General features: G+C 44.2%; 1 protein-coding gene across 5 annotated transcripts; it reads left to right on the forward strand.

The window, feature by feature from the left end:
* Positions 1-2,788: 2,788 nt before the first annotated feature.
* Positions 2,789-55,746, forward strand: trim23 (tripartite motif containing 23). Of its 5 annotated transcripts, none has more exons than XM_085971138.1 (11): positions 2,792-3,039; positions 20,852-21,014; positions 28,023-28,144; positions 31,332-31,610; positions 33,452-33,634; positions 36,689-36,904; positions 41,737-41,871; positions 49,541-49,670; positions 50,157-50,267; positions 53,933-54,054; positions 54,518-55,746. In XM_085971138.1, exons 1-11 carry the CDS (start codon positions 2,896-2,898, stop codon positions 54,695-54,697), a joined length of 1,785 nt encoding a protein of 594 aa, XP_085827264.1. In that variant the 5' UTR covers positions 2,792-2,895; the 3' UTR covers positions 54,698-55,746. The 5 variants fall into 5 exon arrangements, with proteins under 5 accessions (XP_085827284.1, XP_085827264.1, XP_085827255.1 ...); XM_085971129.1 differs by having other exon boundaries at positions 2,796-3,039; positions 53,930-54,054; XM_085971148.1 differs by lacking the exon at positions 2,792-3,039 and adding an exon at positions 5,831-5,860 and having other exon boundaries at positions 53,930-54,054.
* Positions 55,747-60,948: the final 5,202 nt, after the last annotated feature.

Genomic DNA, 60,948 nt, shown 5'->3' on the forward strand with positions numbered 1-60,948 from the left:
TTTTTAAAGCAGCAATAAACATCGTCACTGATTCCCCCTCCTCTTGATTCCGTTTGTGAAATCTAAATCTCTCAGCAATAACCAGAGGTTTTGGTGAAAAATGTGCTCCAAGAATTTCCACTAGTTGCTTATATGTTTTAGTTCCTGGCTTATCTGGCTGCACGAGGCTGCGAAGTAAATTGAATGTCTTCAGCCCGATTACACTCAAAAAGGTAGGCACGACCTTTTCATTTGCCACTGCATTCGCCAATACAAAATAGTCAAAATGTTCCGTATATGCGCTCCATTGCTCCACATTTTCATCAAAATCACCGATGTTTCCTAATATAGTAGCCATCTCACGTTTCAAATTAAATTTTCTGTTTACTCACTGCACCCGTAATGTACGCAGATTCATCCGCTCCTCGTTGCCACTTGTTGTGTTGGTACCTTTCTATCTAGACACAATTTAGGACTCAGAACTCAGAGATTCAAACATGAAGTGCTTTATTGGAAGGAAAGGAAGTTCTGGCAAGTTCCGAACAAAGAGAGCTAAACTTAACAGAGAACACCCAACCATTTATCTCCTGTGACAGCGCCACCACAGGTGGGAGGAGAACACACAATAGAACACACAATACATAACAGAGTCATACCTAGCACAAAGGAAGATGGTTGTGGTTGTTGGAGGTCAATCATTTCAGCCCCAGGACATCGCTGCAGGAGTTCCTCAGGGTAGTGCCCTAGGCCCAACCATCTTCAGCTGCTTCATAAATGACCTTCCCTCCAACATAAGGTCAGAAGTGTCAGAAGTGGGGATGTTCACTGATGATTGCACAGTGTTCAGTTCCATTCGCAACTCCTCAGATAATGAAGCAGTCTGTGCCCGCATGCAGCAAGGCCTGGACAACAGTCATGCTTGGGCTGATAAGTGGCAAGTAATATTTGTGCCACACAAGTGCCAGGCAATGACTAACTCCAACAAGCAAGGATCTAACCACCTCCCCTTGACATTCAACAGGATTAGCATCGCCAAATCCCCCACCATCCACATCCTGGGGGTCACCATTGACCAGAAACTTAACTGGACCAGCCACATAAATACTGTGGCTACAATAGCAGGTCAGAGGCTGGATATTCTGTGGCGACTCACTTCCTGACTCCCCAAAGCCTCTCCACCATCTACAAGGCACAAGTCAGGAGTGTGATGGAATACACTCCGCTTGCCTGGACGAGTGCAGCTCCAACAACACTCAAGAAGCTCAACACCATCTAGGACAAAGCAGCCCGCTTGATTGGCACCGCATCCACCACCTTAAACATTCACTCCCTCCACCACCTGCGCACCGTAGCTGCAGTGTGTACCATCTACAAGATGCACTGCAGCAACTCGCCAAGGCTCCCAAACCTGTGACCTCTACCACCTAGAAGGACAAGGGCAGCAAGCGCATGGGAACACCATCACCTCCAAGTTCCCCTCCAAGTCACACACCATCCTGACTTGGAAATATATCACCGTTCCTTCATCGTTGCTGGGTCAAAATCCTGGCACTCCCTCCCTAACAGCAATGCGGGAGTACCTTCACCACACGGACTGCAGCGGTTCAAGAAGGCAGCTCACCACAACCTTCTCAAGGGCAATTAGGGATGGGCAATCAATGCTGGCCTTGCCAGTGACGCCCACATCCCAGGAACAAATAAAAAGTGTCAGTGCTTGGAATGGGCTCCAGGTAGAGTGATGGCAGTGGAAACCTTGGATGCATTTAAGAAGCAATTAGGTTGTGCAAATGGGAGCTGTAGGGTGCTTCTGGATGGCGATGGATAAACTGTTATGGGGCAAGCTGTCTTCCTCATCCCTCATTGTCTTGTGACCTCATCTGTGTTATTGAGTTGTTTGTACATCTCAATGACATCCCCCTTAATTTGTTCTGTCTGGACTGTAGGGTGTAAACTTAGTCTTTCCTGATAGGTCATCTGCTTTACACGTGGTTCACCTTCTGCGACCGGTGGGTACCACAGGGACTGGAGTGCATTATCACCACAGAGAACAGTGGTTAGCACTGTTGCCTCACAGCGCCAGGGACCTGGGTTCAAATCCGGCCTCGGGTGACTGTCTGTGTGGAGTTTGCACATTCTCCCCGTGTTTGCGTGGGTTTCCTCCGGGTGCTCCGGTTTCCTCCCACAGTCCAAAGATGTGCGGGTTAGGTTGATTGGCCATGATAAAAATTGGCCCTTAGTGTTAGGGGGGATTAAATACGTGGGGTTACGGGGATAGGGCTTGGGTGGGTTGGCTGTCGGTGTAGGGACCGGGTGCTAGGGTTTGGATGATCAGCCATGATCTCGTTGAATGGCGGAGCAGGCTCGAAGGGCCGAATGGCCTACTCCTGCTTCTATGTTTCTATGAGAACCAAATTTTAATTTAAGTTGTTAAGTTTTATTAGTTACAGTATTTTTTAAGTGTGCATCAAAAAAGAGTACACGTGGTTCACTGTTCTTCTTTGCACCCTTCCCATTGCTTGTATGTACCTTTTGAGATGCAGTTTTTTGTGAGAATAATTAAAGCTGTTTACATATCATTACTAAAAAAAAATTCTACTTATTTCAATGCGTTGGTCTAAGTTAATGTAAATACTTTAATGTTTGCAATGCCTGAGGTTAAATATTATTCCAATCTCCACTAAAGAAAGTAGGTTTAACAATCTGCATGCGCAGTTTACGAGCGGACTGTGACGCGCAGCAACATTTGGACCGCACCATTACAGTTATGAGCGGGGAATTTGATAAAATCTGGGCCAAGACATCACATGTTTTAGAAGAATCAATGATAGTACTTTTAGATATGATGCATACTTTTATAAATTATTATCTAAAGCCGTTTTGTGATGTCTAGTGTGATGACGCCGAGCTGGATTTGAGATGTTGAATGGGCTTCCCCCTGTAACTGTGCGGGGCTTGGTGTGCTGCAGAATGGCGGCGGCGGCCGCAGTGAAGAAGCTGCCTGCAGCGGCCATGGACAGCAGCGTCCGGCCCCCGCGCAGCGCCAGTGGCTGCACTGTTAAGGTGAGTGCGGGCCGTGTTTACACCAGAACCTTGAGCGGCGCCCGGCCCAGGGCCCTTCAAATCTGCTGTCGTGGCTGCGGGCTGTCGGCCGGCCCCTCCCCCCTCCCGTCTGGATCCGGCCGGGGCCAGGGCCACTCGGGGATGCACCCGATCAACGGGCAGTTAATGACCGCGAGATTGTCATTCAGTGTTTGTGCTGTGGACTTGCTAGGAATTGTGTAGAGACTGCTAAAACCTATTTCACATAGGAGTCTTTGAACTGGTATATAGAGAAGACTTTAATCATAGAAATTTACGGCACAGAAGGAGGCCATTCGGCCCATCATGTCTGCCAGCCGAAAAAGAGCGATTCCAGCCTAATCCCACTTTCCAGTTCTTGGTCGTAGCCTTGTGGGTTATGGCATTTCAAGTGTATATCCAAGTACAGTACTTTTTAAAATGTGATGAGGGTCTTGGCCTCTACCATCCTTTCAGGCAGTGAGTTCCAGACCCCGACCACACTCTAGGTGAAAAAATTTCTTAACTCTCCTCTAATTCTTCTACCAATTACTTTAAATCTATACCTCCTGGTTATTGACAGCTCCGCTAAGGGAAGTAGGTCCTTCCTATCCAGTCTATTTAGGCTCCTCATAATTTTATACACCCCAATCAAGTCTCCCCTCAGACTCCACTGTTCCAAAGAAAACAGCCCAGCCTTTTCAATCTTTCCTCAGAGCTAAAATTCTCCAGTCCTGGCAACATCCACGTAAATCTCCTCTGTACCCTCTCTCATGCTGTTGTGTCTGTGTATAATAAGACACAGACTGCAGGAGAACGGTACAACAGGTGTTTACTCAACGTGGCTCACATGGGAACTGGTCTGTACAGATTACTACTCAGTGCTATATACAGGTGTGGTCACTGCCAGTACTGCAGTACACATGAGCTGTAAAAGATAGTTCCCCCCTTAAAGGTATATACATTACAATTCCTCCCCTTTTAGATTAACAGTACCATAACACTCATTTAACAATTAAATATCAAACTATTTACAATTAACACTTTTAACATGCAACATTAGCTGAAAATAGTCTATTTATATATTCAGTCTTTGGGGAGGCTTCCTGATCCTTTCTGGGTAGCGCCTTTCTCGAGTGTCTTGCTCTTGGTGCGGAGGCGATTCTGGCCCCCTGTCGTCGGTTGGTTCATCAGCTTCCAAGGCTACTGTTTCTGGGGTAGATGCGACCTGTACGTCGGGTTCATCACCAGGTACGTATGGGCGCGGCATGGGGTTGACTTGTTCCTGTGACTCTAGGATCTGGTCAGCATGGCATCTCACGATGCTCTCCCCAACGTCCACTGTGTACATTAGTGGGCCCTGCCGTGTGCATATCGTTCCTGGCTGCCATTTTTCTGTTCGGTAGTCGCAGGCCAAGACTGGCTGCCCTACATTGAAGCTCCTTGTTGGCTTCTCATGGATGTGCTGGAATTGCTTACTCTCAACATCTCTTCGTACGTTTGGTCTGAGCAAATCCAGGCGAGATCTTAACCTTCGGTTAAAGAACATCATGGCTGGGGCCTGGTTGGTGACTGCATGTGTCGCATTCCGGTAGGCGAACAGGAAATTGTCCACCTTGTGCTGCAGCGGAATGTTGTCATTGTACATAGCCTTTATTGCCTTCTGAAAAGGTTTGTACGAACCTTTCAGCCAATCCATTTGTGGCTGGGTGATACGGGGCGGATGTGTAATGCCTTAACCCATTCTATTTCAAGAACCTCCGGAACTCTTCGGACACAAACTGTGGTCCGTTGTCGGAGCAAATCTGTCCTGGCAAGCCATTCCTGGCAAAAATGGTCCGTAGGTCTGCAATAGTTTTCTCCGTGGTGGTGGAGGACATTTTGATGACCTCAGGCCATTTCGAGTGCGCATCCACGGCTATTAAAAACAATGAGTCCATGAATGGACCAGCAAAATCAATATGCACCCGTTGCCATGGAGATGAGGGCCACTCCCATGGGTGTAGAGGGGCCTGTGGTGGTGCATTTTGGACTTTCTGGCATCCTGAGCAGCTCTTGGTCAGGTCCTCGATTTGTTTATCGATTCCCGGCCACCACACATAAGCCCTGGCTAGGCTTTTCATTTTTACCCCTCTCAGATGACCCTCATGAAGCTCATTGAGCACTCTATCCCTAAACTTGGGTGGAATTACCACTCTGGATCCACACATCAAGGTCCCCCGGCACACTGACAGCTGTTCGCTCCTTGTCGAGAATGCTGGCAACAGTGAGTCGCCATGTGCTGGCCATCCCTTCACCGTCAAATCATATACCCGAGACAGTGTCGGGTCATTTCGGGTTTCCTTTTCGATACAAGCGTTAGTTACCGGTAGGTATTCAACTATAGTCGAATGGAATATTTCGACAGGATCCACTGCTGGTGCTTCCTCTGCAGTAGGCAGTGGCAGGCGTGATAGCCCATCAGCATTTCCATGCTGTTTCGTGCCCTTATATTCAATCTCATAGTGGTGCGCCCCTAGAAAAAGTGACCATCTTTGTAGTCGTTGTGCAGTCATCACCGGAACGCCCTTCTTTGGATTAAAAATGGAGACAAGAGGCTGGTGATCAGTCAGCAAGGTGAATTTCTGCCCGTGCAGATAGTGATTGAACTTTTTCTCTCCCCACACTCGGCTGAGGGCCTCCCTGTCAATCTGGGTGTAGTTACGCTCGGCTGAGGTTAGTGATCGTGACTCAAAGGCTATTGGCCTCTCTGAGCCGTCCGAGAATTTGTGCGACAGCACCGCTCCAATGCCGTAGGGTGACGCATCACATGCCGACCGAATTGGTAATGCTGGGTTGTAATGGGCCAATACCTCTTTCGATGTGATTAGTGTTTTGCTCTTCTGGAAAGCTCGTCTACATTTGTCACTCCACTTCCATGGCACCCCAGTTTGCAGTAGGGTGTTCAGTGGGTGTAGTATTGTAGACAAATTTGGCAAGAACTTATGGTAGTAGTTTACCAGCCCGAGGAACGACCTCAGTTGTGACACATTTTCCGGTGCTGGAGCCTTGACTACTGCCTCAATCTTCTCTGGGGACTTGTGTAACCCCTCTTTATCGATAACGTGGCCACAATACGAGATCTGTTTTCTAAAAAACTCGCATTTGGGGTGGTTAGCTCGGAGCCCATATTCCTGCAATCTAGTGAGCACCTGCTCCAGGTTGGCAAGGTGATCACTGTCATTTTCGCCCGTGACCAGGATGTCGTCCAAATAACACTGGGTCCCTGGGATCCCTTGCAGGACTTGTTCCATTGCCCTCTGCCAAATAGCCGGAGCTGATGCTACCCCGAATACCAGCCGGTTGTATTGGTAGAGACCTTTATGGGTGTTGATTGTGAGGCATTTTTTTGATGCTTCTTCTACCTCCATTTGCAGATACGCCTGGGCCAGATCAATCTTAGTGAAGCGTTTCCCTCCAGATAGCGAGGCGAAAATATCTTCAATCCGCGGAAGTGGATATTGTACGGTGTGAAGGACCGGGTTCACTGTTACCTTAAAGTCCCCACAGATGCGAACCTTCCCTGGTTCCCCAGGCGTGCTGCTCAACGACTTTTTCATCACAGGGACGATGGGTGTAGCCCACTCGCTCCAGTCTACCTTGGACAGTACACCTGAACGTTCCAGACTCTCCAGCTCTGCTTCGACGGCTGGGTGGATCGCATAAGGTACCGGTCTGGCCTTAAAAAATTTTGGGCTTGCGTTTTCTTCAATTTTAATCGTCGCTGTCATGCCTTTTAGTGTTCCGAGTCCTTGCTGGAACACTTCTTTCGCATCAGTTAGGATCTTTGACAGTCACCCAGGTGTGACGTCATCATCCTTTTTGTCAGCCACAGTCAGTGCCTGTATGGAATGCCAATCCAGTTGTATTTTCCGGATCCATTCACGTCCCAGTAATGGTGGTCCTCCATCTTGCAATACATACAGGTCTAGTTTTGGTGTTTCCTTACCGTTATATATAACGGTCACCCTTATTTTTCCTTTGGGGTAGACTTTTTGCCCCGTGTACGTCTTCAAAATAATTTTTGTGTCTCAAGGGTATGTGTGAGAATAGCCGCTCGTAGTCCCGTCGGTTTATGACTGTTAGGGCTGATCCTGTGTCCAATTCCATCTTTACCTGGACTCCTATCTTGAGAGTGACCCAAATGGTTCGGTGATCCTCCGTTGTGATCACATTATGTAGTTTCAGACAACTCAGTTCCCTGCTTTCAGAGTCGTTATCACTCTTTTGTTCGTCTGAACTATTCTCCGTCATCTTATGTACCTTCTTGTACTTTTCTTTGGTAGGCTTCTTATTGCTGGTTTTCTTTCCCGACCTGCAGACTCGTGCTATGTGTTCTACTTTTCCACACTGTCTGCACACTTTGTCTTTGAACCAGCAATCATTCTGGTCGTGTGTTGTTCTGCCGCAGCGATAGCACTTCTCTGTTCTATATGACATTTCGTTTGTGCCATATTCTTGCGGTCTCTGTTGTATCTCTGCAGCGCCCCGTGCTGCTGCTTCATATGATACCGCAATGCTGAAAGCCTTTTCCAGCGTAAGGTCCTTTTCAGATAAAAGCCGTTTCTGGGTTCCTTCACTTTGAAGCCCACACACAAACTTGTCCCTTAAGGTATCTGCCAGTCCCGCTCCAAACTGGCAGTGTTTCGATAGTTTGCGCAGTTCTGTTAAATAATCAGCATTGCTTTCATCCTTATGCTGGTTCCGTTTGTGAAACTTGAATCTTTCTGCTATCAGCAGCGGTGTGTTTAAATGTTCCTGTAGTATCGTTACTATGTCTTCAAAACTCTTTTCCATTGGCTTCGTTGGGGTTACTAGATTTCGTAATAAACCATACGTCTTTGCACCCATTAAATTTAACAATACCGACGCGTTCTTGTCATCTGACACCTCATTTGCCTTGCAGTATACCTCTATTCGTTCGACATATGTAGTCCAATCTTCGACTTCATTGTCAAATGCGGTGATACTGCCACTCTTCGGCATTTTGGGTGTGGTTTAAAATGGCGTCTCCCAATGGCTTAAAATGGCGTCTCCCGCGCTTTCCTTCCTCCCCCGCTGCTGCCAACGCCGCTCCCGGCGGTTCTCGTGGCAATGGCGGCGCCCTGTAGGTTTCGTGCGCTTCTCCTGCGCTGCTGCCAATGCCGCTCTCGGCGGTCCTCGTGGCAATGGCGGCGCCTTGCGGGTTTCTGCGCGTCTCTCTCCCTCTCTTCGACGCTGCTCGGCACCTGAACACCGGCTGCGCCCTGTGCGCTCTGCCCTCTCTCTCTCTCTCTCTCTCTCTCTCTCTCCTCCGTCGACGCTGCTCGGCCCTTTGCTGTGCCGCTCGGTCGGGCTCTAGCCCGCCGCTGTCCGGGAAGGGTCTGCGCACTACCTGTTGCCAGCCCGTTTCGCTGGACCACCTCGACTGGAAAGCCAAGCCTGGCTCTCGACAGCCTCCCCCGCAATTCTCGAGTCTCTGCTGGATGACTGGGCGGTTGCCCGTGGTCGACGCCCGAGTCTCTGGCCTTGACCTCCAATCCACTGATCTCCAGGAACGAATCCCCGGGAGGTGATGCAGGGTTGCAGGTAGGTTCGAACTTGCCTTGTCGCCAATGTTGTGTCTGTGTATAATAAGACACAGACTGCAGGAGAACGGTACAACAGGTGTTTACTCAACGTGGCTCACATGGGAACTGGTCTGTACAGATTACTACTCCGTGCTATATACAGGTGTGGTCACTGCCGGTACTGCAGTATACATGAGCTGTAAAAGATAGTTCCCCCCTTAAAGGTATATACATTACACATGCAATCACATCTTTCCTGTAATGCGGTGACCAGAACTGTAAGCAGTACTTTAACTGTGGCCTAACTAGAGTTTTGTACAGTTCTAGCATAACATCCCTGCTCTTCTATTCTATGCCTTGGCTAATAAAGGAAAGTGTCCTGTATGCCTTCTTAACCACCTTAATCAAATCAAGTTTGAACTGGATTTAAATTCAGCTCCAAGATCTGAAAGGACAGTGTGCTGAAGCACCATGTTACTCAGTGCCCTGTATTACTTTTTGTAAGCTTTTCAATATCTTCCATGTAGTCATGGGCAATATATCCTACTATATGTTGTGTAATCTTGGATTTTTTTTTTGTGAGGGAAGTAAAGTGCATTAAAACAGCGCTCTTTCTCCACATACCTAGATTTGAATCCAGCCCACACATTGAGATAAAAGACCTGCTCCGCCTGCCCCCCTCCCCAGCCCCCTAGATCCTCATGGTTGCAAGTTCACTGCATAATGCAATCTGTAAATCAGCAGTAATCAATAGACTTGCTTAGAATGGCTGGTGTGAGGGAGTACATTTCCTAGGCTGGAGTTAGAGCAAATTATTGGGACAGTGTAGAGAAAGCTTTACTCTGCATCTGGTTGTGCCATGCTTCACTTGATATCGTTTGATGTTGACACTGGGTACCAAAAATGTTCTATTTCCCAGCATAATATCACTCACTATAAGCAGCCTCCCCCAAAAAAGTTCACTTTCTATTCGCTAGAATCTAATACTCAAGGCTGCAAATAAATGTCTTTTGTTTATTCTTAAAAGCTAATGTTCGTGTTTCTGAAGAACGTTAAATTTTATTGTCTTTTTTTTCCCTTTTGTTCCACTGACTGATGTCGACAATTTATCCGAGTGTGTGTACAATATGGCCGTGATTCAACTGATGATATCAGTGGATCATCCATTGAAAACAAGTTGTGCATAATCAGCTAAAGAAATGTAGTCAGACTTATGAAGAAGGAATATTCATGAAAGATCTAGTATTTAAATTGAAAATATTCGCTATTAGTAATTATCATTGAGACTGCAACATCATTTATCGAAATGAAATCCTGTGCAAGTTGCTCTTTAAAAAAACTATGCATGTGCCTGAGGTTTGATATATTACATTTTGTTTTTTTATAGTATATAATTTTGCATATTGTGTCTTTACTGAATATTTTTAGTATTTCTATAATCAAGGAATTAAATAGAGAACTTGTTCAAAAGTAAGATGGTTTAAAAAAAGATTATGAAGACTTAGCGATGAAACTGGGGGTGGAGAGGGATTATTTTTAATGCCTGTTTAAAAAGTTACATTACTTAGAATATTAATAAAGGCTTCCTCGGTGGCTCTGACTTTATCCAGTATCAGGAAGAGGCGAGCTCAACCGCAAGTGTGTTCTGATCTCTGTTGGGGTGGAAGTGGCCCCTCCCTAACCCAGAATTACTGAGGGCAATCAGTCTGTTCAGTCCTGATTGTTATTTCATTAAAGATTGAAGTACATACACATGGGGGGTAGAGTGAAAATGGGATCAAGCTTGGTTGTGATGCTATGTATGGTTGAATAGCCTTTCAACACACAGTCAAGACTCCTGTATGAATAATGGCCACTTAGGTCACGATACTGGAGGACAACCAATGTTGGTGAAATCATGCCCCAGCAAAGAGTCAGTGCTCTCAGGAGAATAAAGCTATTCAATGCGGCTTTTTGACCATATGGGCCATGACAACAAGCCAAGTGCTTTCCTTCCCCAACACTTAGACATGCACTTTCAGTAGAGACCATTGGATAATAATGATTGCACGTGAATCCTGGAGTATAATTGTAGTCATCATCCCCCACCAGTACGAACCAGTAATCAAACATCTGGGATCTTCCTCTATTTAGCTCAGTGGCTTGGTGGTCTCGGGGTATGACTCTTGCTTCGGCATTTATGAGTGAAGTTTGCGAGAGGCCCTGGGTTCAAATCTCTGCCGAGCCCTAATTCTCTGATCAAACAGGGGAGAAGGAGTTACCTGGTAATTAACGTAGGTGGTGGGGAGCTGTTCAAAACAACAATCCAGGAGAAAATTAACAGCCACTTGGACAAGCATGGCCTAATAAAAAAGAGCCAGCACGGATTTGTTAAGGATAGATTGTGTTTGACTAACTTGATTGAGTTTTTTGATGAGGTAATAGTCATTGCACTATTGTGGTGGATGAGGGCAGTGCAGTTGATGTATATATGGACTTTCAAAAGGCTTTTGATAAAATACCACATATTAGGCTTGATAGCAAAATTGAAGCTCGTTGGATAAAAGGGGCAGTAGCAGCATGGATACAAAATTGGTTAATGAATAGAAAAACAGAGAGTTGTGGCGAATGGCTATTCTTCAGCATGTACAATGGCATTCCCCAAGGTTCAGTACTAGGACCATTGCTGTTTTTGATATACATTAATGACTTGGACTTGGGGGGTACAGGGCACAATTTTGAAATTTGCAGATGGCACGAAACTTGGAAGTGTAGTAAACAGTGAGGAAGATAGTAATAGACTTCAAGAAGACATAGCCGGGCTAGTAAAATGGGCGGACACAGGGCAGATGAAATTCAACAGAGAAGTGTGAGGTGATACATTTTGGTAGGAAGAATGAGGAGAGACAATACACACTAAATGGTACAATTTTAAAGGGGCTGCAAGAACAGAGAGACCTGGGGGCGTTTGTGCACAAATCTTTGAAGGTGGCAGGGCAGGTTAACACAGCAGTTAATAAAGCATATGGGATCCTGGGATTTATAAATAGAGGCATAGGGGGAGAAATTCATTATAGCCCCATTTGGGGCTCTAACTTTTTAAAAGTTGAAAAAATTAGCGTTGGGTGCTAATGTTTCTCCACTTTAAAAAAAATTCAGTTTTGAACTCCAGGCAGGAAGTGGAGTGCTAAATCAAGCACTCCACTTCCTGGAGTGCAGCAGGCGGGGCGGTAGAAATGTGCCGTGCAGCACTGGCGCGTTGGAAGACTCCTTCCCTCCCTTAAAGGGAAGAGCCATCACTGCAGGCTCTGTAAGGGAAAGCAACTTACCTGGTCCCTGATGACAGCTGCGATCCAGCCCAGTGCACTGCAACAAAGTGCCGGGCTGATCGAGTGCTGGGGAAAAAAGCAAAAAAACCAGAAAACGAGCATTTGATTTTTTTTCCCTACCTCGGCCACCTCGCCTTTTAAGTATCGCCCCCCGAAGTGCCCGGCCTCCCAATGAACGCCTCCTGCAGCTGTCAGTGTTATCGCCCGGTGATGCGGCAGGGGGCAGAACCGAAGTTCAGGTTTGGGGTGCAACTGGGGCGATGCCCATGGCGATGACGTCAACGATCTCCGGGCGAAGGAAATCGGGGGGGCAACGCCATACCGCCACCGCAAACCTCCCGCTAAATTTAGCGGGAGGCGATAATCTCGCCGTGGTTAGCGCCCTGTTATCGCCCCCGGAGGCGATAACTGGAGGTGCAAAGGTACCCAATTTCTCCCCCATAGAGTACAAAAGCCAGGAAGTTATGCTAAACCTGTTTCAAACACTAGCTCGGCCCCAGCTGGGGTATTGTGTCCAATTCTGAGCACCACCCTTTTAGGAAGGACGTGAAGGCTTCGGAGATGGTACAGAAGAGATTTACTAAAATGGTTCCAGGAATGACAGATTACATGAGGAACTCCGTTCACTGGCCACTGACTCCATCCCTCTCCCTAACATTTGTCTAAGACTGAAGCACACTGTTCGCAACCTTGGTGTCATATTTGATCCTGAAATGAGCTTCCGACCACATATCCGCGGCATAACTAAGACCGTCTATTTCCACCTCCATAACGTCGCCCGCCTCTGTCCTTGCCTCAGCTCATCTGCTGCTGAAACCCTCATCCATGCCTTTGTTACCTCAAACTTGACTATTCCAACACACTCCTGACTGGCCTCCCACATTCTACCCTATGTAAAACTTGAGGTCATCCAAAACTCAGCTGCCCATGTCGTCACTCGTACCAAGTCCCATTCACCCATCACCCCTGTGCTCACTGACCTACATTGGCTCCCGGTGAAGCAATGCCTCAATTTCAAAATTCTCATCCTTGTTTTCAAATCCCTTCATGGCCTCGCCCCTTCCCATCTCTCTAATCTCCTCCAGCCACACAACCCCCCACGATATCTGCGCTCCTCTAATTCTGCCCTCTTGAGCATCCCTGATTATAATCGCTCAACCATTGGTGGCCATGCCTTTTTCATAGAAGATAGGAGCAGGAGTAGGCCATTCGGCCCCTCGAGCCTGCTCCGCCATTTAATGAGATCATGGCTGATCATCCAAATTCAATACCCTGTCCCTGTCTTCTCCCCATATCCCTTGATCCCTTTAGCCTTAAGAAATATATCTAACTCCTTCTTGAATATATTTAATGAATTGGCCTCTACTGCCTTCTGTGGTAGAGAATTCCACAGGTTCACCACTCTCTGGGTGAAGAAATTCCTCCTCATCTCTGTCCTAAATGGCTTACCCCTTATTCTTAGACTGTGACCCCTGGTTCTGGACTCCCCGGCCATCGGGAACATCCTTCCTGCATCTAGTCTGTCTAGTCCTGTTAGAATTTTATAAGTTTCAATGAGATCCCCTCTCATTCTTCTAAACTCTAGCAAGTATAAGCCCAATCGACCCAATCTCTCCTCATACCTGGGATGGCAGGAATGACGTATCAGCCTGGTGAATCTTCGCTGCACTCCCTCCTTGACAAGAACATCCTTCCTCGGATAAGGCGACCAAAACTGCACACAACACTCAAGGTGTGGTCTCACCAAGGCCCTGTACAACTGCAGCAAGACTTGAACCCCCTCGCTACGAAGGCCAACATACCATTTGCCTTCTTAACCGCCTGCTGCACCTGCATGCTTACCTTCAGTGACTGGTGCACAAGGACACCCAGGTCTCGTTGCACTTCCCCTTCTCCCAATCTATTGCCATTTGATGCACTATCAATTGCTACAAAAGACTGGAAGTAATAAACAGGCTTTTATTACCAAAGAACAGAGCATGCCTCTTGTGGTTGCCTGGTATCCAAAAGGGCCGGGGGCTGCCGAGCAGCGACCTTTATACCCAGCCATGAGGGTGGAGCCAGGGGCGGAGTCAGCTGAGGCATGCACAGACAAGTACAACAATATGCAAGAGTGAACAACAGTACTAACAACAGTGGTGAACAACAATACTAACAACAGTGGTTTACCACATTCACCCCTTGTTTAGAATTGAGTCCGGCGGGGTGAAGTGCACTAAAAATTCGTGTACTGAAGTCTATCAGGAGGCCTTGTAAGCCGTCCTGAGCGTCGCAGCAGCGGCGGTGATGGTGCAGCATCCAACGTTGAACCCGGTGTCTCGTTCAGAGGAGGTGTAGCAGGTGGCGGACCCTGGGGCTGCTGCACGCCGTCTACAGGGGTCAGAGCATGGGTAATGGGAGGTAGCGATGGTGGTCTCTCAGAGGCACCCGAAGGTGCGAGGTCTCGTGCAGGGACTGTGTCCTGGGGGTAGGCAGGAGTAGCGGTGGGTGGCGAAGAGGGTGTTTCAGGAGCACCCGCGGGTGCGAGGTCTCGAATGGAGACTGTGTCCTCCCGCCCGTCCGGGTACACCACGTAAGCATACTGCGGGTTGGCGTGGAGGAGGCTCACCCTCTCGACCAGGGGGTCCGCCTTATGGGTCCTCACGTGCTTCCGCAGTAGGACGGGTCCTGGAGAAGTCAGCCATGTTGGTAGCGAAATCCCCGACGTGGACTTCCTGGGGAAGGAGAACATTCTCTCGTGAGGAGTGGCATTGGTGGGTGTACAGAGCAGCGACCGAATGGAATGGAGCGCCGCAGGGAGGACCTCCTGCCAGCGGGAGGTCGGAAGGCCCTTAGATTTTAAGTTTAAAAGGACTGCCTTCCAGACTGTCGCATTCTCCCTTTCCACCTGGCCGTTACCCCGGGGGTTGTAGCTGGTGGTCCTGCTTGTAGCAATGCCTCTCGCGAGCAGGTACTGCCGAAGTTCGTCGCTCATAAAGGATGAGCCCCTGTCGCTATGGATATAGCTAGGGAAACCGAACAATGCGAAGAGGTCATTCAGACATTTAATGACCGTGGTACTGGTCATGTCCGAGCAAGGGATGGCAAACGGGAAACGGGAGTACTCATCAATTATATTGAGGAAGTACACATTGCGGTCAGAGGAGGGGAGGGGCCCTTTAAAATCGATGCTCAGCCGCTCGAAGGGGCGTGTGGCTTTGATCAGGCTCGCTCTGTCTGGCCTATAAAAATGCGGCTTGCACTCGGCACAGATCTGGCAGTTCCTGGTCATGGTCCTGACCTCCTCGATGGAGTAGGGCAGGTTACGGGATTTGATAAAATGGAAGAACCTGGTGACCCCCGGGTGGCAGAGGTCATTGTGGAGGGTCTGTAATCTATCAACCTGCGCGCTGGCGCACGTACCACGTGATAGGGCATCTGGGGGCTCATTGAGTTTCCCGGGCCGGTACAAGATATCGTAATTGTAGGTGGAGAGTTCGATTCTCCACCTTAATATCTTGTCATTCTTGATTTTGCCCCGCTGCTTATTATGAAACATAAAAGCTACTGAACGCTGGTCAGTGAGCAGGGTAAATCGTTTTCCACCCAGGTAATGCCGCCAATGTCGCACGGCTTCCACAATGGCCTGGGCCTCCTTTTCGACAGAGGAGTGTCGAATCCCGGGGCCCTGGAGGGTCCTTGAGAAAAAGGCCACGGGTCTCCCCGCCTGGTTAAGGGTTGCAGCTAGGGCAAAGTCGGATGCGTCGCTCTCCACTTGAAAAGGGAGGGACTCATCCACAGCGTGCATTGTGGCCTTCGCAATATCGCTTTTTATGAGAGTGAAGGCTGCACAGGCCTCTGCTGTCAGGGGGAAGGAGACGGACTTGATGAGGGGTCGGGCTTTATCCGCATAGTTGGGTACCCACTGAGCATAGTAAGAGAAAAACCCCAGGCATCTCTTCAGTGCTTTCTGGCAGTGGGGGAGGGGGAGCTCCATAAGAGGGCGCATTCTAACGGGGTCTGGGTCGATGACTCCGTTCTCCACTACGCAGCCAAGAATAGCAAGGCGCTTAGTACGAAACATACATTTGTCTTTGTTGTATGTGAGATTCAGCCGCTGGGCCGTCCGGAGGAATTTCCCTAGATTAACGTCGTGGTCCTGCTGGTCGTGGCCGCAGATGGTGACGTTGTCTAGATATGGGAAAGTGGCCTGGAGCGCGTTCTGGTCAACCATCCGGTCCATCTCCCGTTGGAAGACAGAAACTCCGTTGGTGACGCCGAAGGGAACTCTGAGAAAGTGTTAGAGCCGACCGTCAGCTTCAAAAGCTGTGTACTGGCGGTCCTCAGCCCTGATGGGGAGCTGGTGGTATGCCGACTTCAGATCAATCGTCGAGAACACCTGGTATTGTGCTATCTGATTGACCATGTCAGATATGCGGGGGAGTGGGTATGCATCCAACTGGGTGTAGCGACTGATCGTCTGGCTGTAGTCAATAACTAGGCGCTGTTTTCCGCCAGTCTTCACCACCACCACTTGTGCTCGCCATGGGCTATTGCTGCTCTCGATAATCCCTTCCTTCAGGAGTCTCGCTACCTCGGATTTAATGAAACCCCTATCCCCGGCACTGTAACGCCTACTTTTGGTAGCGATGGGCTTACCGTCGCGGGTGAGGTTAGCGAACAAGGAGGGGGGGGAGACTTTAAGGGTGGAGAGGCTGCAAATGGCGCGCGGCGGGCGATTTAAAAACTGGCTGCAGACCGTGAGAGGGGGAAGGGGTCCACCGTACGCTAAAGTGACACTCTTAAGGTGGCATTGAAAATCCAACCCCAGTAGGACGGCAGCGCAGAGATCGGGCAGGACCAGAAGTTTAAAATTTTTGTATTCAGTACCCCGCACTGAAAGAGTCACCATACAGTAGCCACCGACTTCCGCTGACTGGGCTTTGGAAGCCATAGAGATGCGATGACGCGTCGGCAGGACCGGGAGAGAGTAACTGCGCACCGTGTCGGGATGTATAAAACTCTCCGTGCTCCAGCTGTCAAAAGGCAGGTAGTGGCGCGGCCGTTTACCGTAATGTCCATCATGGACCTGGACAGTTGATGCGGGAGAGATTGACCCAGCGTCACGGAAGCCAGCGTATGTTCAAGCGCGTCGATGCGGTCGTCCGATGAGGCGGTGGTGGAGTCCGGGTCCCCCGTAACCGAAGTCGGAGGCGTCCAAGATGGCGGACAATGGCGGCGCCCACGGTCCCGATCCCCACGCAGCTGGGGGAGCCCAAGATGGCGGGCAAGATGGCTGCACCCACGGTTCGCACGCGGCGCTGCTGGCGTTAGCGGTCTTCCCTTTGCAGGCGCTAACGTAGTGACCTTTCTTGCCGGAGCAGGTAGCATTCTTCGCGGGGCAGCGTGCTCTAGGGTGTTTAGCTTGGCCACAAAAATAGCATTTTTGTGCCTTGGACATCGCTGCAGCAGTCGGAGGTGGCGGTCCCATGGCCCAAGATTGCGGCGTCCACAGCGCGGGGCGATTAGGGGAGAAAGCGTCCATATTTCTGTGGGCCGCGTCGAGCGAGAGCGCGAGGGACACTGCCTTTGTCAGGTCTATTTCACCCTTCTCCAGCAGCCTCTGCCGGGAGTAGTCGGACCTTAGACCCGCAACGAAAGCGTCTCGTATCAGTCCCTCCGCATGTGCCGCAGCCGATACTTCCTTGCAGTCGCAGCCGCGTCCGAGTACCTGCAGTGCCCGTAGGAAGGCCTCCACCGATTCCCCGGGCTGCTGTCTGCGAGATCTTAAAAGGTGCCTGGCATAGACCGTGTTAACCGGGCGTGCATACTGCCCTTTCAGTAGGTCGATAGCCGCCGCGTAGGTCGTCGCATCTTGGATTAAAGTATAGACTTGGTGGCTCACCTTCGAGGCCAGGATTTTCAGTTTATTTTCATCAAGAGTCACGGTCGAGGCTTCCAGATACGCCTCAAAGCAACGCAGCCATTGTGCGAATTTAGTCGACGAACCCACTTCTTGGGGGTCTAGGTCCAGGCATGTTGGTCTGAGGGCTCGCAGCAGCGCCTGCTGCTCAGCGTTTTGCGCCATCGGCTGATCAGCATCCGCAGCCAACATTTAATTTTGGTAATAAAATTGATGCACTATCAATTGCTACAAAAGACTGGAAGTAATAAACAGGCTTTTATTACCAAAGAACAGAGCATGCCTCTTGTGGTTGCCTGGTATCCAAAAGGGCCGGGGGCTGCCGAGCAGCGACCTTTATACCCGGCCATGAGGGTGGAGCCAGGGGCGGAGTCAGCTGAGGCATGCACAGACAAGTACAACAATATGCAAGAGTGAACAACAGTACTAACAGTGAACAACAGTACTAACAACAGTGGTGAACAACAATACTAACAACAGTGGTTTACCACACCATTCAGATAATAATTTGCCTTCCTGTTTTTGACACCAAAGTGGATAACCTCGCATTTATCCACGTTATATTGCATCTGCCATGCTTCTGCCCAATCACCCAACCTGTCCAAATCATATTGGAGTTTCTCGGTATCCTCCTCACAGCACACACGCCCACCCAGCTTTGTATCGTCTGCAAACTTGGAGATATTACATCTAGTTCCCTCGTCTAGATCATTAATATATATTGTGAATCGCTGTGGTCCTAGGACCGATCCCTGTGGTACCCCACTAGTCACTGCCTGCCACTTGAAAAAAGACCCGTTTATTCCAACTCTTTGCTTTCTGTCTGCCAACCAGTTCTCTATCCAAGTCAATACCTTGCCCCCAATCCCATGTGCCTTAACTTTACACGCTAATCTCTTATGCGGGACCTTCTCGAAAGCCTTCTGAAAGTCCAAATACACCACATCCACTGGTTCTCCCTTATCTATTTTACCAGTTACATCCTCAAAAAATTCCAGTAGATTAGTCAAGAACGATTTACCTTTTGTAAATCCATGTTGACTTTGTCCGATCCGGTCACTGTTTTCCAAGTGCTCTGCTATTACATCTTTTATAATGGACTCTAGCATTTTCCCAATACCGATGTCGGGCTTACTGGTCTATAATTCCCTGTTTTCTCTCTACCACCTTTTTTGAATAGTGGGGTAACATTAGCTACCCTCCAATCCATGGGTACTGTTTCAGAGTCTATCGAATTTTGGAAGATGACCAGCAATGCATCTACTATTTCTAGGGCCACTTCCTTAAGTTCCCTAGGATGTAGATTATCAGGCCCTGGGGATTTATCGGCCTTCAATCCCATCAATTTCGCTAACACCATTTCCCTACAAATACTGATTTCTTTCAGTTCCTCCCTGTCATTAGATCCTATGTTCCCCAACATCTCTGGGAGGTTATTTGTGTCCTCCTTTGTGAAGACAGAACCAGAGCATGTATTTAATTGGTCTGCCATTTCTTTGTTCCCCATTATAAATTCCCCTGATTCTGACTGCAAGGGACCTACGCTTGACTTCACCAATCTTTTTCTCTTCACATATCTATAAAAGCTTTTACAGTCAGTTTTTATGTTCCCTGCAAGCTTACTCTCATACTCTATTTCCCCCCGCTTAATTAATCCCTTTGTCCTCCTTTGTTGAATCCTAAACTGCTACCAATCCTCAGGTTTACTGCATTTTCTGGCCAATTTATATGTCCTCTCCTTGGATCTTATGCTATCCCTAATTTCTCTTGTTAGCCATGGTTGAGTCACCTTTTTTGTTTTATTATTATGCCAAACTGGGATGAACAAATTTGTAGTTCATCCATGCGATCTTTGAATGTTTGCCATTGCCTGTCCACTGTCAACCCTTTGAGTGACATTCCCCAATCAATCCTACCCAACTCGCGCCTCATACCATCATAGTTTCCTTTATTTAAATTCAGGACCCTAGTCTCTGAGTCAACTACTTCACTCTCCATCTTAATGAAGAATTCAATCATATTATGATCACTCCGACCCAAGGGGCCTCGCACAACAAGATTGCTAATTAATCCTTTCTCATTACATAATACCCAGTCTAAGATGGCCTGATCTCTAGTTGGTTCCTCGACATATTGGTCCAGGAATTCTTCCTCCACAGCATTGTTACTAATTTGGTTAGCCCAATCTATATGTAGATTAAAGTCACCCATGATAACTGCTGTGCCCTTATTGCACGCTTCTCTAATTTCCCTTTTAATGCCATCCCCAACCTCCGCATTACTGTTTGGAGGTCTATATACCACTCCCACTAATGTTTTCTGCCCCTTGATATTTCTCAGTTCTACCCATACAGATTCCACATCAGAGCTAATATCCTTCCTTACAATTGTGTTAATCCCCTCTTTAACCAGCAATGCTACCCCACCTCCTTTTCGCCTATCTTTCCTGAATATTGAATACCCCTGGATGTTGAGTTCCCAACTTTGGCCACCCTGGAGCCATGTTGCCTCGGCCCTAAGCTCTGGAATTCCCTGCCTAAATCTCTCCTCCTCTCTTTCCACCTTTAAGACACTACTTAAAACCTACCTCTTTGACCAAGCTTTTGGTCATTTGCCCTTATTTCTCCTTATATGGTTTGGTGTCAAATTTTTTGTCTTATAACACTCCTGTGAAGCGCCTTGGGACATTTTACTACTTTAAAGGTGCTAGATAAATACAAGTTGTTGTTGGAGCAGAGAAGGCTAAGAGGAGATTTGATAGCATTTAAAATCATGAAGGGTTTAGATAGAGTAAATAAAGAGAAACTGTTTCCAGTGCCTGAAGGGTTGATGGCAAGAGGGCAGAGATTTTAGGATAAATATTTGAAGGAGAAAAAACTGCAGGGGTATGGCGAAAGAGCGGGGGAGTGGGGCTAACTGCTCTTCAAAAGAGCTGGCGCAGACTCGATGGGCCAAATGGCCTCCTGCTGTACTATGATTCTATAGTGCATTTACCCATTGAGTGTCTCCATTTTTAGGTTCTAGAATGTGGAGTTTGTGAAGACGTATTCTCTCTGCAGGGAGACAAAGTACCTCGCTTGCTCCTTTGTGGTCACACCGTCTGCCATGATTGTCTCACCCGCCTTCCACTACAGGGGAGAGCAATACGTTGTCCATTTGATCGACAGGTGACTGAACTAGGTTGGTCGAACAATTTATGTTTCTAACAATTATATTTGAATGTTTTAAATTTCTTATAGCATGCTCCAGTTTGAGATTTTTTGTTTACTTTTTTTTAATTGTCAAGTTTATTGGCTTGCTTCATTATATTATATGTCCATTAAAATGTTAATATTGTAAAGGGGTACGCTAGCCTAGTGGTTATATTACTGGACTAGTAATCCAAAGGTCTGAACTAATGATCTGGAGACATGTGCTGGAGACCATCCCACATATATACGATAGTCACTAATAAATCCAATAGGGAATTCAGGCGAAACATTATTACCCAGAGAATGGTTATAATGTGGAACTCGTTACCACAGGGAGTAGTTAAGGTGACTAGCATAGATGCATTTAAGGGGAAGTTAGATAAACTCAAGAGGCAAAAAGGAATAGAAAGATATGTTGATGGGGGGGTAGATGAAGTAGGGTGGGAGGAGGCTCGTGTGACATATAAACACCAGCATGGACCTGATGGGCCGAATGGCCTGTTTCTGTACTGTAATAAACTATGTATGTAGTATTGCAAATTTAATTTGAACCCTTAGTAGACCTTATTACTCTGCCATATCACTAATTGCCTGTGACCCTAATATGATGAGTTTTGGCAGTGGCTGGTTGGGCTCTAAATAGAATGTTGCAGGATAACAGTGGGATGGGGGTGGGGTGCGTGGCAATGAGCAATGCAAGAAGGTTGGCAGAACGAACATTGTCCAGAAGAAATGCACCTTTTGTCGACTGATCATGAGGTGCAGTTGTCTGAGAAGTTGCACCCCTGCCTTGGCAGTAAGTCGCAGTGATTTAGTGGTGGAGGATGGTTACATATTGGCCCAGAACTTGGTGTCGGGGGCTTGCCGCGCGTGCAAGCCCCCGATCTGCACTCACCCTGCGCGCTGACATCTGAAGCCCGGGCCTGCTTGCATTTCCTGTCACAGGCCCGGTTCAGATGTCAGCGCGCAGTGCTTACCTGATCCAGCGGTGTAGTTAATGCGATGTGCCGGATGGGATCAGGTGAGCACTGTACAACCAATCAGGGGAGGGGAAGGTTCATTCATGAGTTTGAGTGTAAGAACTGTCAAACTCATGAAAACTACGGGGGCCCAAAATACTATTTAAACTTTAAATAAAAATTTTTAAAACATCCCAATCATTAAATTAAGTATAAATAAGTTTAAAAAAATAATTTAAACAATAATTTTTTTTGAAAAATTTTTTTTTTTAATGAAAAGGGTCTAAAACTAAACTTACCTTATTGTAGATTCTTTAAAATAATAAACCTGTGGGGAAAAAAAATCCTAAATTACACTAAAACACCACTTACCTGTAAAAATAAATACTTATGTGTGCTTTTTACAAGCGTAAAGACCGGAGGCCTTTACACATGTGCAAATCCCCCAAAACAGAGGAAATCCAAGACGCACGCGCTGCCCCCTACAGCGCACGCGCTAGCCTCTTCAACTCTTGGGTTAGAGGAGAGGAAATGCCGGTTTTCAGTGCATGCGCTGTGCATGCTGAAAACCGGCATTTCCTCCGGCCAGACGCGTGAGTACCCCTTCCGTACTCACGCGTTTGGGGAGGAATTTCTGCCCCATTGAAATCCCATGGCACTATTTTGAAGAAGAGCAGAGGAGTTCTCCCTGGTGCTGGCCAATATTTATCCCTCAACCAACATCACTAAAACAGATAATCTGGTCATTATCACATTGCTGTGTGTGGTACCTTGCTGTGCATTTCCTACATTACAAGAATGACTACACTTCAAAAGTACTTAGTTGGCTGTAAAACGCTTTGGGACGTCCTGAGTTGTGAAAGGTGCTTTATAAGTGCAAGTCCTTCGTTCTTTTTAATCATGCACACAAAAAACGTTAGTTGACCACAGGAGCTTGAAGTAAATTATATGGGACAAGAAGCCACTAGATATTCAAGTGGCATTTTGTTAAATCGTAATTGGGTCTGTGTTGATGGGTTGAAAGCATGTTTTTTTAATCAAGTGATGAACTTTGCCATTATCTTGTCTTGTACTGCTTTTTCTTTCTTTCAATATTTTCAAGATCATCTTTACCTTGATGGACCTAGTTCCACAATACTGCTTTGAAGATAACAGCAGTGTTTCTACACAAAAGTCATAATATATAACGATTACAATGTTTTACCCTATCTCAAAACACTTTGAATTAAGAAATCTTTTGATTCTACACATTTATTTTCCTTTCTCATGAAAAATGTATGTGAAAAAATACTGGCTTTTGAAAGCTGAAAAGGTAAGTAGCACGGAGTCCCGTTCTACGGAGTACTGCTACAGAGTACTAAACTCGGGAATTTGGTGAGTGAGGGAATTTTAAGGGTTGATCTTTTTCTAAAATTTAGTAAAGTTTTGCATTTAACATTTGGCATTTAACTTAACTTTAACGTTAACTTGTAGTTTCTTTCACAGTGGTAAACAAGCTGCCTGCTAGTGGCAGTTACACGGTTAATTAGGTGGCTAGCTAGAACTGGTATACCTGGTAATTACTGTCAGCAGGGGCTGACTCAGGGCTTTGGAATTTCTGCTGGTATAAAAACAAGAGGCTTTTGCTAACGCACGGAAGTAAGTAGAATGAAGTCCAGATCTACGGAGTACTGCTTCTACAGAGTGCTAAACTTGGGAATTTGGTGAATGAGAGAATTTGGTGAGTTGGGGGTAAGAGGAGCTGCTTGAAAAAATATATAAACAGCTAGGGTTAAATTAGGACTGAGGGCTAAGTTATAGTAAAGACCTAAAGCATATAACTAAATTTAATAAATTAAACAAGGTTATTACCTAGATTAAAAACTATTAATTGACAATTGAGTATTTCAAAACTTGAAAACCTAATTAGTTAAATAAAATACAAAAGAGATGGCAGGGCAGGTGATGTGTTGCAGCTTTAGCATGTGAGAGCTGGTGGACCCCAGTGTGATGTGCAGTAAGTGTCTGCAGCTAGAGAAACTTCGGCTCAGAGTTGATGAGCTGGAGTTCGAGCTTCGGACACTGCGATACATCAGGGAGGGAAAAAGTTACCTGGACACTTTGTTCCAGGAGGCATTCACACCCCTTAGGTTAAATACTTCAGATTTGGTCTGTGGTCAGGTTAAATACTTCAGATTTGGTCTGTGGTCAGGAACAGAAAGGTGTGACTACGAGTAAGGCAGGTATGGGGATCCAGAAGGTAGCATTGGAGGAGCCTCAGCCCTTGCACTTGTCCAACAGGTACGAGGTTCTTGCAGCCTGTGTGGACAAGAGCAGGGACTGCAGGGAGGATGAGCAAACTGACCACAGAACTGTGGTACAGGGGGCCATTCAAATTGGGGGAGTAAAAAGGAATGTAGTAGTGGTAGGGGACAATATAGTTGGGGGGATAGATACTGTTCTCTGCAGCCGAGAGCGTGAGTCCCAAAGGCTGTGTTGCCAGGGTTAAGGACATCTCTGGGCTGGAGAGGAACTTGGAGTGGGAGGGGAAGGATCCAGTTGTCGTGGTCCACATAGGTACCAACGACATAGGTAGGACTAAGAAAGAGGTTCTGCTGAGGGAGTATGAGCAGCTAGGGGCTAAATTAAAAACCAGAACCACAAAGGTAATAATCTTTAGATTACTACCTGAGCCATGAGCAAATTGGCAAAGGATCAATAAGATCAGAGAGTTGAATGCGTGGCTCAAGGATTGGTGTGGGAGAAATGGGTTTTGATTCATGGGGCACTGGCACCAGTACTGGGGAAAGAGGGAGCTGTTCCATTGGGACAGGCTTCACTTGAACCATGCTGGGACCAGTATCCTGGCGAATCGAATAACTAGGGCTTTAAACTAAATAGTGGGGAGAGGTTTCGGGTGAGGGGAAACTTAGAAAGTTAAAGGACAAGGCAATAGTGCAGGGTAGTGATAAGAGGTAATGATAACCAGAATGTGACCGGAAGGGACAGAGCGTACAAGCATTAGAGTGCGCAAGCAAATAGGGTCAGAGTAGAGAAAAATGGTAAAAAGACAAAATTAAAGGCTCTTTATGTGAATGCACGCGGCATTCGTAACACGATGGATGAATTGACGGCACAAATAAAAATAAATGGGTATGATCTGATAGCCATTACAGAGACGTGGCTGCAGAGTGACCATGGCTGGGAACTGAATATTCAGGGATATTTGACATTTCAGAAGGATAGGCAGAAACGAAAAGGAGTTGGGGTGGTTCTGTTAATAAAGGATGAGATCAGTACAGTAGTGAGAAATGATCTTGGCTCAGAAGATCAAGATGTAGAATCAGTTTGGGTGGAGATGAGAAATAATAAGGGAAAGAAGTCACTGATGGGAGTAGTCTATAGGCCCCCTAACAGTAGCTACACTGTGGGACAGAGTATAAATCAAGAAATAATGGGGGCTTGTAAGAAAGGTACTGCAATAATCGTGGGCGATTTTAACCTTCTTCTAGATTGGACAAATCAAATTGGCAAAGGTAGCCTTGAGGACGAGTTCATAGTGTATTCAGGACACTTTCTTAGAACAATATGTTGTGGAACCAACCAGGGAACAGGCTATTTTAGATCTGGTAATGTGTAATGAGACAGGATTTATTAATGATCTCATAGTAAAGGATCCTTTAGGGAATAGTGATCATAACATGATAGAATTTCACATTCAGTTTGAGGGGGAGAAACTTGGGTCTGAAACTAGTGTCTTAAACTTAAATAAAGACAGTTACAAGGGTATGAAGACAGAGTTGGCTAAAGTGGACTGGGAAAATAGATTAAAAAGTAAGATGGTAGATAAGCAGTGGCAGTCTTTTAAGGAGATATTTCATAACTCTCAACAAAGATATATTCCAGTGAGAAAGAAAGACTCTACGAGAAGGATGAACCATCCGCGGCTTACTAAGGAAGTTAAGCAGGGTGTCAAATTGAAAGAAAAGGCATTCAGTGTTGCAAAAATTAGTGGTAGGCCAGAAGATTGGGAAATTTTTAGAAACTTGTAAAGGGTGATGAAAAAAATAATAAAGAGGGAGAAAATAGATTGAGAGTAAACTAGCAAGAAATATAAAAACAGATAGAGCTTCTACAAATATATAAAAAAGAGAGTAGCTAAAGTAAACATTGGTCCCTTAGAGGATGAGACTGGGGAATTAATAATGGGAAACAAGGAAATGGCAGAGACTTTGAACAAATATTTTGAATCTGTCTTCACGGTAGAAGACACAAAAAAGCATCCCAATAATAATGGAAAATCAAGGGGCAAAAAGGAACGGGGAACTTAAAATAATCACTATCACTAGCGAAAAAGTACTAGGCAAACTAATGGGACTAAAGGCTGACTAGTCCCCTGGACCTGATGGCCTGCATCCTTGGGTCTTAAAAGAAGTGACTGCAGAGATAGCGGATGCATTGGTTGTAATCTTACAAAATTCTCTAGGCTCTGGAAAGGTCCCAGTGGATTGGAAAACCGCAAATATAACGCCCATATTCAAGAAAGGAAGGAGACAGTAAGCAGGAAACTATAGACCATTATTAAGGAAGTAGTAGCAGGACATTTAGAAAATCATCATACAATCAAGCAGAGTCAACATGGTTTTATGAATGGGAAATCGTGTTTGACAAATTTACTAGAGTTCTTTTGAGGATGTAACAAGCAGGGTGGACAAAGGGGAACCAGTAGATGTAGTGTATTTGGATTTTCAGAAGGCATTCGATAAGGTGCCACATAAAAGGTTACTGCACAAGATAAGAGCTCATGGCGTTGGGGGTAATATATTAGCATGGATAGAGAATTGGCTAACTAACAGAAAACAGAGAATCGGGATAAATGGGTCATTTTCAGGTTGGCAAACTATAACTAGTGGGGTGCTACAGGGATCAGTGCTGGGGCCTCAGCTATTTACAATTTATATTAATGACTTGGATGAAGAGACTGAGTGTACTATAGCCAAATTTGCTGATGATACGAAGATAGGTGGGAAAGCAAGTTGTGAGGAGGACACAGAGTCTGCAAAGGGATATAGATAGGTTAAGTGAGTGGGCAAAAATTTGGCAGATGGAGTATAATGTGGGAAAATGTGAGGTTATCCACTGGTAGGAAAAATAGAAAAACAATATTATTTAAATGGAGAGCGACTACAGAATGCTGCAGTACAGAGGGATCTGGGTGTCCTCTTACATGAAACACAAAATTAGCATGCAGGTACAGCAAATAATTAGGAAGGCAAATGGAATGTTGGCCTTTATTGCAAGGAGGATGGAGTATAAAAGTAGGAAAGTCTTGCTGCAACTGTACAGGGCGTTGGTGAGACCACATCTGGAGTACTGCGTACAGTTTTGGTCTCCTTATTTAAGGAGGGATATACTTGCATTGGAGGCAGTTCAGAGAACGTTCGCTAGGCTGGTTCCTGGGATGAAGGGGTTGTCTTTGAGGGAAGGTTGAGCAGGTTGGGCCTATACTCATTGGAGTTTAGAAGAATGAGAGGTGATGTTATTGAAACATATAGGATTCTGAGGGGGCTTGACTGGGTAGATGCAGAGAGGATGTTTCCCCCCGTGGGGGAACCTAGAACTAGGGGGCATAGTTTCAGAATAAGAGGTTGCCCATTTAAGACAGATTACGAGGAATTTCTCCTGAGGGTCGTGAATCTTTGGAATTCTCTACCCCAGAGAGCTGTAGAGGCTATCGTCATTGAATATATTCAAAGCTGAGATAGACAGATTTTTGAACCACAGGGTATATTCAAGGCTGAGATAGACAGATTTTTGAACTACAGGGGAGTCAAGGGTTATGGGGAACAGGCAGAAAAGTTGAGGCCAAGATCAGATCAGCCATGATCGTATTGAATGGCGGAGCAGGCTCGAGGGGCCGAATGGCCTACTCTTGCTCCTATTTCTTATGTTCTTAAAACTGTCGGTACTCAAGATATCCTTGGGTTGATTAGAATAGAAATTTAAAAGAAGAAAATATTAAAGACTTGATTCAGACTGAATGTGAATTCATTTGTCAGGTGATTCAGGTGTCTGGGGCTTAAAGAAAAATTTTGCTTTGCTGGAGCTCCTAGAACGGTTGCAGAATGGCACTGCCAATCACCATGGAGCATCTGAAGAGGTTCTGGGAATATCAGGAGAGGTATGTAACTATGAATGTCATAGTGGGTGGGAAACTCTGGGATCTGAGGGCGATAATGGTGCCAGAGATGGAGGCAAGAATTTGTGGAGGAGATCGACAGGCATCAATGTCATCATGAATGGCAGGTCAGAGGAGGGGGAGGTTGAAGCTGAGAGGAAGTTGGGGGTTACTTTTTCTATGGATAGAAAGTGACAGTGGATGGGGTTTTGAGTCTTTAGTGATGAGAGGCCTCAAGTTGTTACTTGCCAATCTGGTTCATTTGAAGCTCTATATTTGTCACTAATTTCTGGAAGATAACAGTAAAAAGGTTGTCTGAGGATGGGTGGGGCCAATTAGGGACCAAAATGAAGATTTATTGATGGAGGCAGAAGGCATGTCTGACGTACTAAACGTGTACTTTGAATTGGTGTTTACCAAGGAAGAGGAGTTTGTCAAAGCTATGGTAAACGAGGAGGCTGCTAGGATACTGGATAAGATAAAAATAGATAGAGGAGGTACTCGACAAGCTGGTGTTAATTATAGTGGATCAGTCACCCAGTCCGGATGGGATACATCTGAGGTTGCTGAGGGAAGTAAGGGTAGAAATTGCGGAATAACAAAAGAAAATGCTGGAAAAACTCAGCAGGTCAGGCAACATCCGTGGAGAGAAATTTGAGTTGACGTTTCGGGTCGAACCCTTCTTCAAAACTGCGGAGGTGCTGGCCACAATCTCCCAATCTTCCTTAGATACAGGGGTGGTGCCAAAGGACTGGAGGATTGCAAATGTTCCACCCTTGTTCAAAAAAGGGGAGATGGATAATAAACCTGGCAATTACAGGCCAGTCAGTTTAATGTCGGTGGTGGGGAAGCTTTAAGAAACAATAATCCAGGAGAAAGTTAACAGCCACTTGGACAAGCATGGACTAATAAAGGAGAGCCAGCATGGACTAATAAAGGAGAGCCAGCATGGATTTGTTAAGGACAAATTGTGTTTGACTAACTTGATTTAGTTTTTTGATGAGATAATAGAGAAGGTGGATGAGGGCAGTGCAATTGATGATGTGTATATGGACTTTCAAAAGGCTTTTGATAAATACCACATACAGGAAACTTTGTGCTATCCGGAAGTTGAATGTCCGGCAACTTTGATCTAACGGCAGAAATCAGCAGCCGTTTTGGTTAGGTTTTTTTTCTGCTTTTCACAGGCAGGCTCTGGAAAGCGTCTTTGTCGCTTAGCAACAGCTTCAGAGACGCTTCCAAGCTACTGGGCCGAGTGTTTACAAGCTGTTGCTGAGCAACAGTGTTTGTGGTCAGACACGGCAGGCTCTAGAAAGCGTCTCTGTATCTTAGCAACAGCTTCAGAGATGCTTCCAAGCCACGGGCCGAGTGTTTACAAGCTGTACAGTGTTTGTGGTCAGGTACTGCGATGAAAAGCTCCTATCTGATAACATTGACGCTGGTCTATCCGGAGCTTTTAAAAAAACGGCAGTAGCTCGGTCCCATGGGTGCTGGATAGCACAAAGTTTCCTGTACTAGGCTTGATGGCAAAATTGAAGCTAGTTGGATAAAAGGTGCAGTAGTAGCATGGATACAAAATTGGCAAAGGGATGGAAAACAGAGTTGTGGTGAATGGCTGTTTTCAAACTGGAGGAAGATTTACAGTGGAGTTCCCCAAGGCTCAGTACCAGGACCACTGCTGTTTTTGATATATATTAGTGACTTGGACTTGGGGGTACAGGGCACAATTTTGAAATTTGCAGATGACACAAAACTTGGAAGATAGTAATAGACTTCAAGAGGACATAGACAGGCTGGTGGAATGGTTAGCACATGGCAGATGCAATTTAATGCAGAGAAGTGTGAGGTGATACGTTTTGGTAGGAAGAACGAGGAGAGGCAATACATGCTAAATGGTACAATTTTAAAGAGGATGCAAGAAGAATGTGACGAGGGTGTTTTTGCACAAATCTTTGAAGGTGGCAGGACGGGTTAACAAAGCAGTTAATAAAGCATGTGGAATCCTGGGCTTTATAAATAGAGGCATAGAGTACAAAAGTCAGGAAGTTATGCTAAATCTATTTCAAGCACTAGTTCGGCCCCAGCTGGAGTATTGTATCCAATTCTGGGTACCACACTTTAGGAAGGACGTGAAGGCTTTGGAGAGGGTACAGAAGAGATTTACTAGAATGATTTCAGGGATGAAGGATTTCAGTTGCGTGGATATACTGGAGAAGCTGGGGTTGTTCTCCTTGGAGCAGAGGAGGCTAAGAGGAGATTTGATAGAGGTGTTTAAAATCATGAAGGATTTAGATAGAGTAAATAAAGAGAAACTGTTTCCAATGGCTGAAGGGTCAATAACAAGAGGGCACAGATTTAAGGTGATTGGCAAAAGAACCAGAGGCGACATGAGAAAAAACTTTTTTACATAACAAGTGGTTAGGATTTGGAATGCACTGCCTGATAGGGTGGTTGATGCAGATTCAATTGCAGTCTTCAAAAGGGAATTGGATAAATACTTGAAGGAGAAAAAATTGCAGGGATACGGGGAAAGAGCGGGGCTAACTGGATTGCTCTTCGAAAGAGCTGGCACAGACTCGGGCCAAATGGCCTCCTTCTGTGTTGTACTATTCTATGATTCTATACCTGGCCTTCTGAACTATGTGATCCTGATTTAAGATGGGGTAATTTAACAAAATCAATAATTGATATTGTGGTACTATAGATTTCAACACTGGCAGCAGATAGTGCCAGGTGTGATTGTATGCTGCTTATTTAAGCTTTCAATTTTCATTTGCTGTACTTTGGGGGGTGGGGGAGGAATATGGTCCTTTTTGTTTCCAAGGTAAAACTGAATAGAGCAGCACTACACAAGAAATGGGAGTACTTGTTTTGCCAAAACAATGGAAACCGATGCTAGTAATTCACTGATGATGCATCTGTTAAATTTAGTACAATGTACAAGCTAGTCTAAGACACGCTGCTCGGCAATGATGTAATGCACATTTTAGAGCTGTTTAGCCTGTATTGTGATAAAATTGAAATGATTGTATATCAGTAGCTTATTGTTCTTCCCAGTAATATTAATGTATGATATTTTCAGTTTCTACATGTGTAGTAAACCAGTTAGAATTGGACAGAAAGCATATTAGTGTTTCTTGACAGTATATGAACTAATTGTCTACTTTTTTTGATATGAATATTTCTGAAGCGTATTATCCGCTGTGATGAAGATGAAAACCACATTGCATCCATGTATTGTACTGTGTGTGCAACTCATCTTTGTGCAGACTGCTCCCAGCTAACACACTCTACACGGACGTTGGCCAAACATCGACGAGTACCTCTGGCTGACAAACCGCATGAGAAGACCATGTGCTCTCAACACCAGGTGCATGTGATCGAGTTTGTTTGTTTAGAGGAAGGATGTCAATCAAGTCCCTTAATGTGCTGTGTGTGCAAGGAATATGCGAAGCATCAAGGACACAAGGTATTTGTATTTTAGTTAATATGTTAAGCCAACAGTCTACAGCATTGATTTCATAAGGTCTTGTCATCAGAGAATTTAAAGTGGAACCGATATATTAGTATCTTGAGTTTATGGTCAATTTTTGTACAGAATTTTAAGCACTGGATATGAGCATGTTATGTAAGTTGAAAACAGAATCTAATGAGACATGTGCCCATCTATTGTTTCTATTCAACTTTAACACCGTTGTCTTGGTACAGAAAGACCACCTTTCAAAAAGGAAGGTTACTTGAAAATTTCTCCTTTCTCCCTCTAAATAGTTGACCATAATTAGTGTCTGGTACTGACAGAGAGGTTTTCTTTTTTCTGGAGGGCTGACATGCTCTTGACTGGTGACATTCCAGTGTTCAACTCCCTTCATCTGCCATTTTCTTTCTCACCAGCTTACATATCCAGTGTTCAAAATAAAATTTCTCACCAAAAAAATAAATTGTACTTTACACTAATATGCTTACTCATACCTATACAATGAATCATCTTGCTTTTAATATCTTTGTAAAATTTTAAGGTATATGGGGGGGCGTGGTGGGACGGTGGATAGTTGAGCACCAGCGCAAGTAGCTTCCTCCCATGTTGTAAAAGTTGATGATTTTCATTAACATTTTCTTTGGTGGTCTCAGTCTCTCTGAGAAACTTGGTTATAAGTGGTCCCTATATCCACACCAATCATGTGCCCTTGATTAAACAAGCTCACATCCCCCACCCCGCCAGTTGTGCAATTTACATCTTTTACTATTCTCCAAATTATGAATAATTTCCTTCACTTCAGCTTGCCTGTTTTCTTCAATCACATATATGGCATGCATCTGCCCCGCCCCAATCACTGGCTCACCCATAGATTTTGCATATGCAAGTCACCCCATATTTTATTACCAAAAAGTTACTTTCATCTCGCATAAATTGTTTTATTTGATTTTTTTTAACTTGAACTTCATTAAATTTTTTCCAACCCCACAATCCCCTCCCCGATCACAGAACTTGCTTTCTGGGCCTCACTAGAGAACTAGTTACCATTTTCCCCCTAAATCAAACACCTCCTTCCTTCCATGTGCACAGCAAGCTTTTTTCTTCAAAACAGCACCAAAAAAAGAGTTGTAATTGACCTGGAGCCTGTGATTTACAAGCAGATATAGTTGCCCTGTAAATAACTTCAGTAGGTCACAACCAATTAGCTGAATTTGCTGATTTAAAGCAAAGGACAAGTTACAACTAAACGTTACAGCTATGCTCTGAACTCTGATTACTATGCTCAACACCAGAGGAGATTAGCTCATATATATAGATCTTTTTGCAGTAATCAGCAGTCAAGGTGAACTTTTTGGAAGAACGTATCGGTGATGATGCATGCCCATAAAGTAACTTTGTCTTTAGTTGAAAACTGAGCCAGACTAAGCTGTGCAGCTAGGAATCATCGGGTAACATTGTAACTTGTTAAGTACTCCATCAAGACATAGATTTGATCAAAATATAATGCAGAAGTAGAATAGTTTTATTTCAGCTCCTGATGAGTTTACTAGGAAAGGGGGAATCAAAGGTTAACCCTACTTCATGCTTCTGCACCTCTTAGCAATTGGTTCAAAGTGGATAAGCCAGAAAAAACACAATTTGGTTTCCTACTTGATTGAAAAGTGATAATTGATCTAAGGAGGTTGCAAAAACTGTTTATAAAATGGGGTTGAAAAGGAGAGAACTGCTTTTTAAAATGTTTTCATCTATAGTCATGAGTCAAGGCACATTATGGTATACTGTTTAGTGACATGCGCATTAATGTAATTACATTTTAAATGTTTTTATAATTACAGAATACACTCTTAGAAACTGAAGCAGATCAAATCCGTGCATCTATTTTGGATATGGCGCACTGCATTCGTACTTTTACAGAGGAAATCTCTGACTATTCTAGAAAACTAGGTGGAATTATTCATAAGATTGAAGGAGGAGAACAAATAATAGAAAGCAGAATTGGCATGGCGCACACAGAACATGTAAGAAATACATGTCTTCCTTTGGGGCTTTCCTTGGAGATCAAGGCTATAGATTCCTCAGTTTAATATTGATTTATTTTGGTCAGCCTTATATTTCCTTTAAAACATCTTTATTCATTCACGGGACGTTGCCAGCAAGGCCAGAATTTATTGCCCATCCCTGATTGCCCTGGAGAAGGTGGTGGTGAGCCACCTTCTTGAATACAACTGAGTGGCTTGCTGGGCCATTTCAGAGGGTAGTTAAGAGTCAACCACTTTGCTGTGGGTCTGGAGTCACAAATTGGCCAGACCGGGTAAGGTCCTTCCCTGAAGGACATTAGTGAACTAGATGGGTTTTTATGACAATCTGGTAGTCTCATGGTCACCATTATTGATGCCAGCTTTTTATTCCAGATTTTTTATTTAATTAATCAAATTTAAATTCCCCAGCTGCCATGGTGGGATTTGAACTCATGGGACTAGATTTTGCAACCTCGGCAGGCGACGTCCGTGGCGTGTGGGGACATCCCATTTGTGTCGATCCTGGCCTCCAACAAGATTTTACGTTGATTTGGCTTCTTAAGCCTGCCCTGCGAGGTTCCCGGCCAATTAATAGAAAGCGGGTCTGATGACATCATTTGATGTGTCATCAGCCGATTTCCTTAAAGGGGCTATGTCAAAATTTATTTCGACAGTTCTGTTGTCCGTGTTCTGCAACATTGTGGTGCTGCAAACACTGATAAGCACTGCACAAAGGTGCACGGCTGCACCCAGGCTCTCCCATGACTCCCTCCAGATGCTTATGGAGGGAGTCACAGCACCCAGGGAGGTTCTCTTTCCTTCCAATGGGCAGAAGACACCCTCCCAGGACACCAATGCAGCCTGGTTGCACATTGCACAGGAGGACACAAGCAGGGATGTCATCAGGAGGACCAGGCTGCAATGGTGCAAACCTTTCAATGATCTCAGTAGATCACGAAACGTTATTGCAAAGCCACACTCAACCTCATCCTGCTGTGCCTCACATCACATCCCCATCACTCTGCCTTCCCTACCCTACCCTTGCTCACACCAACCTACCTTGCACCTCCACCATCTCTATCTATATTATCACTTCTCCATCTCACTAGCCACATTCGCCCTCATCCTAGTCTAATCATACCAACTAACAAAATACAAAGGTAGGCACTTGGGTGTTTTAGCCAATGTTCGTGTAAACTTTCTGTTATTGTGTTGTCAAGCATTGAAATCCTTTATTGTCACCATTTTGCCTTCTTGGACAGATTTGTGTGCATCTTTGGAAGTGTCTCTGAGTTCCAGTGAATGTTGAGACATAACGTGCCCCCTCCCCCCCCCTCCGCCACAATGGTGATGAGTGTGAAAGGAATGGCTTGGACATTGTAAGGATACTTTATTGTGCTGGTGTGGGGTGATGCCAACCTGGTGCGTCATGTGGCAGCCAGGGTGTTCAGTGTTAAGTGAAGCAAATCTGGACATGGTGAGGCCATCGCTGGCGTCCTGGGCAGCAATGTGGTCGGGTGATGATGCCTTGTGTCCCGTGCATTGCAGACAAAGTTGGTGGTGTTGGTGCTGCTGGTGTTGGGGCTGATCGTGTTGGGATTCTGAGGACCAAGGTGAGATTTTTTCAAGGCACCAATGCTGATGGAATAGATGGCAGGTGATGTTGAGATAACAGAAGTAATCTATCAATGTTGAGATAGGTTGTTCCAGGGAGTTGACAGTGGATAGAGAGATTACTCCAAACACTGCAAAAGTGCATAAAACTCAAAAGTGGGTTCCAAATCATTAGTGCTCCAGCTTCTAAGATTGGGAAGTGAACAGCTGTGAAATGGTAGGTTTTATACCACTTTTGCAGCTTTCAGCTATTCACAGCAATCCACAGTCATTGAGAACCCAACGTTCTTGCCGCTTTCCAGGAACGTAGTTGAAAACCTGGTAAAATGTTAAGTACATGGGAACATGGTTCTTAACTACCTTTTTAAAATAAGCTTTTAACTATCTAAATTGACTGACCTGCTGCTTGGTGTCTGGTCTGTTCAGAGATGACAGACCTGACACTTGGGAAACTGACAAGAAGGTGGGTTTACAGCGGGATACCGACCCGCTGTCGATCATTTCGATTTTGACAGCGGACTCCTCCAAACCCGCACCCTGAGCGCCGGCAAAATTCAGCCCGTGGCTCCAGATCATTAATCCAGGCCTCTGAATTATTAGTCCAGTAACATAACCACTATGCTACCATGCCACTTTGTTTTACTGAAGCTCTATCAATCATTGTTGTGTACAGTTAACTTTTTTTTTGAAAATTCACCTTGTGTTCTCTAGAAGTTTACTCTTTTAAAGTTCAATATTTTTGTTTCATTTGCCCTTACGAAAATTTTTGGTGTAAATGATGTGATCACTGATCCTAGATAATGGTCTATGTCTGCCTTGTGTAACATACCTGGACCATTACTAAAGATTAGATCCAGAATAGCTTCTGATCGTGTTGGCTGTCCAACAAAATGAATAAGCACAATATTTGTGAATCTAAAATAAAGAAAATGAGCACAAAGTGATAGTTGCTTTTAGATTGGCTTACTGCTGTGCTACATAATGATGGTAAGACATGAGTTTTCTTTCATGATTACTTGCTGATTCCCCCCCCGTGTCAGCCAGGCTTTCTGGAGGCATTCTGAACCAAGCGAAACTTGCCTCGCTCAGCTATCGCATACTAAAAATAAATTGGAATTACATTTTTTAAGTAAGGAAATAGTGCAAGGAATTGGTGATGCGGCAGGAAGAGAAAGTGGTAAGAAAATTAATTTTCCAAAATTGAGATTCCCAATAAGAGTCGGAGATAAATTCATTTTTGATGGAAGAAAAGTTTTCTTACTACCTCACAACAAAATACTGTTTTTTTTGTTCGTTTGGTGTTACTAAGTGACACCTACAATACCTTTGTAATGTGTATGGCTCGCATTAATGAGTACGGCCCACATTAGAGCCTACAATACTCCTGTTATATGAGTACGGTCCACATTAATACTTTAACACTATTTGCCCCTCTGGTAGGTTCCAGGCAGTGCTGAGAATGCACGTTCCTGCGTTCGTGCATATTTTGCAGAATTGCATGAAACTCTCTGTCGACAGGAGGAAATGGCACTGAGTGTAGTTGACGCTCACGTGCGGGAGAAATTGATATGGTTGAGGCAACAACAAGAGGACATGACAATTCTACTGTCCCAGGTTTCAACAGCTTGTCTCCACTGTGAAAAAACTTTACAACAGGTAGGTGCTGAAACCGTGAAACGGCATTTTGTGCATCACCTTCAGTAAGTAGCTATTATCCAGGACACAATTATAACTTTCAAGATAAGATTGGTGCAGTAAAACCTGTATCTCCTGCGCGCACTTGTATGGCTCAAACATTGTAGTACAGCTGTTCTCTTGGAGGAATAATGGGTATTTGATCATGCCTTTTAAAAATCACATGTTGTGATTGCCTCTCAAGCATCCGTTCAAATGGAATAGAGGATACCTCACACACATCAAGCCCCATTAAATAGACACCCCTCTTCTGGTCTCAACTTTCAGAAATAGTGCCAGCAATTAAAATTACATATGGCCAAAGAAAAACCAAGCAAGTGCATCAAAGCAAGAGCTATGATTGAATAGTAATAATAGGACAGCTATTTCAGCTGCACTGGGAATTGAAGTTCAGCAGACTGAATGAGTGGATAACCCAAGAAATCATTCATTTCTGTCAATTTGCCTATTCTGCAGCCTTGATACAATACAAACTTTAGTTTAAGACCGAATAAGAAAATTGGTAACATACGAACAATGATGGACAGCTAAAGACCATCTAGTCCATTGTGCCTGTCCCACACAATTGCGATACCTTGTGTATCACAACATATACACTCCATCCCACCCGAAACCATGTGATCTCCTGGGAGAAGCAAACAACCTGATTTAAAAAAAAAAAAAAAACAGGCCAATTTGGAAAAGAAATCTGGGAAAGAGAGTAGATGCTGAGAGGTTGTTTCCCCTGGCTGGAGTGTCTAGAACTAGGGGGCATAGTCTCAGGATAAGGGGTAGGCCATTTAAGACTGAGATGAGGAGGAATTTCTTCACTCAGGGTTGTGAATCTTTGGAATTCTCTGCCCCAGAGGGCTGTGAATGCTGGGTCTTTAAGTATATTTAAGGCTGAGATAGATAGATTTTTGGACTCTAGAAGAATCAAGGAATATGGAGATCGGGCGGGAAAGTGGAGTTGAGGTCGATGATCAGCCATGATCTTATTGAATGGCGGAGTAGGCTCGAGGGGCCGTATGGCCTACTCTTATTTCTTATGTTCTTATGAAATTCCTCTGACCCATCTAGGTGTTCGAAACTAATCCAGGAGATCACTCTGGCCCTAAGTTCCCTGCAGTACCTCCCTTCTGTAAGAGGTGATTTCTGCCCCAGCCAGAAACAGTTTCAGCTCTTGCTTGAAGGGATTCAGTGAGTCTGTATCCACCATATGAGATGGCAGCCTGTTCCAGAGGTCCACTATTCTCTGGGAAAAGAACCACCTCCTGACATCTAACCTAGATCTAGCCATATACAACTTAAATTTGTGACCCCATGTCCTACCTAACCTGTTTAATTGAAATAAACTGTCAGCTGGGACAGTCAATTCCCTTCATTATCTTAAACCCCAATCAGATCCCCCCCCCTAAGTCTATACTTCTCTAAGATATAGAGTCCCAACTCTTAGCCTATCTTGATAACTAAGATGCTTTAGACTGGGAATGAGTCTAGTGGCCCTCTGCACCCTCCAAAGCCTCAATATCACCCACCATGTGAGGAGACCAAAACTGGACACAGTATTCCAAGTGCGGCCTGACTAAGGTCTGTACAAGGACAAAACGGTATGCCTCGTCTTGTACTCAGTTGTCCTATGGATACACCCTAATGTCCTATTTGCTCTAGCTATCGCTACACAGCATTTTGCTCATGCACCTTTAAGGATGTATGCACTATAATGCCCAAATCTCGTTCTATCTCCGCCATCTTTAATGCCTTTCCCTGAAGGATGTATGAATGTTGAGCATTTGCCCTGCCCACGTGCATAACACTGCACTTACCAAGCTATACATCATCTTTCAGTTTTGAGCCCAATTTCCCAACACATTAAGGTCTGCCTGAAGCAGACGAGCATCATCTACAGTTCTAACACTTGGTATCATCTGCAAATTTGCAGATTGTGCTCCCAACAACTACATCCAGATCATTAATAAAAATAGTAAAAAACAGCGGTCCCAACACTGATCCCTGCGGGACACCACTGGTGACCGGTCTCCAAACAGATCCAAATCCATCTACAGGAAACTTTCTGATATCCGGCACTGACGGGACCAAGCTGGTGCCGTAACATCAAAAGTGCTGGACATACCAGAGTTAATGTTTAAACATACAGAACTGAGAAGCTCCATGTGAATCAACAAACCCCGTTGCTTAGCAACGGCTTCAAAACAATCGGCCGTAGCTGAAGCTGTTGCTATAGCTACAGACCTTGCAGTCCTTGACTGGGGAAAAAAAAAGCAACGAGAACTAAAAAAACATAGAAAACGGCTCCTGATTTTTGCCGTTAGATCGAGTATTCCAGACATATAACCTCCGGATAAACCAAAGTTTCCTGTATAACTACTTTTTGCCTACGTCCTGCCAGCCAGTTCTGAATTCAGCTCAGTATATTACCACTAATACCAGAGGCTTCGATCTTATTGAGAAGCCTCTTATGCGGTACCTTATCAAAAGCTTTTTGGAAATCTAAGACGACAGTGTCTACTGGACTTCCCTCATCCACCAACTTTGTAACTTCTTTAAAAAATACAATTAGATTTGTAAGACATGACCTTTTTAAGAAGCCATGTTGGGTGTCCCTAATATGTCCCTCTCTCTCCAAGTATTCATATATTGCATCCCTAATGATTCCTTCAAGCATCTTGCCTATTACTGATAAACTAATGGGCCTATAGTTACCCAAGTCTGTCTTGTCACCTTTTTTAAAGATGGGGACTATATTAGCCTCCTTCCAGTCTATAGGAACCATTCCAGAGTGCAGTGAGCTATTAAAAATACAGGCTAGGGGCTCGCACAGCACACCTCCCATCTCCCTGAGGATCCTCGGGTGGCTATCATCTGGCCCGGCTGCTCTATCTACTTTCAAATTCTTAATTCTCTCTTAAAACAAAATGTTCATTTATGTTAATACTAGCTTTGTTGGTAACATCATTAAATTCTAATAGTTGAGCCATCATTTTCAAGGGTGAAGACCGATGCAAAGTACTCATAGTTAATATTTCCGTCATACCCAGTGAGTCCTTTGTAATCTGTCCTTGAACACCCTTCAGTGACCCAATACAGTCTTTGATAGCTCTCTGACTCTTCACATAACTGAAAAAGCTTTTCCCATTACTTCTACGATCCTTTTTTCCATCAGTTTTTTTGCAGATTGAATAGCAGCCTTTGTTTTCGTTAGTCATTCCTTGTACTCAACTCTGTTTAGTTGAGTATTAAATGTATTTTAATTTATAGAAACATTTCTGTTTACATCTTGTCTTTGTACATAACCAGTTAGCCACCTTGGCCTTTTCTTACCACATTTCCTTCTTTTGACTTTGGGTATATATTTGTTTTCCACATTTTTTATCCTACTCTTAAAAACTTTCCATTTATATTCTACATCCATCTCATCACCAATCAGAAGGGTTAGCCAATTTACCCGTTCCAAATTGTCTACCATTTTGGTGAAGTTTGCTGTTCTGAAATCTGGTACGAGTTGCAGGTTCTCCGTACCTTTAGTTTTACTAGCCAATTGGAACCATATAATGGACATCTTTTCCACAGTAGTAATTTTCAAAAGTCTAGTGGCCTCCTATTAATGTACTTTAAATGTAAAATGTAGTTGATATTCCTTCTAATTTAAATGGATATTATGTAATCTATTTAACGGAAAAGGACCAAGAAAAAAAATGAAGTAAATTTCAAATAGAAAGATTTGCATTTATGTAGCACCTTTCATGACCTCCGGATGTCCCAAAGCGTTTATAGCCAAATTAAGCACTTTTGAAGTGTAATCACTGTTGTAATGTAGGCTTGTAATGCTTTTTATTGGAACCAAAAAAATTGATTTGAAAACCCCAGTGAAATGGACATTTAAGAGTGTGTGTCCTTTTTATCCACGTTTTGCTTTGTCCGCCCACACAGCATTTGCAGCGAAGAGAATGGGTGGGTGACTGTTCCCAGGCCTCTACCGATGCTGTTGTAAAAATGCTTGCTGTCTCTGCTCTTTTATTCACTCTTCCTGTGGGGGAGAGTACCTGGCAGCCCTCAAGTGGCATAGATTGGAAATTCAGTTTATCAAGAATTGTTGGGAGTACTGTAAGTCAGAAGGTTGTGGGTTCAAGCCCCACCCAAAGACTTGAGCACATAATCTGGGCCGTCACTTGATCGCAATGCTGAAGGAGTGCTGCATTGTTAGAAGTACCTTCTTTTGGATGAGACGTTAAATCGAGACCCTGTCTGCTTGTTGAGGTGGATGTAAAAGATCCCATGGCACTATTCAAAGAAGAGTAGGGAGTTGTTGGTGTCTTTGCCATCATTTTTCTGTCGACCAATCCCACCAAAATAGTTTGTCTGGTCATTCACCTTACTTGCTGTTTGTGGGACCGTGCTTTAAAAAATGCCTACATAATGGCAGTGACTGCATTTCAAAAGGTAAACCGTTGGTTTCAAAGTGCTTTTGAAAGTCCTGATGGTATGATGAGGTGCAAGTTCACTCAAAATTAACTTATTAAAAACAGAAAACTTTGTAAAATCACAGGATGTTGGTCAGTATTTGTAAAGAAGTTTTGGGTGTGTAAACAATCATAAGAATTTTTTGCATATGGACTATTTTTTATTTTCTCAGCAGTTAATGCTGTATCAACACACAGCTCTGCAGATGTTTTCACACTCCTAATACAACAACAGATGCTGCACCATGATGCTTGTTTTTTTTTTAGTATAATGAAATGCAGTACTTGCACCAGTAATTGAGCTCATTACGCCTGAAATCTTTTCCTGGCTAGGACGACTGTCGTGTGGTGATAGCAAAACAGGAGATTACTCGTTTGCTAGAAACATTACAGAAGCAACAACAACAGTTCACAGAGCTTGCTGATCACATTCAGTTGGACGCTAGTATCCCTGTAACCTTCACAAAGGTAAAGTATCTTTCCCGATCATTGTGGTTTCTCTGCAGTTTAATGTGCAGTATCTTCTTTCCATCGAGGTGTTTTGTATGCCAAACAAAAGTTGCCCATTTTCTTTGGCATACTGCAACATACACAATTCTTTACCCTGAGAAGCCAGTTGGAAGGAAGTATGTTGAAATTACATAATTTACTTACCCCAGTTAACCATCTTCAAATAATACAAACGAGATGAATGTTGAATAAATGCTTTCTATATCATTTGGAAATGATCTCCGATTGTAAGTAGCTTTTATGAAACACAAGCTGGGCCAGACCATGACATTGGGACAATAGAAAAAAGAAACAAGATATAACAAAAAATTGACTGAAGTATTGGAATTAAAAAGTAAATAAGCCAAAAATGGACAATTAATTTATAGAAACAAAGCTTAAACTAGAGGAGGTAGTGAGTAAGAAGCGAGATATGAAAAGATGAGAGGGGGAAAAGTAAACTTATTTTAGAACAAACTCAATTTACATAGGGAGTGCTCACTTTTTAAAATCTCATTCTCATAGGAGAGCACCTTGTCTTCAAAATAAAAGGCTTTGATCAATGGTTCACTTTCAGTGCAATCTTTTTGAAACATGATCATAACCAAATTCCATTTCTTTAAGTGACGTAAGAATGCAGCAAGATTCCTGCCAGACCTAAGACTGCCCCATCTTAGCTTAGCTCAGTTGGTAGCATTTTTACCTTGTGGGTTAGGTGGTTGCAAGTTTAAGTCACACTTCAAGACTTGAACACACAGAACTGGACTGACATTTCAGTGCTGGATGAGGTGGTACTGCATTGACAGAGGTAACATCCTTCGAGTGAGATAGAAGCCCTATCTGACAGTCCAGGTGGCCATTAAAGATCCCATGGCATTATTTTAAGAGGAGGAGAAAGTTCTTCCCCATGTCCTGGCCAACATTCTTCCCTCAACTAACTCTGCCACAAATAGATTAAGTGATCATTCATCATTGCTGTTGTGACACCTTGCTGTATGCAAATTGGCTACATTTGCCTACATAACAAGTGATTACAATTCACATGTCGGGCACGGTAGCATAGTGGTTATGTTACTGGACTAGTAATTCAGAAGCCTGAACTAATAATCTGAAGACATGATATTTTGTAAATTTGAATTCAGTTAATTAAATAAATCTGAAATAATTTAGTATCAGTAATGGTGGCCATGAAGCTATCGGATTGTCATTAAAAACCCATCTGGTTCACTAATGTCCTTTAGGGAAGGAAACCTGCTGGCCATACCCAGTCTGGCCTATAAGTGAGCCCAGACCCACAGCAATGTGGTTGACTCTTAACTGCCCTCTGAAATAGCCTAGCAAGCCACTCAATTGTATCAAACTGCTACAAAAAAGTACTAAAAGAATAAAACTGGACGGACCATCCGGCATCGACCTAGGCATCGGATTCGGACCCGACCCAGCCAAATTGACCCTGCAAAGTCCTCCTCACTAACATCTGGGACTTGTGCCAAAATTGGGAGAGCTGTCCAACAGACTAGTCAAACAACAGCCCCATATAGTCATAAGATAGAATCATACCTATCAGCCAATGTCACAGAATTCTCCATGTCAAACCAGAAGGACATACCCACCAGAGGTGGCGGCACAGTGGTATACATTGACTCTGGACCCCATGAAGTCTCATGGCATCAAATCAAATATGGGCAAACTTCCTGCTGATTACCACCTACTGCCCTCCCTCAGTTGTATGGATGAAGCACTGAAGGAACAGAATATACTGTAGGTGGGGGACACCAATGTCCATCACCAAGTGGCTTGGTAGCACCACTGCTGATCAAGCTGGCTGAGTCCAGAAGGACATAGCTGCCAGACTGGGCTTGCAGCGGGTGGTGAGCGAACCAACATGAGGGAAAAACCTACTTGACTTTGTCCTCATCAATTTACCTGTCGCAGATGCAGCTGTCCATGGCAGTGGCCACTGCACAATCCTGTGGAGAGGAAATCCTGTCTTCACACCGAGGACACCCTCCATCATGTGTGGCACTACCACCGTGCTAACTGGGTTAGATTCAGAACAGATCTGGCAGCATCCATGAGATGTTGTTGGCCAGCAGCATCAGAATTGTATTCCATCACAATCTAAACTCATTGCCTGGTATATCCCTCATTCTACCATTCTATTAAGCCAGGTGACCAACCATGGTTCAATGAGGAGTGCAGAAGAGCATGCCCGGTGCAGCACAAGGTGTACCTGAAAATGAAGTGCCAACCTGGTGAAGCTACAGGAATACATACATGCTAAACAGTGGAAGCAGCATGCTATAGACAGAGCTAAGCGATCCCACAGCTACATTCAGTCATGAATGATGTTGGGCAATTAAACAACTAACGGGAAGTGGCTCCATGAACATCCCCATCCTCAACAATGGCAAAACCCAGCATGTGAGTGCAAAAGACAAGGCTGAAGAAATCTTCATCAGCCAGAAGTGCCGAGTGGATGATCCATCTCTGCCTCCTCCTAAGGTCCCCACCATCACAGATGCCAGTCTTCAGCCAATTGATTGGCTCCACGTGATATCAAGAAATGGCTGAGCACACTGGATACAGCAATGGCTATGGGACCCGACAACATCCCGGCTGTAGTGCTCGAAGACTTGTGCTCCAGAACTAGCTGTGCCTCTAGCCAAGCTGTTCCAGTACAGCTGCAAAACTGGCATCTTCCCGACAAAGGGGAAAATTGCCCAGGTATATCCTGTCCACAAAAAGCAGGACAAAATATAATCTGGCCAATTAACACCCATCAGCCTACTCTCAATCATCACCAAAGTGATGACAGCTGTCACGACTGTGCTATCCAGCGACACTTACTCACCAATAACCTGCTAAGTTTGGGTTCTGCCAGGATCTCTCGGCTCCAGACCTCAGTACAGCCTTGGTCCAAACATGGACAAAAGAATTGAATTCAAGAGGTGAGGTGAGAGTGACTGCCCTTGACATCAAGGCAGCATTTAACCGAGTGTGGCTTCAAGGAGCCCTAGTAAAATTGAAGTCCATGGTAATCAAGGGGTAAACTCTCCACTGGCTGGAGTCATACCTAGCACAAAAGAAGATGGTTGTGGTTGTTGGAGGCCAATCACCTCCGCCCCAGTACATCGTTGCAGAGCAGTGCCTTGGGCCCAACCGTTTCAGCTGCTTCATAAAATTCCCTTCCCTCCATCATAACGTCCGAAGTGGGGATGTTTGCTGTTGATTGTACAGTGTTCCTTGTAAGCTGCGTGGCCGCGTAGCACTCCAGGGAACCCACGTAGCCTGCTTGCCAAGGGCCAAGTACCGGCATATGTGGCACTTTGGCCTTTGCAGTAAAGTGGCTGCACAGGGCCAAACAAAATTAGAGGGAACATTGGTTCAGTTCCATTGGTAATTCTTCAGATAATGAAGCAGTCTGGGCCTGCATGCAGCAAGACCTGGACAACATTCAGGTGATAAGTGACAAGTAACATTTGCACCACGTAAGTGCCAAGCAATCACCATCTCCAACAACTTCCCCTTGACATTCAATGGCATTACTCACCACTTGTCTGGCTGGATGAGTACAGCTCCAACAACACTCAAGAAGCTAGACACCATCCAGGACAGAGCAGCCTGCTTGATTGGCACCCCATCCACCACCTTAAGCATTCATTTTCTCCACCACTGGCGCACTGTGTACCATCTACAAGATGCACTGCAGCAACTCGCCAAGGTTTCTTTGGCAGCATCTCCCAACCTCTACCACCTAGAAGGACAAGGGCAGCAGGCGCATGGGAACACCATCACATGCAAGTTCCGCTCCAAGTTACACACCATCCTGACTTAGAAGTATATCACTGTTCCTTCAGCGCCACTGGATCAAAATCCTGGAACTCCCTCCCTAGCAGCACTGTTGGGAGTACCTTCACTGCTCGGACTGCAGCAGTTCAAGAAGGCAGCTCACCATCACCTTCTCGAGGGCAATTAGGGATGGGTAATAAATGCTGGCCTTGCCAGCGACGCCCACATCCCATGAACAATTTAAAAAAAAATTACAACGTCTAATCTCCCACCATCCACATCCTAGGAGTCACCATTGACCAGAAATTTAACTGAATCAGCCACATGAATACTGTGGCTACAAGAGCAGGTCAGAGGCTGGATATTCTGCGGCGAGTGACTCCCCAAATTCTTTCCACCACTTACAAGGCACAAGTCAGAAGTGTAATGGTATACTCTCCACTTGCCTGGATGGGTGCCCGTCCAACAACACTCAAGAAGCTCGACACCATCCAGGACAAAGCAGCCCACTTGATTGTCATCCCATTCACTCCCTCCACCACCGGCATACCGTGGCTGCAGTGTGTACCATCTACAAGATGCACTGCAGCAACTCACCAAGGCTATTTCGACAGCACCTCCCCAACCCGGGACCTCTACCGCTTAGAAGGATAAAGGCAGCAGGCGCATGGGAACACCACCACCGGCAAGTCACACACCATCCTGGCTTGGAAATATATCGCCGTTCTTTCATCGCTGGGTCAAAATCCTGGAAATCTCTACCTAACAGCATTGTGGGAGTACCTTCACGATATGGACTGCAGCGGTTCAAGATGGCGGCTCATCACCACCTTCTCGAGGGCAATTAGGGATGGGCAATGCTGGCCTTGCCAGTGACGCCCACATACCATGAATTAATACATTTTTTAAAATGACGCACTTTTGGACATTCTGAGATGTGAAAATGCAGCATCCAAAGAAACTCTGCCTGAAAACAGTAACACAAGTGAGAGAGACTTTAAAAGTCAATAATTTGTTCTAACTGAAGCCTATATCTAAAACTCTGAACAGACCAAAAGAATGAAGTAAAAACAATCTTGTTAACTTTCAAAATATTTGTGTTACCATGTGCAATTCCAATTTCAGCAGGATAAGGGTTAACAAATCATACTTTATGATTGCATGTCCAGCTGTGGTAGCATGGTATTATAAAAAATGTTTACAGCTGACAATTTCCTCCTGTTAAAGTTTCTTAAGTCTATTTGTGGAAGAAGAACAACATATGAGACAGGATTGGAAAATCTCACCCAAATCACTAACTCAAATAGATTTTAACAGTATCAATAATATCAAAATTCTGAAGAATAGCAACATATAAAAATAAAGATCCAAAGACAATGAAATCTGAAACAAAAATAGAAAATGCTGGAAACACGCGGCAGGTGAGGAGAGAACAGACAAGTTAACATTTCAGGTGTAATCCTTCATCAAAACTGGGGGATAAAATAGATGAATAATATTTGAGAAGGACTAGAACAAAGGTGAGGTGGAGAAAACACACACACAATGTTTTTCATTGCTGTTTGTGGGACCTTGGCTTAATGGTAGGTAGCACTGATCTGAGAGTCAGAAGGTTGTCGGTTCAAGCCCTACTCCAGAGACGTGAGCACATAATCTAGGCTGAAACTATAGGTGTGCCAAAGTGGCCAAGGTGCCACCTTTTAGATGAGATGTTAAATCTCTCATCACCAGTATCTCCTGCTGTAAAGAAATGGACTTCAGCTAAGGTGTCTCCAACATGGTCCCACCATCAAACGCACCATCCTTGCTTTCCAAAGGGACCAGTTTCTCTGCGACACCCTGGGTCACTCTACTACCACCAGCTGCTGTCCTTCCCTGGCACCCTATAGTGCAAACGCAGGAGATTCAACATCTGTCCATTCACTTCCTCCCACGCCACTGACCAGGGCTTCCAATACTTGTTTAATGTGAGACAGCAATTTGCACATACTTTCTCCAACCAAGTATACTGTATTCACCCCTCTATATTAGGGAAGCTAAACACAGATTTGGTGACCGCTTTGCCAAATTCCTCCATTCTATCCGCAAGTATGACCTGAGCTCATTACTGCTTACCACTTCAGTTCACCACCCTTAAAACTGACTTTAATAACTTCAAACCATAATTATAACTCCCATGTTCTTTATAGCAGTAGATGCTGGCGTTATGTCATGGGTGTTTTGGTATTTCTGGGGGGGTGGAGGGGGAAACCTTTCATCAGAACACTGCTGGTGGCACTGGTGACGCCCTTTGTGTCGGCCCGTTTTTTTTGCTGTTATGGCTATTGTATTCAGTTCCATTTTGCCAGCTTTTCTTGTTCCATAAGAACGGGGTAGGCCATGTGGCCCCTTGAGCCTGCTCCGCCATTCAATTAGAATGTGGCTGAGCTGTACCTCCACTCTATTTAGCTGCCTTTGCTTCATATCCCTTGCTACCCTTACCTAACAAAAATCTATTGATCTCAATCTTAAATTTCAATTGACCCATCATTCACAGCCTTTTGAGGGAGAGAGTTCCAGTTTTCACTACCCTTTGTATGGAAAAAGTGCTTCCTGATTTCATTTCTAAATCAAAGCTGAATGTAGTACTCCAGATGGGGTCTGATATTGCTTTGTAAATCTGAAGCATAACTTCCTCACTTTTATATTTCAAATCCCTTGAGATAAAGGCCAACATTCCATTAGCCTTTCTGATTATTCTTTTGTACCTGTGCACTAGCTTTTGGTAATCTGTACACATGGATACCCATATCCCTTTGTTCTTTCACAGCTCTTAGTCTCTCACACTTAAGAAAATATTCAGATTTGTCTTTCTTGGATCCAGAGTGGATGACCTTGCACTTCCCCACATTGAACTGAATCTGCCACAGTTTGGCCCACTCACTTAGTCTGTCTATGTTTCTTTGTAACGTCCTGCTCCTATCTACACAACTTACATGGGCAATAAATGTTGGCCGTGCCAGTGACGCCCATATCCCATGAACGAATAATAAAAACGATGCCTCCTAACTTAGTGTCATCTGCAAACTTAGATATACAACTCTCTATTCCTTCATCTAAGTCATTAATATATATGGTGAAAAGCTGTGGCCCCATAACAGATCCCTGGGGAACACCACTTGTCACATCCTACCAGTCAGCGAGTAGTCTCTTTGTCGCTTACCTCCCAACCAGTTGCCAACTCATATCACAAGTTTACTTCCAATTCCGTGCGCTTTCATTTTTGCCAGTAATCTCTTGTATAGAACCTTATACAATGCCTTCTGGAAATCCATCCATAGACACTCCCCTATCTACCATGCTAGTGACCTCTGCTAGTGCCTTGGTCATTCATATGTACGATTATCAATTAGTTGCCTTTAATTTGTTTTATTCTGCTTCTCCCCATCATCTCCTGTTAATGTCATTTTAGTCATTTAACCATCTTCTGTTTTTTTAAGTATTTTACAGGTTATTCTACTTCCTCTTGTGTGTGTTTTTTCTCCTTCCCTTCTGTTTCTTTTTAAAATGCTGTTCATCTGTAATTGTTTTCTAGTTCTGATGAAGGGTCTACACTTGAAACATGAACTTGCCTGTTCTCTCCACAGATGCTGACTGACCTGAATTGTTTCCAGCATTTTCTGTTCTGGTAAAATATACGAGTTTAAATTACTACAGTGGCAAATAATTAAATAGATATATAATCAAATATTCATTTGGCTTTAAAAAAAAAAAAAAAATTGAGCCATTTGGTAGAAAGTTCCTATAAAATTCTGGAACCAATGTAATTTTCAGGTGGTGAAGATAAATTCAAATTGCATTTTTTTTCCCCCAATAGGATAACCGTGTTCATATTGGGCCCAAGATGGAGATACGTGTAGTCACTTTAGGACTGGATGGAGCAGGCAAAACAACCATTCTTTTCAAACTGAAGCAGGATGAGTTTATGCAGCCTATTCCTACTATAGGTAATTTACATTGGCTCAAAGAGCTGATTATTACTTTATTAGTAACAGTAAATGTTCACGTGCTCTGTTCTATCTTTTAGATTCATTAATTAGTGTACTTATTTTCTTATAAGCAGAAAACCACATTTGCATTGTTTGTATAAGTAGCTCTGTACTACTGAGTCCAATTCATTGAAAATGCTGAGAGTAGGGCTACTGGATTTAATAATGACAAAACTTGCTTGATACTATGTCAACAGCATCTGTCTGGCTCCTATCATCCACAACAGTTGAATAAGCAGAGTCTCTCTCTCTCTCTCTCTCTCTCTCTCTGTCTCTGTGTGTGTATGTCTCGCTGTCTCAATTATTTTTTCAACCCAGAGTCTTCCAAATTGAAGCATGAGTTTCCTCAATTTATGATTTTAGTTTTAAGATGGCTTTACATTTTTGTTAAAATTATCTTTTATATGAAATTGTAAAATAACACTTTTTCCCCCTTCATTGCAGGTTTTAACGTAGAAACTGTTGAATACAAAAACCTAAAATTTACTATTTGGGATGTAGGAGGCAAGCATAAACTGAGGCCACTTTGGAAGCATTATTACCTCAATACACAAGGTAAGACAATATCTGTGTTAGTGTAGAAAACTTTGATTTGTTGGTATCCATCTGGGTAATTGTGCTGTTGTGGGGTGCTGGCACTAGCCCTGTGGTCCTGCTTGTTGCAGGATATAGTGCTCCACTTGATTTTATTTCCCAATGATTGCTGCTTTATATGGATTTCTATTCCTTTGTTAGATTTACTGCATTGAGATGGTTTTTTGATGGATTTTGCTATGATGATCTTCAAATTTAAAAAAAATTTAAAGACTTTGGCCCGGATTTTGTGGTCAGTGGCAAAGGAACAGTGCTCACCGTTCATCATTCTTACAGCTGCCCACAGACTTTTTGTGGGCTTTTGAGCAGCAACTTACTGTATTTAGATCCTTTTCAGCCCGGCGCCCCCTACAGGGGATCTGTGGCGTGTGTGAGTAGGGAAAGTAACGACGTGTCTCCTCAACCAATCAGATTGAAGAATCCTCAGAGACTTGCAGAGTCTAAACTAGGAAGTATAAATTAGAATATTTAACTAGGTAAAATCATGTACAGAACGCAAAATAGAGAAGGAAAGATGGGATTAAGAGGGAGAGATAAGAGAAAGAAAATCACCAAAGCTACACTAAATGGGAAAAACACACAATAGAAGCCCTACATGCAGAATTCTGCCGAAGCATCCTTCGCATCCAAAGAAAAACGCCAACAAATGCATGCAGAGCCGAACTAGGCAGATACCCACTGATAATAAACATCCAAAAACGAGCACTAAACTTCCTAAATCACCTCAAATCTAGCTCCCCAGACACCCTTCATTTCAAAGCCTTTCAGACCCAAGAGCTAAACCCAGAAAAGAGTCCCCTGAGTCAGCTGCTACTGAAACTAAGTACTCAGCCGGACCCTGACCAGCCCCAGACCAACACAGCCGTCCAAACACCAATCCGAGTGAACCAAATCATTAAACAATGCAAAGAAACCTACCTGGAACATTGGAACAAAATAACCGAAAGCCAAAGCAGATTAGAATGTTACCGGGCCCTAAAAAGAGAATATAAACTGGCAGACTACCTCACGACCATCAGAGACACAAAACAGAGACAGACCCTCACCAGGTACAGACTAAGCGACCACCAACTGGAAATTGAAAAAGGCAGATACAAGAAATCCTGGCAGCCTAGAGAGAATAGAATATGCGATCAATGTCTGGCCGGCGAGGTTGAAACAGAAATGCATTTCCTCCTAAAATGCGAAAAATTCAACACATCAAGAAACATATTATTCAACAAGCTAAGCCAAACAACCCCAGATTTCAAGGAATTGGATGACCTGTCAAAATTGAGATTAGTCCTGGGAGAAGGAGACAGACCATACCTTGGGGCCAAATATGTAACAACATGTCACAACCTGAGGACTGTTTAAAATTAAGACTGTTTAAAATTAATATTGAACGTACCAAATGAAGTACAAAGACTGTTTAAAATTAATATTGTTTAAAAGTAATATTGTATGTACCCAACAAATGTCAAATCGATTGACACCTACAGAATGTTGGAAAACTGTACCTTTTTGCTATGTAAGCTTTGGCAATATGGTTCTCTGTAAACTTTCATGCCAATAAAGCATTTGAATTGGAATTGGAAAAAGCTAAAAAATGTAAAAAAAAATCAAAATCTCCAGCAATAATTAATATCTGAAGGTGTGAGACTCCACACTTGTAAAATTACATTTTATGGGCCAGAGAGGTTGTTTGCTAGTAATTAAGACTTACACGCCATTAAAAATTGACTTGTACCTGAAAGCACCAGCCCTAAATGTTTCAGGTACGTTTAGTAGGTATCCAGTGGGTAAGTACAGCAACTTCATGCTGTTCACGTGTTTGAAGGCCAAATCTCTCAGCGAGATACTGGTGTAGCGAAGCTTGTGGAGGAGCAGGGCAAATCAGACAGAAACTTCCGCGTTTAACTGCTCATGTGCAGACGCCGGAAGTTGCTGTTTGATTTACTCCATAATAACGGTGAGCGCTGATAGCCTCACCATTATTTGTATCGCAAAATCTGGGCCTTTATCTCATACAAAGGATTTTTACATTTTACTAACCAATAGCAGATTGCTAATAATGGTCATGATAAAATGCTAATTTTATGTTTCTCTCACCCAAGACCTTAAATGGAGAAATACTCCAAACTTTGCCATTGTGATTACATTGTTTTATTCCTTGGCTCAGTCCAACAACAATCCATAATAATTGATGGAGAAGTGGGAGAAATACAAGGAAATGGTGTATACAAGGAGTTCAGACGTCAAAAACTGCAAAAACAAAGCTTGTTCATTATCTTTATCTGATTAATTGTTTACTTTTAATTATATATATATATCCCATATATATATATGATAAAAATGAAAGTCTAACCTGTTCTTGCTGTCTGTAGAAGGCAGATGTTTGTGTTTTGTCCATTGCAGGCAGTATAAATTTGCTTTTAGTTCAGTTTTAGTATAATAGGTTTATTATAACAAAATACATTTGAACGTCGATGTTTCATAAAGTGCACTAGTTCTGGTGCTGTATGCATGTTTGCTAAGGCTGTGATGATGTCAGTGAATGATTAAATATTGTGATGTAATCGTGGGATTTCTTCTCATTTTAAATTTGATCAGACGTATATGTGCCCAGTCTAACCTGTCTGTGTCCTTCTGATTTTGCTTACAGCCTTCTAACCATGCTCCCTATTTTATGTGTCTGTCCCTATTTATCTTTACCTCTCTGGTTAAATAACTCATCAACATTCGCTGCTTTTTGTATGAATAATGCTGCCTTGGGCAAGGTTTCAGAGGGAAGCCGGTGAGCGTAGAACCATGCTCTATCAAAAGTCAGTGCTTTCTGAAAAGAAGAGGAAAAAAAATGAAAATGACCTTATTGCTGGGTTTGGTGTAGTGGCCTGGAATTTGCAGTCGGGATGACTGCGAACTGGCAGCATTTGCTGTCATTCCACCTTTGAAACTGACCGCAACTTCGGGATTTGGGGCAGGCGCATGCGGAAATCCCAAATTTGCGGTCTGTCAGTGACCGCTCCAACACAGGCTGCGCTCTGCGCCCCCTCCCTTCCCCCAGCCAGCAATCGGTGAAACTTCGTAAGTCAGTGAAACTGATGAAAACTTTGGCTCATCCGCAGTGATTACACTGTTACATTTCTCACTAAAAGTTAGACGCAAAGGGATTAGATGTAACTGGGGTTTTAACAGCATATTGACTACTAAACAAATGTTAAGGGCCTGGAAAACTAATTTTAATTTTATGCAGTGTGAAATTTGTCCATTTTTAATAACAATTTAAATTGAGAAATTTTTCCAAAAAAAATATTGTTGTCCATCTTTATTATAAAAGTTAGAATTTTAAGAGCTTACCCACTTCCTTGTTTGCGGTCTGTGAGAATTCTTCCTTTTGATTGGCTGCTTAATAGCCTGTTGACGTCACATCAGTTCAAACGAGAGGATCCCCATTAAGTTCCGTTGAATTGGAATTGTAGGCTGGGAAACCCAAAGTTCTCAACACATGGATTGCGAGATCCTTGTGCAGAGCATACTTCAGGGCCAGCAGCGAACACATTCACTTTGCTGCTGACCGCACATTCTGGGCCATTAAGTATATTGTTTACAGTAGAGTTTTATTGTGTCTTTTATTCCTGCAGCAGTTGTATTTGTGATTGATAGCAGCAACAGGGACCGACTGATGGAAGCGCACAGTGAGTTGGCCAAGTTGTTGACTGAAAAAGAATTAAGAGATGCTTTACTCCTTATCTTTGCCAATAAACAGGTATGTCAATAGTAGTCACCAATTTATGTCTCAGGTTTTACCAGTTCATTTTGATTGGCTGAAAACTGAAATTATTTTCTGAAATGTGTAATACTTGGGTAACAAAAGCAGGAAAGCTGAAGTGAATAAGCAAATCAGTTTCTTGAGCAAAAGAGGGATTGCAAGTAGAACCAACTGTCACTTCAGGTGGTTGAACAGGAAACTTTTAAAGGGTTTCCGAAGCGACATAGCTGGCATCTGAAAAGATTCATCATTGTTAAATTTGTGTCTTGTCCTCCAAGGGGACCAATCAGAAATCTGGTCCAGCCCACTTGTGGTGCAAATAAACGCAGACAATTTTATGCATGGTATGGAAATGTGACACAGGAAAGAGGATAATTGAATTGATGGGCTAATGGTCTTTTGCCCAAATATGTGACTTTTTTAGCATGCTAACTTCCATTTGTTGCAATTTGTTCAACAGGATGTGACTGGCGCACTTACAGTTGAAGAAATGACAGAATTACTCAGTCTGCACAAGCTGTGCTGTGGTCGCAGCTGGCACATTCAGGGCTGTGATGCCCGGAGTGGCATAGGATTACATGAAGGGTTAGACTGGCTCTCAAGACAGTTGGTGGCTGCGGGTGTATTGGACGTGGCCTAATTTTACTACAGCAACAGGCTTTGTTGTAATTTTTCCCTGTATTTAGCTGTTTTGCACGTATTGCTGTAACATCTCTACCATGTGTTATATTTTGTATTTGAAGAATAGTAGCCAGGTTTGGTTCAAGGGAGGAGACATACAGGCAGAAAGTATATAAATCAGACTTGAAATGTATTACAATGTAATTGGGAGTCTCATTTTGAGAAGATAAGTTTAATTAAAATGTGTGTATTTGTTGCACTAGTCTGTTGTGAATAGTGCAGGTAATGCTCTTCTCAACTTGTAGCTCTAAACTGGTTGTGTGTTGTCACTTTAAAACAAACATTTAATTAATGCTTTTTCTTAAGAATCTAGTTTTTTACAGTGATGCTGTGAAAGTTTTGAACTTAAAACAAGGTATTGATTTAACACTAAACAAGTCGGTATCTCTTTACAGGGCAACATGTTTTAATTTCACTACGCACTATATAATTTTATTCAGTGGTAATGATGGGTGTGTATTGTGCTTTAACCACGCTCCTGAAATTCTGAGTTGTAAAACAGCCTTACGGCTGTCAAATATCTGATAAAATTGTGCATTACTGTTGAGTACTGTATGTGCCTCACTATTAGCAGCCTGAATGCTTGTTAGCTCAGTAATAAGCTTACCTTAACAGTGGACAAATTCATAGATAAAAAGCAAGTTAGGTAAGTACTTTTTATTTGAAGTACTCTTCAGTTTATATACTGAAAAAATCAGTCAATTTGTATTGTGCTGTGAGTCACCAAAAGTTGGGACTCTTTCCCTGCCCAACTGAGTCCCACAGCAGCTCCGTAGAAAACAATAACGTGATGTCTTTAGACTGGCCTGAACTTTAGGAGCCAGGGCAATCATGTTACTGGCTGAGTATGTTACTGCCAACTGGCTGCATCAAGTGGAGTATTTTTGAATAAATAGCACTCCAAAGCCTTTTCTTCTTTAACATGTACAATGTGATGTATAATATTTAATGTTGCAATTACTATTTAAACACTTTGCCTAAGCTGAATAAAAACATTACTGAATTCTTTTTGGAGCACAGCATTGTTTTTGACTTGTGTTTTACTTGTCTGGCAGACGTGCAGACAATCCATCTTCCTCTCAATCGGGTGCAATCAAACACCACTGTGCACCTAGTAATTGATTTTTAAAAATTATTTGTTCATGGGATGTGGGCATCACTGGCAAGGCCAGCATTTATTGCCCATCCCTAGTTGCCCTTGAGAAGGTGGTGGTGAGCCGCCGCCTTGAACTACTGCAGTCCGTGTGGTGAAGGTACTCCCACAGTGCTGTTAGGGAGGGAGTTCCAGGATTTTGACCCAGCGACGATGAAGGAACGGCGATATATTTCCAAGTCAGGATGGTGTGTGACTTGGAGGGGAACTTGGAGGTGGTGGTGTTCCCATGCGCCTGCTGCCCTTGTCCTTCCAGGTGGTAGAGGTTGCGGGTTTGGGAGGTGCTGCCGAAGAAGCCTTGGCGAGTTGCTGCAGTGCATCTTGTAGATGGTACACATTGCAGTCACGGTACGCTGATGGTGAAGGGAGTGAATGTTTAAGGTGGTGGATGGGGTGCTAATCAAGTGGGCTGCTTTGTCTTGGATGGTGTCGAGCTTCTTGAGTGTTGGATCTGCATTCATCCAGACAAGTGGAGAATATTCCATCACACTCCTAACTTGTGCCTTGTAGATGGTGGAAAGGCTTTGGGGAGTCAGGAGGTGGGACACTTGCCGCAGAATACCTAGCCTCTGACCTGCTCTTGTTGCCACAGTATTTATATGGCTGGTCCAGTTAAGTTACTGGTCAATGGGGACCCCCCCTGGATATTGATGGTGGGGGATTTGGCGATGGTAATGCCGTTGAATGTCAAGGAGCGGTGGTTAGATGGTCGCTTGTTGGAGATAGTCATTGCCTGACACTTGTGTGGCGCAAATGTTACCTGCCACTTATCAGCCCAAGCCTGAATGTCGTCCAGGTCTTGTTGCATACGGGCATGGACTGCTTCATTATCTGAGGAGTTGCGAATGGCATTGAACAGTGTGCAATCATCAGCGAACATCCCCACTTCTGACCTTTATGATGGAGGGAAGGTCATTGATGAAGCAGCTGAAGATGGTTGGGCCTAGGACACTGCCCTGAGGAACTCCTGCAGCAATGTTATGGGGCATGATGATTGACCTCCAACCACCACAACCATCTTCCTTTGTGCTTGGTATGATTCCAGCCAGTGGAGAGTTTCCCCCCCTCCCCTATTCCCATTGACTTCAGTTTTACTAGGGCTCCTTGATGCCACACTCAGTGCCACAATGCTGCCTTGCCTGGTGGAACCCAAACTGGGCATCAGTGAACAGGTGTGGAGATGCCGGAGTTGGACTGGGGTGGACAAATGTAAGAAATCACACAACACCAGGTTATAGTCCAACAGCTTTATTTGAAATCACAAGCTTTCGGAGCGCTGCTCCTTCTTCAGGTGAAGAAGGAGCAGCGCTCCGAAAGCTTGTGATTTCAAATAAAGCTGTTGGACTATAACCTGGTGTTGTGATTTCTTACATCAGTGAACAGGTTATTGGTGAGTAAGTGCTGCTTGATAGCACTGTCGACGACACCTTCCATCACTTTGCTGATGATTGAGAGTAGACTGATGGGCCGGTAATTGGCCGGATTGGATTTGTCCTGCTTTTTGTGGACAGGACATACCTGGGCAGTTTTCCACATTGTCGGATAGATGCCAGTGTTATAGCTGTACTGGAACAGCTTGGCTAGAGGCGCGGCTAGTTATGGAGCACTAGTCTTCAGAACGACAGCTGGGATGTTGGTGGGGCCCACAGCCTTTACTGTATCCAGTGCGCTCAGCTGTTTCTTGATATCACGCGGAGTTAATCGAATTGGCTGAAGACTGGCTTCTGTGGTAGTGGGGACCTCAGGAGGAGGTCGATATGGATCATCCACTCTGCACTTCCGGCTGAAGATGGTTGCAAACGCTTCAGCTTTGTCTTTTGCACTCGCGTGCTGGGCTCCACCATCATTGAAGATGGGGATATTTATGGAGCCTCCTCCTGTTAGTTGTTTAATAGTCCACCACCATTCATGACTGAATGTGGCAGGACTGCAGAGCTTTGATCTGATCTGTAGATTGTGGAATTGTTTAACTTTGTCTATAGCATGCTGCTTGTTATTGATGATATTGTCCACATATCTCAAGTTAGGTTTATAGGTTCTAGTCAGCACTGCCACAAACTCAAAAGCCTCAAATGTGGGGAATGACTGACAAATGGGTATTTTTATACAGTTTGGGAGTGAAGACAATAGTGACTTCAGACTATTACTCAAAGGCACAAACATCTCTAATTTTTTTCTCATCCCTGAATGATGGGCTTACTTACACAATAGAAAGCATGTACTCCAAGTTTCAATAAACCTGTGCCAAGAAATTTGAGTGTACACTGAATAGAAGTGCATTCAAAATCAACAAAATATTCTATTTCTCAAAGCCAAAATGCTGCTTTGTTGATGCACAACATTAAAAACTGATGACCCAGAGTCCGTGACTGAGACTGTCCCAACAAATCCACAAAATATCAAACACTGGTATCACATTAACTAGTGACTCATGCATCAGAGTAAGTTAATCTTATTTGACCATTTGCTAGTGGTGAGTCAGTGATTTGCCCCAGTGCAGAGGTTGGAGACCCCAGGGTTAGAAATTGGCCTTTCAGTTCTGGGCCCCAAGTTCCCATCAGCATTATTGAATTGAGCACAACCATGTTCAAATTTTCTGCAGGATGCTGGAAAAGACAGAGCAATTTCTCCCATCCAATGAAGTGATTTTATTTTATTCATTCACAGGATGTGGCTGTCGCTGGCAAGGTCAGCATTTATTGCCTACTAGCTGGAGTGCCCGGCGGTGCCGTGGGTTTTTTGAGGGCATATAAATGAGTTTGTCTGTCTGTCTGTGTGGGAAGGAGAGGGAGAGAGGGAAGAGAGGGCAGAAACAACAAAAACCCAAAGCAAACTCAATTGCTACTTGGCCCTAAACAGACAATACAACATGGCTGATTACCTGACCATGGTAAAGGATAGCAAACTGAGAAAAACTTTGACAATGTACAGACTTAGTGAACATAACCTGGCGATCGAAAAAGGTAGACACAGACAGACCCGGCTCCCAAGAGAGGACAGGATATGCTCTCACTGCAGTCAGGGAGTGGTGGAGACAGAGATGCACTTCCTCACAGCTTGTAGAAAATATCAGGGCATAAGGGAGAATTTCTACCCAAAATTCACAAAAATATGCCCGGATTTCAGAAATTTGAATGACGACCAAAAACTCCCATACCTACTAGGGGAAGAGAGAAATTGTATAACACTAGCGGCACACTATGTTACAGCTTGCCATAAACAGAGGGACAACCACTAAATATAAGAAAAGAGTATATATAAATTATATGAAAGTATATTTATACACAGGGATCTATCTGTTTATACACTGTATGGATAGATCTGTATTTTTGTGAACAAACATGAATGTTTTTCGATGCTTTGGCAACATAAGATGTAACTTGTCATGCCAATAAAGCAAATTGAATTGAATTGAGAGAGAGGGAAGAGGAGAGAGAGAGAGGGAAGAGGAGAGAGGGAGGGAAAAGGAGAGAGAGAGAGGGAAGAGGCGAGAGGGAGGGGGAGAGATAGGGAAGAGGAGAGAGGGAAGAGGAGAGAGAGGGAAGAGGAGAGAGGGAAGAGGAGAGAGAGGGAGAGAGAAGGAGAGGGGGAAGGAGAGAGGGAAGGGGAGAGGGGAAGGAGAAAGGGAGGGAAGGAGAAAGAGAGGAGAGAGGGGGAAGAGGAGAGAGAGAGGGGAGAGAGAGGGAAGGGGAGGGAGAGAGAGGGAAGGGGAGAGGGAGAGAGAGGGAAGGGGAGAGGGAGAGAGAGAGGGAAGGAGAGAGGGAAGGAGAGAGAGGGAAGGAGAGAGGGGGAAGGAGAGGGAAGGGGAGAGGGGGAAGGAGAGAGGGAAGGAGAGAGGGAGGGAAGGGGAAGGAGAGAGGGAAGGAGAGAGAGGGAAGGGGAAGGAGAGGGGGAAGGAGAGGGGGAAGGGGAAGGGGAAGGAGAGAGAGGGAGGGGGAAGGAGAGAGGGGGAAGGGAAGGGGAAGGAAAGAGGGAAGGGGAAGGAGAGAGGGAGGGGAAGGAGAGAGAGGGGGAAGGAGAGAGGGGGGAAGGAAAGAGGGAAGGGGAAGGAAAGAGGGAAGGGGAAGCAGAGAGGGAGGGGGAAGGAGAGAGAGAGGGGGAAGGAGAGAGGGGGGAAGGAGAGAGAGGGAAGGGGAGAGGGGGAAGGAGAGAGGGAAGGAGAGAGAGAGGGAAGGAGAGAGAGAGGGAAGGGGAAGGAGAGAAGAAAGGGGAAGGAGAGAGAGGGAAGGAGAGAGAGAGAGAGGGAAGGAGAGAAAGAGAGAGTGAAAGAGAGAAAGAGAGAGAGGGAAAGAGAGAGGGAAGGAGAGAGAGGGAAGGAGAGAGAGACAGAGGGAAGGAGAGAGAGTGAAACAGTTTGGGTGGAGATAAGGAATAATAAGGGGGAAAAAACACTAGTGGGTGCAGTCTATAGGCCTCCGAACAGTTGCAACTCTGTTGGACGGAGTATTAATCAGGAAATAGTTGAGGCTTGTAATAAGGGAACAGCTATAAATTATGGGGATTTTAACTATCATATTAACTGGACAAATCAAATTGGGCAGAGCAGCCTTGAGGATGAGTTCATTGAGTGTATTACGGATGGGTTTCTTGAGCAGTATGTAACTGAACCGACCAGGGGGCAAGCAACCTTAGATTTGGTCCTGTGTAATGAGACAGGATTAATTAAAAATGTCCTAGTAAAGGATCCCCTTGGAATGAGTGACCATAACATGGTTGAATTCCATATTCAATTAGAGGGTAAGAAGGTTGGATCTCAAACAAGCGTGCTGAGCTTGAATAAAGGAGACTGTGAAGGTATGAGAGCGGAATTGATTAGAGTGGACTGGGAAAATAGATTAAAGGGTAAGACGGTACATGATCAGTGGTGTACATTTAAGGAGTTATTTTACAACTTCCAAAAAAAATATATTCCACTGAGGAAAAAGGGTGTAAAAGAAAAAATAGCCATCCGTGGCTAAGTAAAGTAATTAAGGATAGTATCCGACTAAAAACAAGGGCATATAAGGTAGCCAAATCTAGTGGGAGGATAGAAGATTGGGAAGTCTTTAAAAGACAGC

The sequence above is a fragment of the Somniosus microcephalus genome, chromosome 2, assembly GCF_052327205.1.
Source record: "Somniosus microcephalus isolate GS21.2 chromosome 2, FLI_Smic_1.0, whole genome shotgun sequence".
NCBI lineage: Eukaryota > Metazoa > Chordata > Chondrichthyes > Squaliformes > Somniosidae > Somniosus > Somniosus microcephalus.

Coding starts and splice junctions, on each gene's coding strand:
- trim23 (XM_085971129.1), top strand. CDS start 2,896: ATGTTGAATGGGCTTCCCCCTGTAACTGTGCGGGGCTTGGTGTGCTGC. Junction 36,905..41,736: donor GTGAAAAAACTTTACAACAG/GTAGGTGCTGAA, acceptor TTTCCTGGCTAG/GACGACTGTCGTGTGGTGAT. Junction 54,055..54,517: donor TTATCTTTGCCAATAAACAG/GTATGTCAATAG, acceptor TTTGTTCAACAG/GATGTGACTGGCGCACTTAC.